At 45.4% G+C, this 68,872-nt stretch overlaps 3 protein-coding genes across 4 annotated transcripts in view; 1 reads left to right on the plus strand and 2 right to left on the minus strand.

Moving 5' to 3' along the window:
* The window catches only part of INTS13 (integrator complex subunit 13), a 35,807-nt gene extending 31,901 nt beyond the window's left edge, over positions 1–3,906 (minus strand). Inside the window, exons 1-3 of one of the 2 annotated variants that reach the window (XM_056517621.1) lie at positions 3,730–3,906; positions 2,431–2,663; positions 2,212–2,286 (exon numbers count right to left, since the gene is read on the minus strand). In XM_056517621.1, the coding sequence (XP_056373596.1) occupies positions 2,212–2,286; positions 2,431–2,655 (300 nt within the window). In that variant the 5' untranslated portion in view covers positions 2,656–2,663; positions 3,730–3,906. The remainder of the gene's footprint in view (positions 1–2,211; positions 2,287–2,430; positions 2,664–3,729) is intronic. The other variant, XM_056517622.1, reaches the window with a different exon arrangement.
* Positions 3,907–3,952: 46 nt separating this feature from the next.
* Positions 3,953–16,584, plus strand: FGFR1OP2 (FGFR1 oncogene partner 2). The gene is made up of 6 exons (XM_056517623.1): positions 3,953–4,100; positions 8,653–8,791; positions 12,364–12,481; positions 14,482–14,624; positions 15,481–15,594; positions 15,681–16,584. Exons 2-6 carry the CDS (start codon positions 8,657–8,659, stop codon positions 15,816–15,818), a joined length of 648 nt encoding a protein of 215 aa, XP_056373598.1. The 5' UTR covers positions 3,953–4,100; positions 8,653–8,656; the 3' UTR covers positions 15,819–16,584.
* Positions 16,585–25,269: 8,685 nt separating this feature from the next.
* Positions 25,270–48,104, minus strand: TM7SF3 (transmembrane 7 superfamily member 3). Its single transcript, XM_056517641.1, has 12 exons — positions 47,709–48,104; positions 38,044–38,198; positions 35,669–35,819; positions 35,398–35,518; positions 35,124–35,295; positions 32,599–32,776; positions 31,888–31,974; positions 31,709–31,789; positions 29,993–30,145; positions 28,745–28,842; positions 27,729–27,891; positions 25,270–26,325 (listed from the first exon to the last, which is right to left on the minus strand). Exons 1-12 carry the CDS (start codon positions 47,770–47,772, stop codon positions 26,063–26,065), a joined length of 1,686 nt encoding a protein of 561 aa, XP_056373616.1. The 5' UTR covers positions 47,773–48,104; the 3' UTR covers positions 25,270–26,062.
* Positions 48,105–68,872: the final 20,768 nt, after the last annotated feature.

Raw genomic sequence — 68,872 nt, forward strand, 5'->3', positions numbered from 1 at the left:
GCAAGTGCAAATAAAACAAGCCCTAATATGGATCTGTAGGTGGAAAATTAAAGGGGTACTCCGGCGCTTAGACATCTTATCCCCTATCCAAAGGATAGGGGATAAGATGCCTGGTCGCGGGGGTCCCGACGCTGGGGACCCCCGTGATCTTGCAGGCCGCACCCTGTTAAACTCAGTCCCTGGAGCGTGGTTGCTTCGTGTCTGATTACTGTCGATAACGGGGCCGGAGCATTGTGACGTCAAGGCTCCGCCCCCGTGTGTCATCACGCTCCGCTCCCCTCAATGCAAGCCTATGGGAGGGGGCGTGACACGCCCCCTCCCATAGGCTTGCATTGAGGGGAGCGGAGCGTGACATCACACGGGGGTGGAGCCTTGACGTGACAATGCTCCATCCCCGTGATCGGTAGTAATCAGACCCGGAGTGAACACGCTCCGGGAACTGATTAAAAAGGGGTACTCCGGTGAAAACCTTTTTTCTTTTAAATCAACTGGTGGCAGAAAGTTAAACATATGTGTAAATTACTTCTATTAAAAAAAAAAATCTTAATCCTTCCAGTACTTATTAGCTGCTGAATGCTACAGAGGAAATTCCTTTCTTTTTGGAACACAGGGCTCTCTGCTGACATCTCTGATTAGCAGATGTATGCTAAGGGCAGCATGGTGGCTCAGTGGTTAGCACTGCTGCCTTGCAGTGCTGGGGACTTGGGTTCAAATCCCACTAAGGACAACAATAAATAAAGCGTTATTATTATAATAACGTCAGCAGAGAGAACTGTGCTCGTGATGTCATCAGAGAGCATTCCAAAAAGAAAAGAATTTCCTCTGTAGTCTTCAGCAGCTAATAAGTACAGGAAGGATGAAGATTTTTTAATAAAAGTAATTTACAAATATGGTGAACTTTCTGCCACCAGTTGATTTAAAAGAAAAAAGGTTTTCACCGGAGTACCCCTTTAATGGGGTGCGGCGTAAAAGATCACGGGGGTCCCCAGCGGCGGGACCCCCGCGACCAGGCACCTAATCCCCTATCCTTTGGATAGGGGATAAGATGTCTAAGAGCCGGAGTACCCCTTTACAAGCGTTACAGCTATTAGAAGGAGAGGATGGGAAAAAAATGGTGATAAGATGTCTGATCGCAGAGGTCCAGCCACTGGGGACTACCGCGATTTCGGCTGCGGCTCCCCAGACATCCGGTGAACGGAGCGAACTTCAGATGCAGCAGAGAGATCGTGTGGGTCCTCAGCTGCGAGACCCCTGCGTTCAGACATCTTAAAAGGGGTATTCTGGCCTTAGTCATCTTATCCCCTATCCAAAGGATAGGGAATAAGAGGTTTGACCGCAGGGGTCCCGCCGCTGGGACACCCATCTCAGTGCAGCACCCGGCATTCTGTGTCGGGCGCTGCTCCCCGGGGATCACGCAACGGCCACACACCCCTCGTGATGTCACACCCCCTCCCATATAGACATGAATGGAGGGGGCGTGGTGTGGACGTTCAGAGGGGGTGTGGCCATGACATCACAGAATGCCGGGTGCTGCACCGAGATCGCGGGTTTCCCCAGTGGCGGGACCCCTGCAATCAGACATCTTATTCCGTGTGTGCGGAGAGAAAGTAGTCCGGCACTACAGGACTAAGGCTGAGATTAAACAGGCGACTGGTGTGGATAACACGGGGGGGATTCCCAGATGGCAATGGAGGAGAAGGCGGTGCAAAAATCCACTAAGATACATATACAATGTTAGAAAAGAGACAAGGACTGCACTCACCGTCCATACAGGCATAACGAGCTGGTGCAGGAGCGGAGGACGTAGCCGGGACAGACTGTTTCACACTCAGTTGTGCTTCTTCCAGCCGGTATACCGGCTGGAAGAAGCACAACTAAGTGTGAAACAGTCTGTCCCGGTTACGCCCCCCCGCCTCCGCTCCTGCACCAGCTCGTTATGCCAGACATCTTAATCCCTTTCCTTTGGATAGGGGATAAGATGTCCAAGGCGGGAATACCCCCTTTAGAGAGCGAGGGGTGTAAAGTACAGGGTGTTTTGGAAGATTATTTTCCCCTCATTGATTTCAGTGTGAAATTTCAAAAGCTCTAAGTGTTTTTTTATTTATTTAATTTTTTTATTTGGTGCTGCTTTGTTCCTCTTCCAAATCAATTATTGAGCCATTTTTGACGCTTTTCTTTTTGTTATTTTCTTAGGCTTTTCGGACTCCTTACCTCCTGCAGGTTCTGATCCTCCTGGGTCCACGAGTTCAATATCCGGGAGCAAGAATCACTGACAATGAAGTTTACCTGAAAATGACAAAAGGGATCGGTTCTAGATTTGCCCAAAACACAGGAGCCTCAGTGTAAAATCAATACAGGGGCCCCGAAATGTGTTACCCTGCTGCACCCTGAGGAGTATATAACCCCAGCCCCCCATAGAAGGACCCTTACCAGCTTCTTAAATGGAAATATATCATACATGATCCTGCAATATTCCATAGACGCCTCCACCGCACACGTCCAGAGGGATTTGGAGATGGGGGCCAGAGGGATGATTCCCTGGGTGCGGTTCTTCGTCAACATATCAAACTCCACGTGCTGCCGGCAGGACTCCGCCATGTACGGGCAGTGGTCCACCACAAACACCGTCTTGTGAGACTCCGAAAACATCTTCATCTTGACCCCTAAGGAAGGAAGGAGAAGATTTATCACTGAGCGTCACCATTGAATCTTCTACAATGGAAGTCACTCAGCTCCTAAACCAGAGTGCCTCCAGCTGTGGCAAAACTAAAACTCTCGGCATGTATTAGTATACAGATAGAGCTGAGGGGAGGTGTATAACTACTATATATCCTGATCCCATAGACCAGTGGTCTTCAACCTGCGGACCTCCAGATGTTGCAAAACTACAACTCCCAGCATGCTGGGAGTTGTAGTTTTTAGACCACTGCCATAGAGATAGCAGCAGTATACAGAGAGCTGGAGGGGAGGTGTATATCAACTATATATACTGATCCCATAGAGATAGCAGCAGTATACAGATAAAGCTGAGGGGAGGCGTATAACTACTATATATCCTGATCCAATAGAGATAGCAGCAGTATACAGATAGAGCTAGAAGAGAGGTGTATAACTATATATATATATATATATATATATATCGTGATCCCATAGAGATAGCAGCAGTAAACAGATAAAGCTGAGGGGAGGCGTATAACTACTATATATATCCTGATCCCATAGAGATAACAGCAGAAGTATACAGATAGAGCTGGAGAGGAGATATATAACTACTACATATCCTGATCCCATAGAGACAGCAGCAGTATACAGATAGAGCTGGAGGGGAGGTGTATAACTACTATATATCCTGATCCCATAGAGACAGCAGCAGTATACAGATAGAGCTGGAGGGGAGGTGTATAACTACTATATATCCTGATCCCATAGAGATATCAGCAGTATACAGATAGAGCAGGAGGGGAGGTGTATAACTACTATATATCCTGATCACATAGAGATATCAGCAGTATACAGATAGAGCAGGAGGGGAGGTGTATAACTACTATATATCCTGATCCCACAGCTGACAGGGAACACCACTGGGTTACACAATGGAAAGAAATCTGTATATAAAGATACAAATATTCTAAAAACAAACCAAAGTTGAAACAATGTTTCAATAAAGTAACAATAACAACAAGAACACGTGATGCCGGGAAACAATGTATCATAGAGGATTCCAATCACCTGCTCAGAGCTTCCAGGAAGTGTAATGGTGGAGAGAGGATTTGGGGGTCACATGACACCCTAGGGGGTCTCCCTGCCCCCTCATGTACCCCCAGCTCCTGCAGTGACCGGCAGCCTCACTCTCACAGGCCCGGGCCGGACAGCAAATCCATAGATGGCGACTTTGCGGTTTGTTCTCTTTTGGTGCAGTCCGCACGCCGTACATGACGTCACATCATTAGCGCCGCGCAGGCGCAGTGCGAGGTTTTCTATTGGATTTCCGTTCTTCTTTTGACAGCGGCGCAGGCTGATGACGTCACTGGAGAGGGCGGTCCGCTGTGGAGAGATCGGAGGCCGGGTGTGAACGGGGGAGACGGAGGAGCAGTAACCGGGTAACTCATCCCAGGGATAGCCATGTTTGTTGCTGTATTCTATATATCACCACCCAGTACTCAGCCCTTTCCCCAAAATTCACCGCTGACACCCCAATAACCCCGGATATACTCCTATATCTTATAGCTGGTTACCTGACACCCCAATAACCCCGGATATACCCCTATATCTTATAGCTGGTTACCTGACACCCCAATAATCCCGGCTATACTCCTATATCTTATAGCTGGTTACTTGACACCCCAAGAACCCCGGCTATACTCCTATATCTTATAGCTGGTTACCTGACACCCCAATAATCCCGGCTATACTCCTATATCTTATAGCTGGTTACCTGACACCCCAATAACCCCGGCTATACTCCTGTATCTTATAGCTGGTTACCTGACACCCCAATAACCCCGGCTATACTCCTATATCTTATAGCTGGTTACCTGACACCCCAATAACCCCGGATATACCCCTATATCTTATAGCTGGTTACCTGACACCCCAATAACCCCGGATATACTCCTATATCTTATAGCTGGTTACCTGACACCCCAATAACCCCGGATATACTCCTATATCTTATAGCTGGTTACTTGACACCCCAAGAACCCCGGCTATACTCCTATATCTTATAGCTGGTTATTTGACACCCCAAGAACCCCGGCTATACTCCTATATCTTATAGCTGGTTACCTGACACACCAATAACCCCGGCTATACTCCTATATCTTATAGCTGGTTACCTGACACCCCAATAACCCCGGCTATACTCCTATATCTTATAGCTGGTTACCTGACACCCCAATAACCCCGGATATACCCCTATATCTTATAGCTGGTTACCTGACACCCCAATAACCCCGGATATACTCCTATATCTTATAGCTGGTTACCTGACACCCCAATAACCCCGGATATACCCCTATATCTTATAGCTGGTTACCTGACACCCCAATAACCCCGGCTATACTCCTATATCTTATAGCTGGTTACCTGACACCCCAATAACCCCGGATATACTCCTATATCTTATAGCTGGTTACCTGACACCCCAATAACCCCGGCTATACTCCTATATCTTATAGCTGGTTACCTGACACCCCAATAACACCAGATATACCCCTATATCTTATAGCTGGGTACCTAACACCCCAATAACCCCGGCTATACTCCTATATCTTATAGCTGGTTACCTGACACCCCAATAACCCCGGATATACTCCTATTTCTTATAGCTGGTTACCTGACACCCCAATAACCCCGGCTATACCCCTATATCTTATAGCTGGTTACCTTACACCCCAATAACCCCGGATATACCCCTATATCTTATAGCTGGTTACCTGACACCCCAATAATCCCGGATATACCCCTATATCTTATAGCTGGTTACTTGACACCCCAAGAACCCCGGCTATACTCCTATATCTTATAGCTGGTTACCTGACACCCCAATAACCCCGGCTATACTCCTATATCTTATAGCTGGTTACCTGACACCCCAATAACCCTGGATATACTGCTATATCTTATAGCTGGTTACCTGACACCCCAATAACCCCGGCTATACTCCTATATCTTATAGCTGGTTACCTGACACCCCAATAACCCCGGATATACCCCTATATCTTATAGCTGGTTACCTGACACCCCAATAACCCCGGCTATACTCCTATATCTTATAGCTGGTTACCTGACACCCCAATAACCCCGGATATACTCCTATATCTTATAGCTGGTTACCTGACACCCCAATAACCCCGGCTATACTCCTATATCTTATAGCTGGTTACCTGACACCCCAATAACCCCGGCTATACTCCTATATCTTATAGCTGGTTACCTGACACCCCAATAACCCTGGATATACTGCTATATCTTATAGCTGGTTACCTGACACCCCAATAATCCCGGATATACCCCTATATCTTATAGCTGGTTACCTGACACCCCAATAACCCGGCTATACTCCTATATCTTATAGCTGGTTACCTGACACCCCAATAACCCTGGATATACCCCTATATCTTATAGCTGGTTACCTGACACCCCAATAACCCCGGATATACCCCTATATCTTATAGCTGGTTACTTGACACCCCAAGAACCCCGGCTATACTCCTATATCTTATAGCTGGTTACCTGACACCCCAATAACCCCGGCTATACTCCTATATCTTATAGCTGGTTACCTGACACCCCAATAACCCTGGATATACTGCTATATCTTATAGCTGGTTACCTGACACCCCAATAACCCCGGCTATACTCCTATATCTTATAGCTGGTTACCTGACACCCCAATAACCCCGGATATACCCCTATATCTTATAGCTGGTTACCTGACACCCCAATAACCCCGGATATACTCCTATATCTTATAGCTGGTTACCTGACACCCCAATAACCCCGGATATACTCCTATATCTTATAGCTGGTTACCTGACACCCCAATAACCCCGGCTATACTCCTATATCTTATAGCTGGTTACCTGACACCCCAATAACCCCGGCTATACTCCTATATCTTATAGCTGGTTACCTGACACCCCAATAACCTCGGCTATACTCCTATATCTTATAGCTGGTTACCTGACACCCCAATAACCCCGGCTATACTCCTATATCTTATAGCTGGTTACCTGACACCCCAATAACCCCGGCTATACTCCTATATCTTATAGCTGGTTACCTGACACCCCAATAACCCCGGATATACTCCTATATCTTATAGCTGGTTACCTGACACCCCAATAACCCCGGCTATACTCCTATATCTTATAGCTGGGTACCTGACACCCTAATAACCCCGGCTATACTCCTATATCTTATAGCTGGTTACCTGACACCCCAATAACCCCGGCTATACTCCTATATCTTATAGCTGGTTACCTGACACCCCAATAACCCCGGATATACTCCTATATCTTATAGCTGGTTACCTGACACCCCAATAACCCCGGCTATACTCCTATATCTTATAGCTGGTTACCTGACACCCCAATAACCCCGGCTATACTCCTATATCTTATAGCTGGTTACCTGACACCCCAATAACCCCGGCTATACTCCTATATCTTATAGCTGGGTACCTGACACCCCAATAGTTTCTTCTTTACTCTTCATTGCAACCCAAACTAACACCCTGACCCTTATAGTCTTTCTATGACAACCCAGCAGCCCAAAACGAACACCCTGACCCCCATAGTGTCTCTGACAACCCAGCACCCCAAAACTAACACCCTGACCCCGTAGTGTCTCAATGATAACCTAGCACCCCAAAACTAACACCCTGACACCTCATTAACCCAGTGTATATCACAGGACTCAGCCTGTCACCCCAGTTATCTGATTTCTGACCATAGAAGCCCCCCCCCCCCCCAAATCAGTCTGTTACCCTATACCCACATACTGATTTCCCCCCCCCACGCACACAATTCAGTATCTGCCCTTGTATCACAAAGTTTCCTTTATGGCCCCCAATATCTCTGCCACTATAACTGTGATACCTTATTACAGTATTTCCCAACAAGGGCCCAGATGTTGCTAAACTACAACTCCCAGCATGCCCGGACAGCCTTTGGCTGTCCGGGCATGCTGGGAGTTGTAGTTTTGCAACATCTGGAGGCACCCTGGTTGGGAAGCACTGTCTTATTATCACATAATGCAGCTGTTGGCTGTCCGGGCATGCTGGGAGTTGTAGTAAATACCCGAATGGGGCGCTGTACTTCCACTTTTGGCCCAGTTGGTTCAAGCCCCACAAAGGTGCAACTTTCCCAAATATCCCTATTGTTCTTTTGCCATGGTCTGCTCTAAAGTCTGGGATAGATTACAAGGCAGCCCCTCCACCCGGACCCCAGACCCCTGCTCACCTGATGCGCCATTAAAGGAGTACTCTGGTAGAAACCCTTTTTTTTTTTTTTTTTTTTTTTTTTTTTAATAAACTGGTGCCAGAAAGTTAAACAGATTCGTAAATTATTTCTATTAAAAAAAATCTTAATCCTTCCAGTACTTATTAGCGGCTGTATACTACAGAGGAATTTATTTTCTGTCTGACCACAGTGCTCTCTGCTGACACCTCTGTCCGTGTCAGGAACTGTCCAGAGCAGGAGAAAATCCCCATAGTAAACCTATGCTGCTCTGGACAGTTCCTGACACGGACAAGAGGTGTCAGCAGAGAGCACTGTGGTCAGACAGAAAAGAAATCCGAAAATAAAAGAATTTCCTCTGTAGTATTCAGCAGCTAAGTAATGGAAGGATTAAGATTTTTTAATAGAAGTCATTTACAAATCTGTTTAACTTTTTGGCACCGGTTCATTTAAAAAAAAATATTTCCACCGGAGTACCCTTTTAACTTTTCTCCTGCCCTGTGGAAGTTTTTTACGAAAATCACAAGATCTCCAGAGCACCCCAAAAATAATCCCACCATCTCCACATCGCTCACCCGGACTCCATGACACCCTACACTGCCCTGGTCACCCCTTATTCTAGTTCTTCCCCCCCCCCCCCCCCTTATTCTATGTGGATTTTCTGAAATGTGTCTTTCTTCTCCCTCCGCAGGAATATGAGTTGCACCATTGAGAAGGTTTTGTCGGACGCCAAGTTACTGGTGGAGAGACTGCGGGAACATGACAGCGCCGCAGAGTCTCTCATCGAGCAGACCACTGTGCTCAACAAGAGGGTGGAGGCCATGAAGCAGGTCGGTGTCCAGGATCATATAGCGGGGACTCTGATCAATTCCTATAAATAAATAATAATAAAAAATAGGTGCCAATTTGACCTGGTGCCCTCACACCCTAAAGGAAGTTATCCTGCCCTGACCTGTGCTCTGGATAGAACATTATCAGGTCAGCAGGGGTCTGACTCCTGGTACCCCCCAATGATCAGCAGTCTTAAAGGGGTACTCCGGCGCTAAGACATCTTATCCCCTATCCAAAGGATAAGGGATAAGATGTCAGATCACCGGGGTCCCGCTGCTGGGGACCCCCGGGATCTACCGTGCAGCACCCACCTTTAGCGGCTTCCGGAACCGCTGGAGGTCCTCAGGCTGAGTCCATCTCGACCATGAGGACGGAGCATAGTGAGGTCACGGCTCCGCCCCCGTGTGACATCATGCTCCGCCCCTTCAATGCAAGTCTATTGGAGGGGCGTTACAGCTGTCACGCCCCCTCCCATAGGCTTGCATTGAGGGGGCGGCACATGATGTCAAATGGGGGCGGAGCCGTGACATCACAATGCTCCGTCCCCGTGATCGCCAGTAATCAGACCCGGACGCAGCGGGGACTGATTCTAACGGGGTGCGGCGTGGAAGGTCACGGGGTCCCCATCGACGGGACTCCCGCAATCTGGCATCTTGTCCCCTATCCTTTGGATAGGGGATAAGATGTCTTAGCGCCGGAGAACCCCTTTAACACCTTTAAAGGGGTACTCCGGCGCTAAGACATCTGGACATCTGGACCGCTGGAAAACTTATTTTTTTTTATTTTTTTAATCAACTGGTGCCAGAAAGTGAAACAGATTTGTAAATCCCTTCTATTAAAAAATCTTAATCCTTAATCATATTAGCAGCTGTATGCTCCACAGGAAGCTCTTTTCTTTTTGAATTTCTTTTCTGCCTGACCGCAGTGCTCTCTGCTGACACCTCTGTCCATTTTAGGAACTGTCCGGAGCAGGAGAGGTTTTCTTTGGGGATTTTCTCCTGCTCCGGACAGTTCCTAAAATGGGCAGAGGTGTCAGCAGAGAGCACTGCGGTCAGGCAGAAAAGAAATTCAAAAAGAAAAGAACTTCCTGTGGAGCATACAGCAGCTGATAAGTACTGGAAGGATTAAGATTTTTAAATAGAAGCAATTTACAAATCTGTTTAACTTTCTGGCACCAGATGATTAAAAAAAAAAAAAGTTTCCACCAGAGTACCCCTTAACGACCACGGACGTAAATGTATGTCCTGGTTTGGCGGGACTTCGCGCACCAGGACGTACATTTACGTCCTGTGTATGACCGCGAGCATCGGAACGGTGCTCGCGTCATACACAGCAGGTTCCGGCTGCTAGCAGCAGCCAGGGACCCGCCGGTAATGACAGACATCTGCGATCGCCTGGATGTCCGCCATTAACCCCACCGATGCTGTGATCAATACAGATCACGGCATCTGCGGCAGTGCGGTACTTTGAATGGATGATCGGATCGCCCACAGCGCTGCCGCAGGGATCCGATCATCCAGCATGGCGGCCGGAGGTCCCCTCACCTGGCTCCGGCCGTCTCCCGGGGTCTTCTCTGATCTGAGATCGAGCAACCGATAATACTGATCAGTGCTGTGTCCTATACATAACACTGCACAGTATTAGCACTCAAACGCTTGCTATAGATAGTCCCTTATGGGGACATAAAAAGTGTAAAAAAAAAAAAAAAAAAAAAAAAAAAAAAATTATAATAATAATTGAAAAAAATTTAAAAAAAAAGTGAAAAATACCCTCCCCCAATAAATAAAAATGAAAATTGTCAGTTTTTCCCTTTTTACCCCCAAAAAGCGTAACCTTTTTTTTCATAAACATATTTGGTATCACCGCGTGCGTAAATGTCCGAACTATCAAAATATGTTAGTTACGTAAAAAATAAAACAAAGTGCACAAATGCTGCTTTTTTGTCACATTTTATAAAAATAAAAAAATTAATCAAAAATGATCTAGAAGTTTTATATATGCAATTGTGGTATCAATAAAAAGTACAGCTGACGGCGCAAAAAATTTGCCTTCATACCGCCACTTATACGGAAAAATGAAAACGTTATAGGTGGTCAAAATAGGGCGATTTTAGATTACTGATTTTGTACAAAAACTTTTTTTTTTTTTTAAGCGGTACAGAAATACAAAAGTATCTAGCCCTGGGTATCATTTTATTCGTATTGACCCACAGAATAAAGAACAGACGTCATTTCTACCGTAAAGTGTATAGTGTGAAAACGAAACCCTCCAAAATGTGCAAAATTTAAGTTTTAATTTACATTTCCACTCTAAAAAATATTTTTTTGGGGTTCACCGTACATTTTATGGTAAAATGAGAGGTTTCATTACAAAGTACAATTGGTCACGCAAAAAACAATATTTGGGTCTGTGGATGGAAATATAAAGGAGTTATGGATTTTAGAAGGCGAGGAGGAAAAAAACGAAAACGCAAAAATAAAATTGGCCTGGTCCTTAAGGTTAAAATGGACATGGTCCTAAAGGGGTTAATATCAGGTCAGCAGGGGTATGACTCCTGGTACCCCCCCCCCCCCCCATGATCAGCAGTCTTAAAGGGGTACTCCGGTGGAATTTTTTTTTTTTATCAACTGGTGCCAGAAAGTTACACAGATTTGTAAATTATTTCTATTAAAAAATCTTAATCCTTCCAGTACTTATTAGCAGCTGAATACTACAGTGAAAGTTCTTATCTTTTTGGATTTCTTTTCTGTCTGACCACAGTGCTCTCTGCTGACACCTCTGTCCATTTTAGGAACTGTCCAGAGTAGGAGAAAATCCCCACAGAAAACCTCTCCTGCTCTGGACAGTTCCTAAAATGGACAGAGGTGTCAGCAGAGAGCACTGTGGTCAGACAGAAAATACATTTAAAAAGAAAAGAACTTCCTGTGGATCATACAGCAGCTGATAAGTACTGGAAGGGTTAAGATTTTTACATAGAAGTAATTTACAAATCTGTTTAACTTTCTGGCACCAGATGATTAAAAAAAAAGTTTTCCACCGGAGTACCCCTTTAAGTGTTTGCACCTGCTCTATACCTTGCATCACCAGACTATTAGTAGTAATGGTGCAAGGAACTGCAACCTGCACCGCCATTACTTGTTGTTGGTGCAAAGAGGAGAGCAGGTGTAAACACTTAAGCGCTGCGGCCCTATATAACAGCTTATTATTGGGGGTGCCAGGGGTCGGACCCTCACTAATGTAAGGGTGCGTTCACATGGCCATCTGTCCCCAGTGTTTCCCAACCAGGGTGCCTCCAGCTGTTGCAAGACCAATTCCCAGCATGTCCGGACAGCCTTCAGCTGTCCGGGCATGCTGGGACTTGTAGTTATGCAAGAGCTGGAGGCACCCTGGTTGGAAAACACTGATATACACCATTGTTCCCTAACCAGGCGGCCTTCAGCTGTTGCAAAAATACAACTCCCAGCATGCCCTGGCAGCCAAAGTTAACCCATTAGTATGATATTGGGGTCTGAGCAGAAACCCACCCTCCTTGATAAGTAAAATAAGTAAAAAATGATTGTTCTGGTTCCAGTATCAGGATGAGATCCAGGAGCTGAATGAGGTGGCGAGACATCGGCCGCGGTCCACACTGGTGCTGGGTATTCAGCAGGAGAACAGGCAGATCCGGGAGCTCCAGCAGGAGAACAAAGGTCAGTCAGCTGCTGTAAAGCAAATAGTTGGAAAGGTCTTTCAGAAATGAGCTGGTTCTGGGATCACTAGGGAAGAGGCCACTGACTGAACCCCTGCATTATAAAGCCATGTACTGCAGCCCTCTGTTATTATACACCTGCTCCTATATACAAGAATATATCTACTATAATACTGCTCCTATATACAAGAATATAACTACTATAATACTGCTCCTATATACAAGAATATAACTACTATAATACTGCTCCTATATACAAGAATATAACTACTATAATACTGCCCCTATATACAAGAATATAACTACTATAATACTGCCTCCTATATACAAGAATATAACTACTATAATACTGCTCCTATGTACAAGAATATAACTACTATAATACTGCCTCCTATATACAAGAATATGACTACTATAATACTGCTCCTATATACAAGAATATAACTACTATAATACTGCTCCTATATACAAGAATATAACTACTATAATACTGCTCCTATATACAAGAATATAACTACTATAATACTGCTCCTATATACAAGAATATAACTACTATAATACTGCTCCTATATACAAGAATATAACTACTATAATACTGCCCCTATATACAAGAATATAACTACTATAATACTGCCTCCTATATACAAGAATATAACTACTATAATACTGCTCCTATGTACAAGAATATAACTACTATAATACTGCCTCCTATATACAAGAATATGACTACTATAATACTGCTCCTATATACAAGAATATAACTACTATAATACTGCTCCTATATACAAGAATATAACTACTATAATACTGCCCCTATATACAAGAATATAACTACTATAATACTGCCCCTATATACAAGAATATAACTACTATAATACTACTCCCTATATACAAGAATATAACTACTATAATACTGCTCCTATATACAAGAATATAACTACTATAATACTGCTCCTATATACAAGAATATAACTACTATAATACTGCTCCTATATACAAGAATATAACTACTATAATACTGCTCCTATATACAAGAATATAACTACTATAATACTGCTCCTATATACAAGAATATAACTACTATAATACTGCTCCTATATACAATAATATAACTACTATAATACTGCCCCTATATACAAGAATATAACTACTATAATACTGCTCCTATATACAAGAATATAACTACTATAATACTGCTCCTATATACAAGAATATAACTACTATAATACTGCCCCTATATACAAGAATATAACTACTATAATACTGCCCCTATATACAAGAATATAACTACTATAATACTACTCCCTATATACAAGAATATAACTACTATAATACTGCTCCTATATACAAGAATATAACTACTATAATACTGCTCCTATATACAAGAATATAACTACTATAATACTGTCTCCTATATACAAGAATATAACTACTATAATACTGCCCCTATATACAAGAATATAACTACTATAATACTGCTCCTATATACAAGAATATAACTACTATAATACTGCCTCCTATATACAAGAATATAACTACTAAAATACTGCTCCTATATACAAGAATATAACTACTATAATACTGCTCCTATATACAAGAATATAACTACTATAATACTGCCTCCTATATACAAGAATATAACTACTATAATACTGCTCCTATATACAAGAATATAACTACTATAATACTGCTCCTATATACAAGAATATAACTACTATAATACTGCTCCTATATACAAGAATATAACTACTATAATACTGCTCCTATATACAAGAATATAACTACTATAATACTGCCTCCTATGTACAATAATATAACTACTATAATACTGCCTCCTATATACAAGAATATAACTACTATAATACTGCCCCTATATACAAGAATATAACTACTATAATACTGCCCCTATATACAAGAATATAACTACTATAATGCTGCTCCTATAGATGATGGGGGCAACAAGTATTATAGAGTGATGTGCAGCCTGTCTCCTCCTCACAGAGCTGCGCACGTCTTTGGAAGAACATCAGTCTGCGCTGGAGCTGATTATGAGCAAATACCGAGAGCAGATGTTCCGCTTACTCATGGCGAGCAAGAAAGACGACCCGGGGATCATCATCAAACTGAAGGATCAGCATTCAAAGGTAATGACAGATAAATCACCAAGTAATAGGAGCATTAACAGCATGAGCAACTACAGCTAATAGGGGACAGAATGTGATAATACCGTCCCCTATGTAAGACCATAAAGCTACTATAATACCGCTCCCTATGTACTAGAATATAACTACTGCAATACTGCTCCTATATACAAGAATATAACTACTATAATACTGCTCCTATATACAAGAATATATCTACTATAATACTGCTGCTATACACAAGAATATAACTACTATAATACTGCTCCTATATACAAGAATATATCTACTATAATACTGCTCTTATATACAAGAATATAACTACTATAATACTGCCTCCTATATACAAGAATATAACTACTATAATACTGCCTCCTATATACATGAATATATCTACTATAATACTGCCTCCTATATACAAGAATATAACTACTATAATACTGCCTCCTATATACAAGAATATAACTACTATAATACTGCCTCCTATATACAAGAATATAACTACTATAATACTGCCTCCTATATACAAGAATATAACTACTATAATACTGCTCCTATATACAAGAATATAACTACTATAATACTGCCTCCTATATACAAGAATATAACTACTATAATACTGCCTCCTATATACAAGAATATAACTACTATAATACTGCCTCCTATATACAAGAATATAACTACTATAATACTGCCTCCTATATACAAGAATATAACTACTATAATACTGCCTCCTATATACAAGAATATAACTACTATAATACTGCTCCTATATACAAGAATATAACTGCTATAATACTGCCTCCTATATACAAGAATATAACTACTATAATACTGCCCCCTGCTGGTTATTACTTAGGAGTTACAGAATCATATGGATAAGATCTCGGAGATGACGGCGGTGATGAAGCGAGCGATAGAACTGGATGAACAGTTTGGTAATGGAGATTGTGACCGGATCCTGAAGCTCGAGGTGAGTGGCGGTTCGGATCCGGTTGGCGGGATCTTTTATGTTATAAATCACCTGTAATAATAATTTTCTTTTTTTTCCTCCATCAGGAAGAGAATCGGGGTTTACGGGAAATCCTACAGATCACTCGGGAGTCGTTCCTCAACCTCCGGAAAGAGGAGTCACAGGAGAACCCGTCTCTGTCCGTCTTAGTCCACAGCAACGATCACAACTTAAGGAAAAGCTGAGTGTCCAGAACAGACGCTTGTAGGAGAGAAGGAAACCAAAGAAGGACTCTCCTGCCCCTAGTGGTTTACTGGAGTACTGACATTTCCCCAGATCGCTCATGTACAGTTATAAATTTCCGCTTCCCCAGAGATGTTATTTTACTACTTGCGCTAGATGGCGCCATTATTTATAGGGCATTATTTAGCAAATATTTTACTCTGAAAACTATTTTTAAGGAGAAATATCTGAGAGACGTCTGTAAAGATTGTGAAGAATATTTTTATTATGCGGATGGAGATGACGTCACATTCCTTGGCCGATCTGTATAGTATATATTCGTAATGACAGTGACACTTGTTTTTCTATACACAGTTACGGTCGACATTTGTGGGAAAGATGGGTGTTACAGTATTGTGGCCAGAACAGCATCAACAGGGGGGAGGTGACTTCGCTTTCTAAGGCTTCTGAATGGGGAATCACATTTGTTATAGAGGGATATATCCCTGGGGTGGTAACCGGTTCTGCTCCCTCAGGCCTTTGCACCCAGCTTTCCTGTATTCCTGAAGGGTAATCTTACTACTCATAAAATGATATACGGCTCCTGTATTGCTTTCATTCAGAGGCAGGGTCTTCTGGGAGTGATAATGGCGGCCATATTGGCGGTCACCCAACTTTTCCTGAAATATATTTGGGGGATGGTGTAGTTGAAAAAACATTTTTTTCATACACTTTGTGAATAAATATGGAGTTAAAGGGGAACTCCGGCCCTAAGACATCTTATCCCCTATCCAAAGGATAGGGGATAAGATGTCTGACCGCGGGGGTCTCACCGAAATCTTGCATTCGGCACCCACCTCTGAGCTGCACGCCGCGCTGCCAGCTCACAAACTGCCGGGTGCCGATCACGGTACCGGAGTATCGTGACGTCATGACTCCGCCCCCGCTATGCAAGTCTATGGGAGGGGGCGTGACAGACGTCACGCCCCCCCTCCCATAGACTTGCATAGCGGGGGCGGGGGGGTGACGTCACACGGGGACGGAGTCGTGACGTCGCGATACACAGATCCCGTGGTCGGCATTCAGCAGTTTGTGAGCTGGCAGCGCGGCGTGCAGCTCAGAGGTGGGTGCAGAATGCAAGATTGCGGCGGGACCCCCGCGGTCAGATGTTTTATCCCCTATCCTTTGGATAGGGGATAAGATGTCTTAGGGCCGGAGTACCCTTTTAACGGTGGTTTAGAGAATTACAACATAAAAAAAAAAGTTTTTCTTCCCCTCTAAGAATGGCACCACACCTTGTTCACAGGTTAGTCGTGGTATTGCAGCTCATCCCTGTTCACTTCAACCCACCCTAAAGGGGTATTCCTTGTGGTATCAGATAATTATATTTCAATAAAACTATCACCCCCCAAGATATAATTTGTAACATAGTGTTATCGCCAATTGGACTGGCTACAGTGTGTTTTTGCTTGAAATAACTGACAGAAAGTTGTGTAGTTTGTTCTTTGTCTGTGTTGTCTCATCAGCTACTTGGTTCCTCATTATCTTCCAACAGGAAGTTGTGTAATCCTCTATCAGTGTGGTGTTATCTCAGCAGCTCCCTGGCTGCTGCTCCTCCTCCAGGAAGTTGTGTAGTCCTCTCATCAGTGTGATGTGGTCTTCAGCTCCCTGACTGGAAGTTGTGTAGTCCTTTCACTATCAGTGTGGTATTGTCTTACATATCACCTGCTACTCCCTTTCTCCTGAGATGACGTATCCTCCTCTGCTGTCCTAAGAGACATGGCTGGATCTTGTCTTTAGCCCCACCCCCTGAGTGATGTCATACATCTGACCAGCCCCTACAGCACCATCTCCCTGTCATATAGATAGATAGATAGATAGATATATATATATATATATATATATATATATATCTATCTTTATTAGGGAAGAATGAGGTGTGCTAACAGCCTTCTCATTGAGCTAAACAATACCACAGGCAAAGGAGCAGACAGAGAATGAATACATCAGCTGATGGTATAATGGTGCATTCACACTCAGAAGCAGTTCCATTTATCTAACTTAATAGGACGGACGCAGAAATTTCTGCAACTTATCTTCCACATGTGAATTCACCCTTTAGGGTATGTGTTTAACCCTAATGTACACGCTGCAGATTTTATGCTGCATTCCTCTGTTTATATTCAATTACACAGCATAAAACCTGCACAATATACAGTGTACGTTAAGAGCCTATTCACTCTACGGAATACACTCTAAAATCGGCACAGTACTTATCCGCAGAAATAAGTGTCATAAATTGGATTCCGCTGCGGAATTTCTGCAATGTGAACAATTCAGCGGAATTCCTATAGACACCAACGTTAGGAATTCTTCTCGGAAATCCCACAATACAAATGGGTCGTAAGGAGTAGGTTCATACGTTGTAGATGTGTGGTAGAAAACTTTCAATGTTTCTGCGCCAAAACACATTTTATTTGTAGCAGAAAATCTGCAGCGTGTGAACATTCCCTAAGAGTACATTTACCCATACAGGATCTTCTGCAGCCAATAATGGAAATAGGTGATAGATCACTGCAGCAGATCCTGTAGGTGTGAATGTGCCCTATAATAGACAATCTGTAGCAGCTATGGGAGGAGCTAAAGGAAAGCAATGCATTCTGGGATCAGGAAGTAGTGAACTGGGGAAATGCTATGTGCCTCTGCGGCATGTGTACCTGATGTCGGAGTGTCCCTTTATCTGTGATACAACTCAATCTGTGGACGGGTTTAGTGATAGAGGAAGCCAGTACAGCAGTTTTTCCCAAGCAGTGTGCCTCCAGCTGTTGCAAAACTACAACTCCCAGCATGCCCAGACAGCCTACGGCTGTCTGGGCATGCTGGGAGTTGTAGTTTTGCAACAGCTGGAGGCATACTGCAGTACAGGATCCTCAACTTTCTACCAGAGTAGATCAGTTTGACTGAGCAGGGTGTAGTACTTCATTTCTCCTGCGGGAGTGCTGCAGGGAAATTGAACACTTAATTACTGGCCGATTTCTATGCTGGTGGTTACAAAAGAAGGACATTTTGTCATTAAAGTTAGGAGTCACCTTTAACTTTTATTTTTTTATTATTATTATAATGATACTCCTCCCTTTCCGTACGATTATGTTGTGGTGTGACTTGTGTCTGCAGACGCCATTATTTATGTATAAAGATTTACTATTTAGACAATATATTAAATATATATATAAAAATGGGATTTGGCCAAATGGTGAACTAAGCACCTCAATTTTTCATTGTAGCAACATAGCATTTCATATATATCTTTGTGCTAGCAGTGTGCTGCTGTATTCGTGTGTGTGTATATATATACATACACACACGTTTTGCTATACACATGTTTATTCCCTTTGTGTGTATTGGAACTAAACCAAAAGAGGGGGGGGGGGACCAAATTGGACATAATGTCACCAAACTCCAAAAATGGGCTGGACAAAATTGTTGCCACCCTTCACTTAATATTTGGTTGCACACCCTTTGGAAAAAAATAACTGAAATCAGTGGCTTCCTATAACCATCAATAAGCTTCTTACACCTCTCAGCCGGAATGTTGGACCACTCTTCCTATAACCATCAATAAGCTTCTTACACCTCTCAGCCGGAATGTTGGACCACTCTTCCTATAACCATCAATAAGCTTCTTACACCTCTCAGCCGGAATGTTGGACCACTCTTCCTTTACAAACTGCTCCAGGTCTCTTATTGGACGGCGCCTTTTCCCAACAGTAATTATAAGATCTCTCCACAGGTGATCAATGGGATTTAGATCTGGACTCATTGCTGACACTTCAGAACTCTCCAGCGCTTTGTTGCCTCCATTTCTGGGGCTTTGTGACGTATGTTTGGGGTCATTGTCCTGCTGGAAGACTCAAGATCTGGGACACAAACCCAGCTTTCTGACACTGGGCTGTACAGTGCGACCCAAAATCCTTCATAATCCTCAGATTTCATGATGTCTTGTACACATTCAAGGCCCCCAGTGCCAGAGGCAGCAAAACAACCCAAAACATCACTGACCTCCCCCATATGTCACTGTAGGTACTGTGTTCTTTTCTTTGTAGGCCTCATTCCATTTTCGGTAAACAGTAGAATGATGGACTTTACCAAAAAGCTCTATCTTGGTCTCATCTGTCCACAAGACGTTTTCCCACAAGGATTTTGGTTACTCAAGTTCATTTTGGTAAAATGTAGTCTTGCTTTTTTACGTCTCTGTGTCAGCAGTGGGGTCCTCCTGGGTGTCCTCCATAGTGGGGTCCTCCTGGGTGTCCTCCATAGTGGGGTCCTCCTGGGTGTCCTCCATAGTGGGGTCCTCCTGGGTCTCCTCCATAGTGGGGCCCTCCTGGGTCTCCTCCATAGTGGGGCCCTCCTGGGTCTCCTCCATAGTGGGGCCCTCCTGGGTCTCCTCCATAGTGGGGCCCTCCTGGGTCTCCTCCATAGTGGGGCCCTCCTGGGTCTCCTCCATAGTGGGGCCCTCCTGGGTCTCCTCCATAGTGGGGTCCTCCTGGGTCTCCTCCATAGTGGGGTCCTCCTGGGTCTCCTCCATAGTGGGGTCCTCCTGGGTCTCCTCCATAGTGGGGCCCTCCTGGGTCTCCTCCATAGTGGGGTCCTCCTGGGTCTCCTCCATAGTGGGGTCCTCCTGGGTCTCCTCCATAGCGTTTCATTTAAATGTTGACGGATAGTTTGCGCTGACACTGATGCTCCCTGAGCCTGCAGGACAGCTTGAATATCTTTGGAACTTGTTTGGGGCTGCTTATCCACCATCCGGACTATCCTGCATTGACACCTTTCATCATTTTTTCTCTTCCCTCCACGCCCAGGAAGATTATCTACAGTGCCATGGGTTGCAAACTTCTTGATAATGTTGCGCACTGTGGACAAAGGCAAATCTAGATCTCTGGAGATGGACTTGTAACCTTGAGATTGTTGATATTTTTCCACTATTTTGGTTCTCAAGTCCTCAGACAGTTCTCTTCTGCTATTTCTGTTGTCCATGCTTAGTGCGGCACACACAGACACACAATGCAAAGACTAAGTGAACTTCTCTCCTTTTTATCTGCTTTCAGGTGTGATTTTTATATTGCCCACACCTGTTACTTGCCCCAGTTTAGTGACATTATGTCCAATTAGCTTTTTTTTCCTCCCTTTTTTGGTTTAATTCCAATACACACAAAGGGAATAAACATGTATATAGCAAAACATGTGTTACTGCAATCCTTTCCTGTGAGAAATACTTCATTTTCTAGAAAAATGTCAGGGGTGCCAACATTTACAGCCGTGTGTGTGTGTGTGTGTGTGTGTGTGTGTGTGTGTGTGTGTGTGTGTGTGTGTGTGTGTGTGTGTGTGTGTAAGTGTTGTGTGGGATTAGTAATAGTTCACCTTTATCTAGAAATGGCTTACCCGTTTTAGCTGATGTGGCAGGCGAAGGGTTATCAGCCATACTGATTGCAATATAGTCACTGAAATTCTTTCCTAATGCTGCCTATATTTCTCCTGAGGGGGGAGAGTCTTATCACTGCACCTGGTAATTTAATAATGCTATAGAGATAGCAGCAGTATACAGATAGAGCTGGAGGGGAGGTGTATAACTACTATATATCCTGATCCCATAGAGATAGCAACTGTATACAGATAGAGCTGGAGACAAGGTGTATAAGGATTTAAAGTATTTATACAATTCCTCTCCAGCTCTATTTGTATACTGCTGCTATCTCTATGGGATAACTACTATATATCCTGATCCCATAGAGATAACATAAGCAGTATACAGATAGAGCTGGAGAGGAGGTGTTTAACTACTATATATCCTGATCCCATAGAGATAGCAGCAGTATACAGATAGAGCTGAAGGGAGGTGTATATCTACTATATATCCTGATCCCATAGAGATAGCAGCAGTATACAGATAGAGCTGAAGGGAGGTGTATATCTACTATATATCCTGATCCCATAGAGATAGCAGCGGTATACAGATAGAGCTGGAGGGGAGGTGTATAACTACTATATATCCTGATCCCATAGAGATAGCAGCGGTATACAGATAGAGCTGAAGGGAGGTGTATATCTACTATATATCCTGATCCCATAGAGATAGCAGCAGTATACAGATAAAGCTGGAGGGGAGGGGGTCTACTTATAGTTATTTACCTATAAACTCTATCAAACAAGAAGAAGAAAAATAAAACATACAAGTAGTTTGCAAAGTGACACTTTACTCCTGTAAATTTTGTTATATTCTCAGTAGATTTTAGTTTTTTTTTTTTCTTACAAAATTCGGAAAATATGAAAAACACAAGAGCAGTGGTTATCGGAAAGGTGAGTGCGGTGCGAGTCCCAAGAGAAGCGTCCATGATAGTGGAATATAGAGGGGGCGGGAAACACACAGTGTCGCTCTAGGGCAGTGGTCTCTAACAAGCGGTTGCAAAACTACAATGCCCAGCATGCCCTGGCTATCAGGGCATGCTGGGAGTTGTAGTTTTGCAACAAGGAAAGCCACAGTTCGGAATGAATATAGTTCTAACCTCCTATTAGCAGAAAATTCTGTCCAGTTCTACCCCTTTGGGTGCGAGAGAGGTCATAACTCATCTTTCCCAGCCTCCTGAATGGCAGATCTACTTACTTTTGCACCACTAAGAGAACCTGGACAATACTCCTCATCCAGGAGTCTAAGGAAACTTTATCTGATACAAATCCGGCTGAATAGAATTTTGTAGACCTGACCGAGGGGCCAGGATGTAGAATTGGGGCAGTGTTCTTAAAGGGACACTCCAGGATGCTCAATTAAAGGGGTATTCCAGGGAACTTTTCAGACACCTACCTCCTATCAACGGATAGGGAATAAGTGTCTAATCTGGGGGTCCTACTGCTGGCTGCTGGGACCCCCCCCCCCCCCCCCCATATGATCTCCTGTATGGGACCCGGCGGGCTCCACCCCCTCCTTCAAGGATGAACACAAATGACGGCCCACTCAGCCAATCACAGGCTAAGGCGGGACATCAATGCAGACGGTGATTGGCTGAGCAGGTAGTCACTTGTATTCGTCCAGGAAGGTGGGGGCCAGTGCTCCGAGGACGTGTAAGTAGCGGGGGCTCCATACAGGCCATCACGGGGGGTCCCAGTGGTGGATAGAGCATTAGTACCTAAAAAGTTCAGTTTACTGGAGTTCCCCTTTAAAGGGGTACTCCAGTGGAAATTTTTTTTTTTTTTTTTTTTTTTCAATCAACTAGCGCCAGAAAGTTAAACAGATTTGTAAATTACTTCTATGAAAAAAATCTTAATCCTTCCAGTACTTATTAGCTGCTGAATACTACAGAGGAAATTCTTTTCTTTTTGGAACACAGAACTCTCTGCTGACATCACGAGCACAGTGCTCTCTGCTGATATCTCTGTCCATTTTAAAGAACTGTCCAGAGCAGGAGAAAATCCCCATAGAAGACATATGCTGCTCTGGACGGTTCCTAAAATGGACAGAGATGTCAGCAGAGAGCACTGTGCTCGTGATGTCAGCAGAGAGTTCTGTGTTCCAATAAGAAAATAATTTCCTCTGTAGTATTCAGCAGCTAATAAGTACTGGAAGGATTAAGAATTTTATATAGAAGTAATTTACAAATCTGTTTAACTTTCTGGCACCAGTTGATTTAAAAAAAATAAATTAAAAAAAAAAAAAAAAAAAAAAAAAAAAGTTTCCACCTTTAAGGCCAAGTTCACATTGCCGTTGTGCTCTATCCCGTCCTGAGTACAATGGACTCCCATTGACTTGAATGGGATCCTTAGGAGAAAAAATAAAATAGTGAATGTTTTTTTCTCTCTGCTAAAACCAACGGAACACCATATAGCGGAGCCCAACGGCAAAGTGAACTTCATTGAGAATCCAATGAAGCGTTGCTATCATTTAAAGGGGTACTCCAATGGAAAACTTTTTTTTTTTTTTTTTATCAACTGGTGCCAAGAAAGTTAAACAGATTTGTAAATTACTTCTATTAAAAAATCTTAACCCTTCCAGTACTTATTAGCGCTCTGCTGACCCCTCTGTCCATTTTAGGAACTGTCCGGAGCAGGATAGGTTTTCTATGGGGATTTTCTCCTACTCTGGACAGTTCCTAAAATGGACAGAGGTGTCGGCAGAGAGCACTGTGGTCAGGCAGAAAGGAAATTCAAAAAGAAAAGAACTTCCTGTGGAGCATACAGCAGCTGATAAGTACTGGAAGGATTAAGATTTTTATATAGAAGTAATTTACAAATATGTTGGACTTTCTGGCACTAGTTGATTTAAAAAAAATAAAAAATAAAAAATAAAGTTTTCCACCAGAGCACCCCTTTAAAACAATAAACATGCTGCCCAGACAAGTCTAAAGTTTTAATTACATCTAGTCTCACTCCTTAGGCCGCCTGCGTTCCCTAGTTATAAGCTGGGGAAGTGCGCGGCCTTGTCCTCGACCGCCAGATCAGATCTTTTAGGGTATCGATCACACTACGGAAATCTGTCTGAGCAAAAAACCTTCGGGACCAAGACCCATTCACACTGTGGAATTTCTGCAGAAATTCAGGATTCCGGACCATCCCAAAATGTTTTTTATTTTTTCTGCGGAATTCCTGCGCAACGCATTTGCTGCCAAAAACCTGCAGCGGGTACTCCGGTGGAGAACAAGTGTTTTCAACTGGTGCCAGAAAAATATACAGATTTGTAAATTACTTCTATATAAAATCTTAATACTTCCAGTACTTAGCTGCTGTATGCTCCACAGGAAGTGGTGTAGTTCTTTCCAGTCTGACCACAGTGCTCTCTGCTGACACCTCTGTCCGTGTCAGGAACTGTCCAGCGCAGGATAGGTTTGCTATATGAATTTGTTCCTACTCTAGACAGTTCCTGACACGGACAAAGGTGTCAGCAGAGAGCACTGTGGTCAGAATGGAAAGAACTACACAACTTCCTCTGTAGTATACAGCAGCTGGTAAGTACTGTAAAGGTTAAGCTTTTATATAGAATTAAATTAAAAATCTGTATATCTGTGTTGATTTGAAATTTTCGTTTTCCCAGGAGTTCCCCTTTAAGCAGAAAATGCGCAATAGTGGTGGATTTGCTGAATTGGCATGGACAACTGAAGCCAATGGTAGCAAAATCTGCTGCAGATTTTATGGCAGCAAATACGCTGAGAACGGAACTTTAGCGCTGCCCCGGTTTATAACTAGTAATTGCAGCGAGTGGTGAGACCTGGTGACACGTATGGGCAACTTAATTTTTTAAATAAGATAGTAAGGCTTAAAGGGGTACTCCGCTGCTCAGCGTTTGGAACAAACTTCGGAGCTTGTGACGCCATAGCCCCGCCCCCTCATGACATCACACCCCGCCCCCTCAATGCAAGTCTATGGGAGGGGGCGTGACGGCAGTCACGCCCCCTCCCATAGACTTGCATTGAGGGGGCGGGGTGTGATGTCATGAGGGGGCGGGGCTATGATGTCACAAGCTCCCGGTTCCAGCATTCTGAACAGTTTGTTCCCCTTTAAAAAAAAATATATATATAAGAAAAAAAATAAGTATATAAATGGTATAAAAGCACCGCCATAGTGTTTCCTGCCGTTGGTCATAGGCGCCAGTATATAAAAAAAAAAAACAACAACTCTCATAGGAATAAATGTGGAGGAATGGACATTTGACATCACATACAGCGGCGGCGGCTCCACCTAAAACCGAGAAAAATCTGATTAATAAAGCAAAGTAAGACCGCCATGACCTGACTGCTTCCAGACACACTGGTTGCTATGGATACATTATTTTTGCTCAGGGCTTTACCAGACAGCCTACTGGCATTGAGCAGACAGCAAAAAAAAAAAAAAAAAAAAGTCGCTGTAGTACCGGTGCTCACCTCTAGGCGTCTTATCATTACTTACTGCCGTAGTAATCAGATTTTTGTGCAACAAAATGTGCGCAGTGAGACACACCTTTGGCGTAATTTCGAGCAGCTAAGGGCTTCCGGCGGAACGGAGATTAGTAAATAGCGGGAAGCCGTCAGCTGCCGGCCAATGGTTACCTACCGACTCCGTACCTGCGGCTGAGGCCGCCGCGTAATACTGAATCCTGCCTTTCACGCAGTCCTAGGTAAACAAGTGTAATACTGCAGAGCGACTGGTTCCATGATGGCGGCGGGCGTTTACAGACCCCCCGCGATCTGTGTCGACTCCCCGATACTGCAGCTCTGAGTCCAGGCTGAACCTGCAGGGTTTCCTTTGGCTACAGCAGCAGGGGCGTCCGCTCCCCCAGTGGTGGCTCCTTCCGGAATAAATGTCTTATCCGGTCCAGGCTGGCCAGGACGCGATCCTTTAAGGGCGGCGTGTGATGGCTGGGGTCCAGGATGTTGGTGACCCGCCGCTCTCGGTCACGCTTCCATATCACGTAGGGGGTGGGGGGGAAAGGCAGCCTATCCCGCTCCCGGTACAGCTGGGTTGTCACGCCGCTGACTACGAGGATCGCCCAGACCGCAATCACGATGAAGTCTGTGGAGAAAAACAAGAAGGTGGTGCGTTTTAAAGGAGTACTCCGCTTGGAGCGGGTGGCGGGGTTGTGACATCATGTACACGCCCCTCACATTCATGCCACGCCCCCTCATTGAAAGTCTATGGGAGGGGGTGTGGCGGATGCCACACCCCCTCCCATAGACTTACATTGAGAGGGCGTGGTGTGATTACACGAGGAACGTGGCCATGATGTCACAACCCCGCCGCCCGCTCCAAGCGTTCTAAACGAACTGCGGCTGCTGCACAGAGATCGCGGGGGTCCCAGCAGCAGGGACCCTCGTGATCAGTCAACTTATCCCCTATCCAAAGGATAGGGGATCAGATGTCTAGGGGCAAAGTACCCCTTTAAGAAAATTTGAAATCCGTTTCCTCATTGGCTCAAGACATCTGACCCTTCCCTCATGATTTACATGGCAGTTCTTCTTGTTTTTATTAAGTTAATCCGGGATGCTAATCATTAAAGGGGTACTCCGGTAGAATTTTTTTTTTTTTTTAAATGTACTGGTGCCAGAAAGATATACAGATTTGTAAATGACTTCTATTAAAAAAATCTTTACCCTTCCAGTACTTTTTAGCAGCTGTATGCTACAGAGGAAATTCTTTTTTAATTTTTTTTTTTGTCTTGTCCACAGTGCTCTCTGCTGACACCTCTGTCCGTGTCAGGAACTGTCCAGAGCAGCATAGGTTTGCTATGGGGATTTTCTCCTGCTCTGGACAGTTCCTGATACGGGCATCAGGTGTCAGCAGAGAGCACTGTGGACAAGACAAAAGAAATTCAAAAAATAAAGAAGTTCCTCTGTAGCATACAGCTGCTAATAAGTACTGGAAGGGTAAAGATTTTTTAATAGAAGTGATTTACAAATCTGTTTAACTTTCTGGCACCAGTTCATTTAAAAATTAAAAATAAGTTTGCCACCGGAGTACCCCTTTAAAAGGAGAACTCTGGGATATACCAACTTATCCCCTATCCTAAGGATAGGGGATAAGTGTTAGACCGTGGGGGTCTGAACTCTGGAGCCCCCTGCGATCTCCGGAACGGTGCCCCGATTCTCAACATGAAGCGGCAGCCGACACGCCCCCTCCATGCAGCTCTATACGCTGCTTTCTGCAATCTCCGGCTCTGCCATAGAACTACATGGAGGGGGGGGGTGTCGGCTGCCGCTTCGTGCTGTGGTCGAAAAGACTTGTTTCGTGCCGGGAGTTGGGGCTCCATGCGGGAGATCACGGGGGGTCCCAGCAGTCGAACTTCCAGCAATCTAACACTTTTCCCCTATCCTTACTATAAGTTGGTACATCCCGGAGTTCTCCTTAAATGGGTCAGTCTACCTTAGCTGAACTACCTGCATATGGCAGCCATGTGAAGAGCAGGCGCCTCCGCTTACCGTTTTTCTGGAACGGGACGCTGCTGTAGGCGGTGCTGAAGTCCCTGTTTAGCGCCCTCTTGAGGACATTTAACGTGATGTAGCTGAGACTGGTGTACAGGTAGCTGTCAATGGCCAGGACCACCGTATAGGAGCCGACCACGCTGCAGCTCAGGATATTCAGCTGTAGGAAAGCAGTGGAACCTGTTAGAATACACTGAGGGGTGTGTAAACATTTGCAACACTCTCTCTCTTGTCCTGATTCTTCAATATAAAAAAAATAATAATAAAGCAACTAGGAAAACAAACCGTCTTATTTAAAAATCTAGTGTTGTGGTCGGGAAAACCAAAACCACCAGAAGCAGGAAAGTTATGCAATTTGCTTAAAGGGGTACTCCGCTGCTCAGCGTGTGGAAAAAACTGTTCCGAATGCTGGAGCCGGGAGCTCGTGATGTCATAGCCCCGCCCCCTCAATGCAAGTCTATGGGAGGCCCCATTCACATTAGATAGTCAGCCGGTCCCACTGAAACTGGCAGGGTCACCACCTTTTTACTGAAGTGTATGGGGACCCTAAATTGGCACCCATTAAAACTAATGCGCTCCTTATGGTAAATAAAAAAAATCTTTATAATGTACTTTGTTTAAAAAAAATTTAGTTTTATTTGTGTTTAAAAAAGCTGCCACTAGGTGTCTCTCTATTTCCCCAAATCTCCATCACAGACTTTGGACTCCTGCTGGCCTGGCAGAAGTCCAAAATCAGGAAATGCAGCCTGGAGTGCTGAGGGAGGTGTGTGTAGCCTTAGCCAATCATAGCTCATCTCACACTGAACTGCTCTGGGCTGTGTGTAGCAGAGTGAGGGATGAAGTTCTCCCCTGTATATCTTCAGATGATGTCACGCCTGCTGGGGAACACCCCTTCCCAGCCTGTGAATCTGACTGAGACTGAGCAGAAAATACAGAGAAAAATTAAGGAAAAAAACTAAAAAATAATAAAAAATAAAGGCAGGGGGTGGTTTATCACCACACAAAATACTCACTATTTTCGGGACAGGAAGCAGACCGGCAGGTACCAGTAAGGCGATACAGGTGAACGTCAGCCAGAATATGCTGTCATTCCGGAAGGTGGAGTAATCCCCTGCAGAGACAGACACCACACGTTATACTCCTAAGACACGTGGTCACTTCACCTTATGGGGGCCACCCAAATTCTCGGTTATTCTGCAGTGGGTGCAATGCTTACAAGGCAGGCAGCTGAATGTGGGCGGGGCTGCACGGTGATTGACAGATCTTGATCCTGCTTCATAACACTGTGCTGATGTCAAGGGACTTGTTTATGCCGAGACCACCACTCATCCCATTAAACAGAAGATTCCCCCTAGTCACAGCATGTCCTACATCTTCTCGTTAAAGGGGTACTCCACTGGAAACTTTTTTTTTTTTTTTTTTTAATCAATTGGTTCCAGAAAGTTAAACAGATTTGTAAATGACAAGCAAAAATAAAAATAGCCAGCACAACAACCTAATACACGGGTGCACGCTGCTGTGGCAAATACAGAAAAAGTATACAAGTATACAAAAAAAAAAAAAAGAGGATTGCAGCAGCAGCACATAGGTCAAAAAATTGAGGCTCTTAGCGCACTTTTTGATCAAAACGTGTCCCCCCATCCACCAACGGTGGATGGGGGGACACGCTTTGATCAAAAAGTGCGCTAAGAGCCTCAATTTTTTGACCTATGTGTGCCGCTGCAATCCTAGATTTGTAACTAAAAAAAAATCTTAATCCTTCCAGTACTTATCAGCTGCTGTATGCTACAGAGGAAGTGCTTTTCTTTTTGAATTTCCTTTCTGCCTGACCACAGTGCTCTCTGCCGACACCTCTTTCCATTTTAGGAACCGTCCAGAGTACAGGCAAATCCCCAAAGAAAAACCTATCCTACTCTGTACAGTTCTTAAAATGGACAGAGGTGTCAGCAGAGAGCACTGTGGTCAGGCAGAAAGGAAAGTCAAAAAGAAAAGAACTTCCTGTGGAGTATACAGCAGCTGATAAGTACTGGAAGGGTTAAGATTTTTAAATAGAAGTAATTTACAAGTCTGTTTACCTTTCCGGCACCAGATGATTAAAAAAAAATGTTTTCCAGTGGAGTACCCCTTTAACAGGAGTAACACACAACTGCAGGCTCTGACTACATGAGCTGGACTGTAGTCTGTTACCATGGCGATGCAGTAAAACTTAGCTCAGCGATGATTTATTCACAGATAGTAACCTTGTAACCTTTATACTTTACCTATTGGGGTGAAGAATACAATGGCTGCCACAAGGAAACCCAGCACGAGCCCCACCAGCAGGAGACAGAGGTAAATGCAGCCAAATCTCCACCAATAACCAACCAGCAGGAGGCCCCCGATAACTCCGGTCACGGCAGTCAGCGTCAGACGGGCTGCGGCGAGAGAAGACGATGATTAATCGAGCAGATCTTAACACAGTGACAGTGTTGGCGGGAGTGTTCTTTGCTGTGATTGGCTACCAGAGGGGGAGGAGCCTGTGTGAGACAAGAAGACTGGAACCGCAGTCCCAAGAGAACTAATATGGCTGACAATGTGAAGATGCACGCTGGGACTTTTTATTTTTGCTTAAAGGGGTACTCCGCTGCTAAGCGCTTGGAACGAACTCTTCCGAACGCTGGAGCCGGCAGCTCGTGATGTCATAGCCCCGCTCCCTCAATGCAAGTTTATGGGAGGGGGCGTGACAGTAGTCACGCCCCCTCCCATAGACTTGCATTGAGAAAGGGGGGGGGGGCGCGTGATGTAGTGAGGGGGCAGGGCGTGATGTCGTGAGGGGGCGGGGCTATGACATCACGAGCTCCCGACGCCAGCTTCAGCGTTCGGAAAAGTTTGTTCCAAATGCTGAGCAGCAGAGTACTTCTTTAAAGGGGTACTCCGGTGAAAAACAATTTTTTCTCAAATCAACTGGCTCCAGAAAGTTAAGCAGATTTGTAAATTACTTTTATTAAAAAAATATTTATCCTATCAGTACTTATGAGCTGCTGAAGTTGAGTTCTGCTCTCTGCTGACACCCCTGTCTCAGGAACTGTCCAGAGTAGGAGAGGTTTGCTATGGGGGATTTGCTCCTACTCTGGACAGTTCCTGATACAGACAGAGGTGTCAGCAGAGAGCACGGTGCTCAGATTGGAAAGAACTACACAACTACCCGTGGAGCATACAGCAGCTGATAAGTACTAGAAGGATTAACATTTTTAAATAGAAGTAATTTACAAATCTCTTTAAATGGGTTTTTTCAGGGAAAAAAAACTTTTTTATATATATCAACTGGCTCCAGAGAGTTAAACAGATTTGTAAATTACTTCTATTAAAAAATATTAATCCTTTCAGTACTTATGAGCTGCTGAAGTTGAGTTGTTCTTTTCTGTCTAACTCCTCTCTGATGACACCTGTCTCGGGAACTGTGCAGAGTAGAAGCAAATCCCCATAGCAAACCTCTTCTACTCTGTGCACTTCCCGAGACAAGCAGAGGTGTCAGCAGAGAGCACAGTGGTTGGACAGAAGAGAACAACTCAACTTCAACAGCTGATAAGTACTGGAAGGGTTAAGATTTTTTGATAGAAGTAATTTACAAGTCTGTTTAAATTTCTGGAGCCAGTTGATATGTCAAAATTTGTTCTTCGCCGGAATACCCCATTTAAATAGTGCGGCTAATATGGCGACTGTCAGACAGCTACTGCCTTACCATGGGATTAACTGGAAGGGGGAGGAGCTTTTGTGTGATCAAGTGACAAACTTCAAGATAATCAATATGGCTGACACTGACAAGCTTAAGACAGCTACTTGGCTTTTATACGAGTGGCTGTGAGGTAAAAGACCCTGTGTGTGAACAGTGACCGAATAAGCAACTCCATGACCGCCAATATGGCCGACGCTGTTGTGTGTCAGACAGCTACAAATAAAGACTGTATCATGTGACCTAAGCCTTGTACAGTTCTTACCATCGTGGTTGAGATGTGTGACTCTTGTAAGGAGAACGAACATGAAAAATCCGAAGATTATAAAACCCATGGAGAAGAAACCTGGAGAGAAAAGATAAATAGCGATAAAAATAGCACGGACATCCGTGACGCCAGCACCCAGGAGTGTAGTACAAGACAAAAAGACCAAAAGAACTTACAGATCTTAAGATACCGGTGTCCGAAGAAGCAGATGAAGAGACCGAAGACGGCGCAGAACGTGAAGAAAACTTTAGTTGACACTTTACCTGTAAAAAGGGAAGAAAATTATTATTATTAAAGGAGTACTCCGGTGCTACAGCGCTCTGAACATTTTGTTCAGAACGCTGGAAACCAGAGGCAGTGATCGTGACAGTCACGCCACCTCGTGACGTCACACCACGCCCCCTCCATTCATGTCTCCCATCAACATGAATGGAGGAGTCTCGGTGTGACATAACGAGGAGGCGTGGCACACCACACCCCCTCCATTCGTGTCTATGGGAGGGGGCGTGGCGACCGCCACGCCCCCTCCCATAGACACGAATGGAGGGGGCGTGGTGTGCCTCGCCTCCTCGTTATGTCACACCACGCCTCCTCGTTATGTCACACCACGCCTCCTCGTTATGTCACACCATGCCCCCTCCATTCATCTCCCATAGACATGAATTGAGGGGGTCGTGACATAACGAGAAGGCGTGGCCATGACGTCACAACCACCACCGCAGAAACGGTGGGAGATTGCGGAGAGGCCCCAGCAGCAGGACCCCCGCGATCACACATCTTATCCCCGATCCTTTGGATAGGGAATAAGAAGTCTAGCAGCGGAGTACCCCTTTAATGTCCAGCCAGGGCTCCGGGTTAGGGCCTATGTTGTAATGCTATGTCCTTACCCAGGGTGGCGCAGTTGTCCATTGCTACGGTGAAGCTGCAGGCGTAGGTGTGGACCGGCACGTAAGCTGCAGACGTGTTCAGGACGGGATCGCGGACGACCACGTTGTAAATAATTCCTTGTCCGGGGATGGAAGAGAAGGACATGGTGGTCCTGTCGTTGGAGGTCAAGGTGGCCAGCTGGGAACATAAAAAGGGTCACACCGTTACAGTCCCCCCCCAACATTAGAAGGACCCCTGACATGACCTGAACGACACCATGATAGTGTCCTTAAAGGGGTACTCCACTGAAAAACTATTTTTTTTTAAATCAACTGGTGCCAGAAAGTTAAACGGATTAGTAAATTCCTTCTAAAAAAAAAAAAAAAAATCTTAATCCTTCCAGTACTTATGAGCTGCTGTATACTCCACAGGTAGTTCTTTTCGTTTTGAATTCCTTTCTGTCTGACCACAGTGCTCTCTGCTCTGCAGGATTGGTTTGCTATGGGGATTTTCTCCTAATCTGGACAGTTCCTGACATGGACAGAGTTGTCAGCAGAGAGCACTGTGGTCAGATAGAAAGGAAAATCAAAAAAGACAAGAACTTCCTGTGGATCATACAGCAGCTGATGAGTTCTGGAAGGATGAAGATTTTTTTTTAGTTTTTTAATAGAAGTAATTTACAAATCTGTATCTAGTGTTTGGCACTTAAAAAAAAGTTTTTCCAGTGAAGTACCCCTTTAACCCCTTAAGGACAAATTTATTTTTACATTTTCGTTTTTTCCTCCTCGCCTCCAAAAAATCATAACTGTTATATTTTCATCCACAGACGAGTATGAGGGCTTGTTTTTTGCGCGACCAGTTGTCCGTTGTAATGCCATCACTCACTTTACCATAAAATGTATGGCGTAACCAAAAAAATACTCTTTGTGTGGGGAATTTAAAATGAAAACCGCAATTTTGTACATTTTGGAAGGTTTCGTTTTCACACCGTACAATTTACGGTAAAAATGACGTGTGTTCTTTATTCTTTGGGTCAATAGGATTAAAATGACGCCCGTGATAACAGACTTTTCGATTACTGTTACGCAAAAAAAAAATAAATATCGCTAACTTTTTAAACCAAATTAGTACGTTTAAAATCCCCCTATTTTGAAGACCTAGAACTTTTTCCGTATAAGCGGCGGTATGAGGGCTCTTTTTGCGCCGTGATCTGTACTTTTTATTGATACCATATTTGCTTATATAAAACTTTTAATACATTTATCAATTTTTTTGGGACTAAAATGTTATAAAAAAGCATCAATTTTGGACTTTTTTTTCTACGTTCACGACGTTCACTGTACGGTATCATTAACAGTTTAATAGTTCGGATATTTACGCATGCGGCAATACCAAATGTGTATATACATTATTCAAAATATTTTTTTTTTTTTTAACACACATTTTGGGGGTGAAATAGGGAAAATGGGACAATTTAAGTTTTTATTGGGGGAGGGTGTTTTTTCAAATTTTTTTACTTTTTCTTTTTTTACATTTATTTTTACACTTTAATGGTCCCCATAGGGGACTATTGATAGCAATAATTCGATTGCTAATACTGTTCAGTGCTATGCATAGGACATAGCACTGATCAGTATTATCGGTGATCTTCTGCTCTGGTCTGCTCGATCACAGACCAGAGCAGAGCAGAGCAGAAGTTCCGTAGAAGGTGGCAGAGGCGTCCTGGATGATCTGCTTGCAGCGGCAGCGCTGCGGGCGATCCGACAATCCATTTTAGTGTCCGCAATGCTGCAGATGCCATGATCTGTATTGATCAAGGCATCTGAGGGGTTAATGGCAGACATCCACGTGATCGCCGGGACCTGCAGCGCATGATCAGGGCATCGTTCCGATGCTCGCGATTATGCATAGGACGTAAATGTACATCCTGGTGCGTTAATTACCACCTCGCCAGGACGTACATTTACGTCATGCGTCGTTAAAGGGGTACTCCGGTGGAAAACATTTTTTTTATTTTTTTAAATCAACTGGTGCCAGAAAGTTAAACAGATTTCTAAATGACTTCTATTAAAAAATGTTTACCCTTCCAGTACTTTTTAGCAGCTGTATATGCTACAGAGGAAATTAATTTTCCTTGAATGTCTTTTTTGTCTTGTCCACAGTGCTCTCTGCTGACACCTCTGTCCGTGTCAGGAACTGTCCAGAGCAGCATAGGTTTGCTATGGGGATTTTCTCCTGCTCTGGACAGTTCCTGATACGGGCATCAGGTGTCAGCAGAGAGCACTGTGGACAAGACAAAAAAGAAATTCAAACAGAAAAATAATTTCCTCTGGAACATACAGCTGCTAAAAAGTACTGGAAGGGTAAAGATTTTTTAATAGAAATAATTTACAAATCTGTTTAACTTTCTGGACAGTTGATAAAAAAAAGTAAAAAAAATGTTTTCCAGTGGAGTACCCCTTTAATATCTCTTCTCTCCTAAAATGCTCTGTGCTGCTGGCACTCCTCCTACCACTGTGAGGCGCCCTTCCAGGACACTTCTTACCTTAATCCCATTGGCGGTGATCTGAGGCACCACTGACATCTTCTGCAGCTGCGCCAACAACACGGAGTCATTGAGATTGTTCTCCGGAAGGAAATACTGGTAAATGTCGTACTGCAGCCGCCACCTGGACTCCGAGCCCGTCTGGATGTCACAGGCCGGAGGAGTCGCCTCTCTACAGGGAAAGAGGCCTAAAATATTACCTTTACTGACCAACAATGGCACTACAGGTCCCAGGAGACCCTCAGCCCCCTCCTCCCTAGGATGTTACCCATACCTGGCATGGCCCAAATTGGCCGGGGCAAACATGATGACCGTCTCGTAGAGGTTGTAACTGAGATACACGTTGGGGTCGGTGTCTAGATTAAACTCCAGGTTACAGGCTCCGGGGATAGGGTCTGCGGACAGGAAACGACAGGGTTAATACTCGCTCATATCTGCTCCTAGGAAAGCTGAGTGACAACCAATATGGCCATCACTGCATCTACCACACAGACTGTAACCTGGCAAATACACCAAGATATGGTACATGGTAAAAAAGTACTTACCCCTTGGTGTGTACGGGACAGTGACCGCCGACGCCGGCACCGGATCCGGGAGTGAGGTGTCCAGGTACCAGGTGCACACGGTCTGATTGGTGAGGAGGGCGGTGAGGAGTCCAGCGTCACTGCCAGTCTCCGAATCATTAATACTGGGGATCTGAGGGAAAGAAACAGGAACGGTACAACTTACTATACACAAGATGTTACACTGTAACAAACCCTCCACCTGTGTAACAGATCAGTAAGTAATGTACACAGAGACTCCACCAACAGAATAGTGAGTGCAGCTCTGGAGTATAATACAGGATATAACTCAGGATCAGTACAGGATAAGTAATGTAATGTATGTACACAGTGACCTCACCAGCAGAATAGTGAGTACAGCTCTGGAGTATAATACAGGATATAACTCTGGATCAGTACAGGATAAGTAATGTAATGTATGTACACAGAGACTCCACCAACAGAATAGTGAGTGCAGCTCTGGAGTATAATACAGGATATAACTCAGGATCACTACAGGATAAGTAATGTAATGTATGTACACAGTGACCTCACCAGCAGAATAGTGAGTACAGCTCTGGAGTATAATACAGAATATAACTCTGGATCAGTACAGGATAAGTAATGTAATGTATGTGCACAGTGACCTCACCAGCAGAATAGTGAGTGCAGCTCTGGAGTATAATACAGTATATAACTCAGGATCAGTACAGGATAAGTAATGTAATGTATGTACACAGTGATCTCACCAGCAGAATAGTGAGTACAGCTCTGGAGTATAATACAGGATATAACTCAGGATCAGTACCGGATAAGTAATGTAATGTATGTACACAGTGACCTCACCAGAAGAATAGTGAGTACAGCTCTGGAGTATAATAAAGGATATAACTCTGGATCAGTACAGGATAAGTAATGTAATGTATGTATACAGTGACCTCACCAGCAGAATAGTGAGTATGTACACAGTGACCTCACCAGCAGAATAGTTAGTACAGCTCTGGTTTATAATACAGGATATAACTCAGGATCAGTACAGGATAAGTAATGTAATGTATGTACACAGTGACCTCACCAGCAGAATAGTGAGTACAGCTCTGGAGTATAATAAAGGATATAACTCTGGATCAGTACAGGATAAGTAATGTAATGTATGTATACAGTGACCTCACCAGCAGAATAGTGAGTATGTACACAGTGACCTCACCAGCAGAATAGTGAGTATGTACACAGTGACCTCACCAGCAGAATAGTGAGTATGTACACTGTGACCCCACCAGCAGAATAGAGAGCACAGCTCTGGGGTATAATACAGGATATAACTCAGAATCAGTACAGGATAAGTAATGTAATGTATGTACACAGTGACCTCACCAGCAGAATAGTGAGTACAGCTCTGGAGTATAATACAGGATATAACTCAGGATCAGTACAGGATAAGTAATGTAATGTATGTACACAGTGACCTCACCAGCAGAATAGTGAGTACCGCTCTGCAGTATAATACAGGATATAACTCAGGATCAGTACAGGATAAGTAATGTAATGTATGTACACAGTGACCTCACCAGCAGAATAGTGAGTACAGCTCTGGAGTATAATACAGGATATAACTCAGGATCAGTACAGGATAAGTAATGTAATGTATGTACACAGTGACCTCACCAGCAGAATAGTGAGTACAGCTCTGGGGTATAATACAGGATATAACACAGGATCAGTACAGGATAAGTAATGTAATGTATGTACACAGTGACCTCACCAGCAGAATAGTGAGTACAGCTCTGGAGTATAATACAGGATATAACTCAGGATCAGTACAGGATAAGTAATGTAATGTATATACACAGTGACCCCACCAGCAGAATAGTGAGTACAGCTCTGGAGTATAATACAGAATATAACTCAGGATCAGTACAGGATAAGTAATGTAATGTATGTACACAGTGACCTCACCAGCAGAATAGTGAGTACAGCTCTGGAGTATAATACAGGATATAACTCAGGATCAGTAATTTAATTTATAATATAAAATCTTATCTTCATGCTGCTCTATTTCATGTTATTAAGCCATAACAGGAGACATCGGGATTTAATTCATCCTGATTGAGAAGATCAAATTTAGATTCATATGAGAAACCACATGAAGATTAAGTTTCTGTCTTACGACCTTTATCAGCCGGTTCAGATCACATGAATAACAATCTAAATGTCCAGGTCCTGCAGGCGTCCGTATCCTGAGAGCGCAGAGTCACATGACTTAAAGGGGTACTCCACCCTAGACATCTTATCTTCTATCCTCTGGGTCTAGGGGCGTAGTACCCCTGGAACATTGCGTCTAAGCCGGTATTTTCCATCCATGGTGCAGGGGTACTCACCTTGCTGTCGGACAGCGTGACGTTGGCGTACTGACTGTGCACCTGGAAGAGGATGAAGGAGACATTGCTGGGAATGTTCTTCAGGACGAACTCTACAGGGGAGGAACCATTCAGTGTGACGTCTGTGAACCTTCCCAGCGACACCTCAGTGAGTCCTGTAAGACAATAAACATTAATATGGGGCACGATTGTATCCTAAATGTGAGGTCAATGATCAGCGATATATCTGTGACCGATCAGCTGATCCTCCAATAACATCTACAACTGATCAGCTGATCCTCTTATACCTTATCTATATCTGTGAGTGATCAGCTGATCCTCCAATAACTCATCTATTAAAATGTTTTAATTTCCACACCCCTGTAGCATATAGGAGCAGTATTATAGTAGTTATATTCTTGTATATAGGAGCAGTATTATAGTAGTTATATTCTTGTATATAAGAGCAGTATTATAGTAGTTATATTCTTGTATATAGGGGCAGTATTATAGTAGTTATATTCTTGTATATAGGGGCAGTATTATAGTAGTTATATTCTTGTATATAGGAGCAGTATTATAGTAGTTATATTCTTGTATATAAGAGCAGTATTATAGTAGTTATATTCTTGTATATAGGGGCAGTATTATAGTAGTTATATTCTTGTATATAGGGGCAGTATTATAGTAGTTATATTCTTGTATATAGGGGCAGTATTATAGTAGTTATATTCTTGTATATAGGGGCAGTATTATAGTATTTATATTCTTGTATATAGGGGCAGTATTATAGTAGTTATATTCTTGTATATAGGAGCAGTATTATAGTAGTTATATTCTTGTATATAAGAGCAGTATAGTAGTTATATTCTTGTATATAGGGGCAGTATTATAGTAGTTATATTCTTGTATATAGGGGCAGTATTATAGTAGTTATATTCTTGTATATAGGGGCAGTATTATAGTAGTTATATTCTTGTATATAGGAGCAGTATTATAGTAGTTATATTCTTGTATATAGGAGGCAGTATTATAGTAGTTATATTCTTGTATATAGAGGGCAGTATTCTAATAGTTATATTCTTGTATATAGAGGGCAGTATTCTAATAGTTATATTCTTGTATATAGGAGCAGTATTCTAATAGTTATATTCTTGTATATATAGGAGCAGTATTATAGTAGTTATATTCTTGTATATAGGAGCAGTATTCTAATAGTTATATTCTTGTATATAGGAGCAGTATTCTAATAGTTATATTCTTGTATATAGAGGGCAGTATTATAGTAGTTATATTCTTGTATATAGGAGCAGTATTATAGTAGTTATATTCTTGTATATAGAAGTAGTATTATAGTAGTTATATTCTTGTATATAGGAGCAGTATTATAATAGTTATATTCTTGTATATAGGAGCAGTATTCTAATAGTTATATTCTTGTATATATAGGAGCAGTATTATAGTAGTTATATTCTTGTATATAGGAGCAGTATTATAGTAGTTATATTCTTGTATATAGGAGCAGTATTATAGTAGTTATATTCTTGTATATAGGAGCAGTATTATAGTAGTTATATTCTTGTATATTTGAGCAGTATTATAGTAGTTATATTCTTGTATATAGGAGCAGTATTATAGTAGTTATATTCTTGTATATAGGGGCAGTATTATAGTAGTTATATTCTTGTATATAGGAGGCAGTATTATAGTAGTTATATTCTTGTATATAGAGGACAGTATTATAGTAGTTATATTCTTGTATATAGAGGGCAGTATTACATGTTTTATGATGTGTGTCCAGCGATACGCCATATATTAGCAGAATGAATAGAACTCCTCGCCCCACACTTTTGGGTAGGTGTCACCCCCAATCTTGTTACTTTTTATATTGAACACTTGACTTTAATTAGGTCAGGTTTAAACCATTTTGCAAAGAACCCATAGAGTCGCTGACCTGAAGCAATAAACCAGAATTAGTCTCAGTGTTTATGAAACTGCACATTAAGGTCATCATCTGAGTTTAAGTGTCCCTGTCATTTTAAATAACTTTTATGTGACATAGCTGTGACAAACATTTTGATTGGTCGGGGTCTCAGTTCTGAGACTCCACTAATGATTAGAACGAGCAGGGAAAAAAATGCTTTTATATTTAGGTCGTGTGGATTCCTGAAAAAACGGAATTGAAGCATAGAAGCACTTTAAGGGGAAGTCACAAGTAAGGGGGGGGGGGGGTCATTCTGTTAGTACTCGGCTTCATTCCCTCTCATGACTTATATCTTTAGTATCTTTGACACTCGCTACGACCTCAGATGTTATTATTTCCTATAACTATAGGAGACTAGAGATGAGCAAAACAAACAGAGGAGCAGAGATCGGTCAGAAGTTTTTTTTTCCGACTAAGACTTGGAGCAGTTCAGCAGAACCTGCTAAAACATCATCAGCCACATGGCAGAAAGGTCACATGACCTCAGGGAAAAACATTATGGCCCCTAAACAGCTCTCACAGCCAATCAGGAGGCAGAGTAGGGGTAATGCCAAAGCGCATAGAGGGTTATTTATCAATAATGGTCTTGGCTAGATCATTTTTGTGGTTTTTCTAGATGCGTTATTTTTTTGGCGGTGCTGCTCCAAATGTATTATATTGTCGCAGGGACCATGATAAATTTTGCACAGATCTGCACCCAGATCATTTTCTACCCCGCTTTCAGATCAGGTCTACCCTGCTTCTAAGGCTGGGATTCCACTTTTTTTTCCCAGAAAAAACACCAGTGCAATTTCCTGCGTCTGACAATTTTCCTGGTGTTTTTGCATTTGAGTGGAAATTGCATTTTTGGGTACCAAAAAAAAAAAAAGGATGCAGTAGGAATGGGAAAAGACATATTTAACAAAATGTTTATTTTTTATAACAAAATTTTAATAGATTTTTAATAGTGTGTTTCGCTTTTTTTCTCTCTTTTTTTTATTTTTTTTTTATGTAGTACTACTACTCCCAGCATGGAATAAACTGTTCCATGATGGGAGTAGTAGTACCTGTACTAATAGACATATCGCCCTGGGTGTCTCTCTGTACTAGTACTGTGCTCCATGCTGGGAGTAGTAGTACTACCTAAAAAATGCAAAAAACACTCTACATTTTTATTATTGTCGGCTAAGTTTTTAGTGCCCTGCCCGCTCACATAAATTGATTCCTGTTTAAAAATTAATAAAAAATATAGATTTAGTTAAATACAATTTTTTCCGACACTACTGTATCTTTTTAATTTTTTTAATTATTTTTTTATGGTAAAATGTTAAATGTTAATTTAATGTTTTTTATTCTTATTTTTGGCAAACAGACAGGCGTAGTAATTTTTATTTAGACCTGGTTACCACTGCATCAGTCACTTTAAAAACTGGTCTTGCAGGACCAAAAGGTGAAAATTACAGAATTTAGAACTTGTTAAAAAAAAAAAAAAGGAAAATAAATTACCTGCAATTAGCGCGAAAGTTAACAAAATTTGCAGATTTAGACCCAAAAAAAAGAAGCCATTTTAGAGATAGTTGGCAGGTTTTAGGTGAAGATCTCTGTGAGGGACAGTGAGCCATGAACAGCACAGATAGGAGTAGGACCACGCAGCAGAGAGCGTTCTGCATCTGTTCTGTGCATAAACTGTTTTCATTAGAAGTTAAGTGTGACAGGTAATTTTTCGTTCTACACTTATTGTGAAGAAGCCGCATTGAGGAGTTTGTGACACTTGTGCACTTTCTAGGAGCAAATCCTGTTGCTACACCCCAAAATGGGAATCACCGTTCACAGATTGTTACAACCATTGCGTCTTCACTATCCAGGCATACAGCCGGTTGGCACTCTTTAAAAAGGGAGCATTTTTGGATCACTTGGAAAAAAGACATTGCTTCTTATGGTATCTCTGTGTGCATATAAACACTGGCAGGCATCTGCCTTCAAAAAGGGATCATTTTTTTGGCTATTGGGGAAGTAAAGGTTCAGACAGAACCAAAACTTTTTGCCAGAGTTTGGTGAACCGGCAGAACCGAACTTTAGAAAAGTTCCCTGATCTCTAATAGATCGACGGGGGTTCAGCTGCCAACTGTGGACATTAGGTTGTAGGTGGGCAGGTGAGGAGCCGTGCCTGGGGTATTGAGTGCAAAATGATGGGGGATGTGTGTGTTTTTTATTAAAATTTTTTTTTTAGCACAGGGAGCAACATAAAATGTGAAAAAAGTGAAAAAAAAAAAAAAAAAAAAAAAAGGGTCTGAAACTTTTGGAATACGTTGCATGTAAAAATGAATGTAGGACAATTCAGAATCTAGGTCATATTTCCAAGCAACTAGGTAGAGCGGTGGCCATGACACATGATCTGACTAGAGGAGGTGGATGTTGCTGTATGGACATGGGATGATGCCCCATTCATGCTGAGGGCAGGGCCGGGCCCCCACCGCACGGCACAGAACACATGACAAAACTTGTGAGCGGCTGTAACATGTGTGTAATAGAGGCGGACAATGCTGCTCTATGGAGATGAAGGAGTCTAATCTAATAGACCTCCTCCCCCATCTTCACTATGTGGGAAAGTAAAGTCACACCGGCCAGAGATTAGTGGACAATCTACCCCTCATGTGAACAACACTGCCCCCTCCCCCCATAACCTATCACACTGACCCCCCCCACAAGCAGACAACCACCTGACAACTGGATGCCCATGGAGGAGTTTGTAGGAGCTACAGCAAAGTACCTATGTGTGACCTCAACCTCTAGAGGCAGCTGGTAAAGCAGCTACATTACAATCACACTATGAACCCCCCTAGTTATACTCCCATCATGACCTGTCCCCTCGTTACACTCCCATAATGACCCTCCCATCATGACCCCCCGTTATACTCCCATCATGACCACCTCCCCCCTCGTAATACTCCCATCATGACCACCTCCCCACTCGTTATACTCCCATCATGACCACCTCCCCACTCGTTATACTCCCATCATGACCACCTCCCCACTTGTTATACTCCCATCATGACTCTCCCCCCCTCGTTATACTCCCATCATGACTCTCCCCCCCTCGTTATACTGCCATCATGGCTCCCCCTCGTTATACTGCCATCATGGCTCCCCCTCGTTATACTGCCATCATGGCTCCCCCTCGTTATACTCCCATCATGGCTCTCCCCCCCCTCGTTATACTCCCATCATGGCTCTCCCTCGTTATACTCCCATCATGGCTCTCCCTCGTTATACTCCCATCATGGCTCCCCCTCGTTATACTCCCATCATGGCTCTCCCTCGTTATACTCCCATCATGGCTCTCCCTCGTTATACTCCCATCATGGCTCTCCCTCGTTATATTCCCATCATGACTTCCCCCCCCCCTCGTTATACTCCCATCATGACTTCCCCCCCCTCGTTATACTCCCATCATGACTTCCCCCCCCTCGTTATACTCCCATCATGACTTCCCCCCCCCCCCTCGTTATACTCCCATCATGACTTCCCCCCCCCTCGTTATACTCCCATCATGACTTCCCCCCCTCGTTATACTCCCATCATGACTTCCCCCCCCCCCCCCTCGTTATACTCCCATCATGACTTCCCCCCCCCCCCTCGTTATACTCCCATCATGACTTCCCCCCCCCCGTTATACTCCCATTATGACTCCCCCTGGTTATACTCACATCATGACCCCCCTTGTTATACTTCCATTATGACTCCCCCTCTTGTTATACTCCCATCATAACTCGCACTCGTTAATCTGTGACTTTTTAAAAACAAATTGGTGTTCACCACTGAGCTATATACGTGCAGTAAACCGATACACTGACTGTATAATCTTGTGAACCGCAGCGGTTGTGTCGCCCTATATGTGGTGAGGACACAGGAGCAGAGGAGGACGGAACGGCCACAGCGTTATGTAAGAGCAGGAAATAACCCGCTACACCATGTAACACAGGAAACTGTAGACCCCAGGACCAACTGCACTAAGAGGGGGGGGGGGGGTAAGTAATAGACCCCCCTATACACTAAGACATCTCCCCCTCCGTAAAGAGAGACAGACAGGCATGAGAGAGAGAGAGAGGCACGATAAAGAGAGAGAGAGAGGGAGGCAGGATAAAGAGAGAGAGAGAGAGAGAGAGGGAGGCAGGATAAAGAGAGAGAGAGAGAGGCACGATAAAGAGAGAGAGAGAGAGGCACGATAAAGAGAGAGAGAGAGAGAGGCACGATAAAGAGAGAGAGAGAGAGAGGCACGATAAAGAGAGAGAGAGAGGCACGATAAAGAGAGAGAGAGAGGCACGATAAAGAGAGAGAGAGAGAGAGAGGCACGTTAAAGAGAGAGAGAGAGGCACGTTAAAGAGAGAGAGAGAGAGGCACGTTAGAGAGAGAGAGAGAGAGAGAGAGAGAGAGAGAGAGAGACAGGCACGATAAAGAGAGAGAGAGACAGGCACGATAAAGAGAGAGAGAGACAGGCACGAGAAAGAGAGAGAGAGAGAGAGAGAGAGAGAGAGAGAGAGAGACAGGCACGAGAAAGAGAGAGAGAGACAGGCACGAGAAAGAGAGAGAGAGAGAGAGACAGGCACGAGAAAGAAAGAGAGAGAGAGAGAGAGAGAGACAGGCACGAGAAAGAGAGAGAGAGACAGGCACGAGAAAGAGAGAGAGAGACAGGCACGAGAAAGAGAGAGAGAGAGAGAGACAGGCACGAGAAAGAGAGAGAGAGAGAGAGACAGGCACGAGAAAGAGAGACAGGCACGAGAAAGAGAGAGAGAGAGAGAGACAGGCACGAGAAAGAGAGAGAGAGAGAGACAGGCACGAGAAAGAGAGAGAGAGAGACAGGCACGAGAAAGAGAGAGAGAGAGAGAGACAGGCACGAGAAAGAGAGAGACAGGCACGAGAAAGAGAGAGAGAGAGAGACAGGCACGAGAAAGAGAGAGAGACAGGCACGAGAAAGAGAGAGAGACAGGCACGAGAAAGAGAGAGAGAGAGAGAGAGAGACAGGCACGAGAAAGAGAGAGAGAGACAGGCACGAGAAAGAGAGAGAGAGACAGGCACGAGAAAGAGAGAGAGAGAGAGAGACAGGCACGAGAAAGAAAGAGAGAGAGAGAGAGAGAGAGACAGGCACGAGAAAGAGAGAGAGAGACAGGCACGAGAAAGAGAGAGAGAGACAGGCACGAGAAAGAGAGAGAGAGAGAGAGAGAGAGACAGGCACGAGAAAGAGAGAGAGAGAGAGAGAGACAGGCACGAGAAAGAGAGAGAGAGAGACAGGCACGAGAAAGAGAGAGAGAGAGAGAGACAGGCACGAGAAAGAGAGAGAGAGAGAGAGACAGGCACGAGAAAGAGAGAGAGAGAGAGACAGGCACGAGAAAGAGAGAGAGAGAGAGACAGGCACGAGAAAGAGAGAGAGAGAGAGAGACAGGCACGAGAAAGAGAGAGACAGGCACGAGAAAGAGAGAGAGAGAGAGACAGGCACGAGAAAGAGAGAGAGAGACAGGCACGAGAAAGAGAGAGAGACAGGCACGAGAAAGAGAGAGAGAGAGAGAGAGAGAGAGACAGGCACGAGAAAGAGAGAGACAGACAGGCACGAGAAAGAGAGAGAGAGACAGACAGGCACAAGACAGACAGACAGACACGAGAGAGAGAGAGACAGGCACAAATCAGTTTTCCCAAACAATACATCTCCAGCTGTTGCAAAAATACAACGCCTGGCATGCTGGGAGTTATAGTTTTGCAACAGCTGGAGACACACTGTTTGAGAACACTGAGAGAATAAGCCAGGCAGGAGAGGGTTAATAACAAGGAAATATTGCAGTTTTGGAGAGAGAACATGACATAAGAAAAGAGGAAGAAGAAGGAGAAGGAGTTTGAGTAATCCATGAAGAATCCGCGACAGCGCTGAGAGCAGGAGCCACTTACCGTCACCTAGAGTGCAGGATCATATGGTCCTGTACAGTGAACCCATCACATATAAATGGCACCATATACTTCATTTACAGGACTTGTACTTTTATAATAGAAAGTCCTGCACTGCAGGTGTCTGTTCTCCATCAAGATCTCTGCTTGCCATCAGTGACTGAAAAGGCGACTCGGATTATGTGCATGTATAACACAAGCCACTATAACTGCGCATTTCTGCATCCGTATTATTGATGATGGTGGAAACGCAGCCAAGACGCAAAAACAAACATGGAAATAATCCGCTGGCGTGAAGCGGTTTTTACCCTTTGTGACAGAATAAGTCGTCTATAGCGCTGACTTATACCAGGGCGGTGCTGTAACCACGTCCCTTCCTAAATGTCCTCGATCTCCCCATCACCTGTGATGATGTGACTAAGAGGCGCCGCAGCGATCATGTAAAGGTCTCCGGGTGCTGAGGGGCGCGGAGGGGAATAGTTTAAAGCTTTAAACAGTAAAAAGTACCAAATTTGTGAGGGGTAAAGGGCAAAGCGCCAGGCGGAGAGGGGGCAAAGCGCCAGGCGGAGAGGGGGCAAAGCGCCAGGCGGAGAGGGGGCAAAGCGTCAGGCGGAGGGGGGCAAAGCGTCAGGCGGAGGGGGGCAAAGCGCCAGGCGGAGAGGGGGCAAAGCGCCAGGCGGAGAGGGGGCAAAGCGCCAGGCGGAGAGGGGGCAAAGCGCCAGGCGGAGAGGGGGCAAAGCGCCAGGCGGAGAGGGGGCAAAGCGCCAGGCGGAGAGGGGGCAAAGCGCCAGGCGGAGAGGGGGCAAAGCGCCAGGCGGAGAGGGGGCAAAGCGCCAGGCGGAGAGGGGGCAAAGCGTCAGGCGGAGGGGGGCAAAGCGTCAGGCGGAGAGGGGGCAAAGCGCCAGGCGGAGAGGGGGCAAAGCGCCAGGCGGAGAGGGGGCAAAGCGCCAGGCGGAGAGGGGGCAAAGCGCCAGGCGGAGATGGGGCAAAGCGCCAGGCGGAGAGGGGGCAAAGCGCCAGGCGGAGAGGGGGCAAAGCGCCAGGCGGAGAGGGGGCAAAGCGCCAGGCGGAGAGGGGGCAAAGCGCCAGGCGGAGAGGGGCAAAGCGCCAGGCGGAGGGGGGCAAAGCGCCAGGCGGAGGGGGGTAAAGCGTCAGGCGGAGAGGGGGTAAAGCGTCAGGCGGAGAGGGGGTAAAGCGTCAGGCGGAGAGGGGTAAAGCGTCAGGCGGAGAGGGGTAAAGCGTCAGGCGGAGGGGTAAAGCGTCAGGCGGAGGGGTAAAGCGTCAGGCGGAGGGGTAAAGCGTCAGGCGGAGGGGTAAAGCGTCAGGCGGAGGGGTAAAGCGTCAGGCGGAGGGGTAAAGCGTCAGGCGGAGGGGTAAAGCGTCAGGCGGAGGGGTAAAGCGTCAGGCGGAGGGGTACAACATCAGGCGGAGGGGGCAAAGCGTCAGGCGGAGGGGCAAAGCGTCTGGTGGAGGGGTAAAGCGTCAGGCGGAGGGGTAAAGCGTCAGGCGGAGGGGTACAACATCAGGCGGAGGGGTACAACATCAGGCGGAGGGGTAAAGCGTCAGGCGGAGGGGTAAAGCGTCAGGCGGAGGGGTACAACATCAGGCGGAGGACAGGGGTGGGGTATAAAGCCACTAGTTTGGGTTCAGTCCATAAACGCATAGAGGGGGTTAAGAAGCGGACAGGTGTGCACGCGGACCTATTCTCCATACACAGTACACAAGGCCGGTATACTGCGCACTATACCGCTATAAACATATGACACAGTACACACAGCGCTCTCCTTACCCGCGGTACCGGGGCAGTTGGTTCCCAGCAGAAGCAGCGGGACGAGCAGCCCCCAGCCCCGCATCTTTCCGCCCTGACCAGACTTCTGACCGCTTCACATCACCCGAAGCCCGCTAGCAGCCCGCCCCGACCGCTCCGCACTTCCTGCCCGGCCCCTGGACCACAAACACTGGAGACAGCGCGCACTGCACTTCCGGCCGGTGGAACGCACGCGCAGCAGCACCCGAGGCCTCCAACGCTTAGCACAGACCACTTCCGATCTGATGACGTAACTCTGAACGTCAGGTCGTAACAGTCTAATGTGTACGTGATAATATCCTATAGAAACAGCATCTGGGGGTGACGTATAGCCTGGCTGCCGTTGAAAACCAATCAAATAGCTGCTTTCGTTTTAGTTTTTTTTTCCTTTTCTGTAGCAGCCAATCAGATGGCAGCTTCTTACGCAGGTTGGAAAATAACAGCTCTAATGTGATTGGTCGTTCAGATTTGTCTAATTAGAAAGTGAAAGCTGAGAAGTGATTAGTTGCTATGGAAACTATTGTACAGCTCTCCTTTTATGGTGTGTATTCTTATACTGCAGCCATGATAAATAACACGTCAGTAAACCTCAGTGAATATGAAGGGTCCTGACAGTCTAAGGCCGGGTTCACACCGCAATAAAATTGTCATCTTCTGACCCCTATAACGCTTTTATTTTATGTATGAGGGATCATTTTTGCACCGTGATCTGTAGTTTTTATTGTTACCATTTTTTAAGGGACTTTTTGATCTCTTTGTATACATTTTTTTTCTGCTATATGAATTGACCAAAAACGCCATTTATCGTACGGTTTTATAAACACTATATTTTACACACGGACGGACATTCCGCACATTTGTTTGTTTTGGCAGCACTAGGACTGCACGAAAATGCGCCGTCTTTATAGACGTCAATGCGTTTCTGAGCAGAATCCACATAAATATTAAATAGCTTAAAGGGGTACTCCACCCCTAGACATCTTATCCCCTATCCAAAGGATAGGGGATAAGATGTCTGATCGCGGGGGTCCCGCTGCTGGGGACCCCTGCAATATAGCATGCGGCACTCACCTGTTTCTGCTCCGGAAGCGCTGGAGGGTCTGGGTCCCGACCACCGGAACGGAAGTCCGTGACGTCACGACTTCACCCCCTGTGTGACGTCATGTCCCGTCCCCTCAATGCAAGTCTATGGGAGGGGGCGTGACGGCTGTCACGCCCCCTCCCATAGACTTGCATTGAGGGGACGGTGTGTGACGTCACACGGGGGCAGAGTCATGATGTCACAGACTTCCGTTCCGGTGGTGCCGCATGCTATATTGCGGGGGTCCCCAGCGGGGGTCCCCTTTAGATAGGGGATAAGATGTCTAGGGGTGGAGTACCCCTTTAAAGGGGTACTCCGTCGAAAAACCTCTTATCCCCTATCCTTTGAATAGGGGATAAGATGTCTGATTGCGGGGGTCCTGACGCTGGGGACCCTCACGATCTCCGGCGTGGCATCCATGTCATCTGTGCACTGAGCGAACTCCACTCCGTGCCGGATGACTGGCGACTACAGCCGCCATGCCCCCTCCCATAGACATGAATGGAGGGGGCGTGGCGTGTAGCAACGAACACGGAAGCTCCAAGCTTCTGTGTTCCTGACGCTGCTGCTGCCGGCCCAGAGATCGCGGGGATCCCCATCCTTTGGATAGGGGATAAGATGGTTTTCGTCAGAGTACCCCTTTAAATTTTTCTGCAGATGCCGAATCGGAAATTCCACAGCAGACGTTTCTTCTGCGACAGAAATTCTGCTGTGTGCACAGTGCAGCAGAATCCCATTGAAATTAATGGGACTTTGTTTTAGCGGAGAAATTCTGCTCGGAAAATCTGCTGTGTGAACATAGCCTTCCAGGAAACAATTATGTCCCCATTCTCAGGATAGGCGGGGGTCCCAGCGGTCGTACCCCCACCAACCAGCTGAGATGGGGATACCCCTGTAAGTCCATGCACCAGAAGTGTACCTCACCGTATACATCCGTCATCTCTTTTTTTTTGCTCACCACGATTTCCATATCTCACTTGTGTTGCTTTGAAAATATGTGGTTTCAGTTTTGCGCCACTTTAGTTCCATTTCACACCAAAATTTTACATTTATGTGCCAATTTTAAATCCAGAACAAATTCAGGAGGGATATCACCCAATCACACAAAACGTGATTGTGAGTTATTGTTATTGCGTTTTTTTGGCTGGATTCACATTACGGAATTTCCGAATGGAGAAATTCTCGGCTCGGAAATTACGGTGCAGCAGCCTCCTATTGTCTTCAATGGAATGCTGCTGCATTGTACACACTGCTAAATTTCCACGGCAGAACTGTCCACCATGGAAATTCAAATTCCAGGCTCTTTCTTATGGTGAATTCTGGTCGGATATGCGCTGCCGTCTACAGAGATAGCGCAGCAGTCCTTGAGCCGAATGATCAGTCAGCACCTAAAACAGAATCTCCAGCTGGAATATTTTGGTAGTGTGAACCCAGCCTTAGAGACCTCACACAGGTTTAGGGTCTATTCACATGGCAGAATTTCCGCTTGCGGAATTCCGCCTCAAATTAAAGCCCATAGACTTCTATGGGATTCCACACTCCCATTCACACTTCTGAATTTCCGCTTGCGGAATTCCACCTCAAATTAACGGCAATAGACTTCTATGGGATTCCACACTCCCATTCACACTTCTGAATTTCCGCTTGCGGTATTCCACCTCAAATTAATGGCAATAGACTTCTATGGGATTCCACACTCCAATTCACACTCCTGATTTCCCGCTTGCGGAATTCCGCCTCAAATTAAAGCCCATAGACTTCTATGGGATTCCACACTCCCATTCACACTTCTGAATTTCCGCTTGCGGTATTCCACCTCAAATTAACGGCAATAGACTTCTATGGGATTCCACACTCCAATTCACACTCCTGAATTCCCACTTGCGAAATTCCTCCTCAAATTAACGCCAATAGACTTCTATGGGATTCCGCACTCCCATTCACACTTCCGAATTTCCGCTTGCGGAATTCCACCTCAAATTAACGGCAATAGACTTCTATGGGATTCCACACTCCAATTCACACTCCTGAATTCCCACTTGCGAAATTCCTCCTCAAATTAACGCCAATAGACTTCTATGGGATTCCGCACTCCCATTCACACTTCCGAATTTCCGCTTGCGGAATTCCACCTCAAATTAACGGCAATAGACTTCTATGGGATTCCACACTCCAATTCACACTCCTGAATTCCCACTTGCGAAATTCCTCCTCAAATTAACGCCAATAGACTTCTATGGGATTCCGCACTCCCATTCACACTTCAGAATTTCTGCTTGCGGAAGCAAGCGGAAATTCAGAAGTGTGAATGGGAGTGGAGAATCCCATTGATGTCTATGGGCTTTAATTTCAGGCGGACATTCTGCCGTGTGAATAGACCCTTAGGCTAGGTTCACACTACGGAATTTCTGGGCAGAATTTCTGGCGGAGATTTAGCCAGCAGCACTAGGACCGCACGGACTGCATTGCCGTCCCCATAGACGGCAATACATTTCTGGGTGGATCTTTTAAGAGATCTGCTCAGAATGCATTGAAATCTATGGGGACGGCAATGCAGTCCGCGCGGTGCTAGTGCCGCCGGCTTGATCTCCGGCTGAAATTCTGCCCAGAAATTCCACAGTGTGAACCCAGCCTTATGCTTCAAACATGGCTCAAGGAAGTCATATAAGAAAAATGTCATCAGCAGTTCCTGCTCATTTGGCATCTTATTTACAGTATAGTTTTTTTTTTCCCTACCATTTTCTAAATTGCTTTAAAGATTGTGCACATTGCAGTAAAAAGTAATTTGCCATAAAAACACAGGACAATGCACGCAGTACCACAAAGCCTAGCATGCCTCCCATTCAAGGTAAGCCGCACCAGATTGTATGTCTTGACCCCATTCGAAAATAAATGTAGTTTAAAAATAATATTATTTTGCAATGTCAAGTTTAAAAGTTCAATATATAACTTTGAAAAAAAATTGGCGTAAATTTGGCGTAAAATGGTGTAAATTTGGCGCCAGGATTTTCATGTAAATGCGAGTATGAGCTTTTGAAGATGTCCCGTAATCTAGACAAAATCTGACACAGGCCCCTTTTTCAAAACTGGAGTACATTGTGTACACTTTTCCTTTTTTTTGGTTTAAACTCCGTTGAAAATGCAGTGTGACTGTTTTGCGCATAGTATTTGGCAAAACTCGGTAAAATTTGGCACAAAACTCGCCCCTCCTCCATTTATTACGTATACATGATTATGGCAGGATTAGGAGAGATAGCTGATGCTGAAGGAGTAGTCTAGAAACCAAAAACGTAAACCAATCTACAGGGGGTCCAACCTCTAGGACCCTCCATGATCTCGAAAACCGGGATCTCAGTATCCCAGCTGAATGGAGCAGTAGGGTGTATAACTTTTTTTTTTTTAAAGGGGTACTCCGGCGCTAAGACATCTTATCCCCTATCCAAAGGATAGGGGATAAGATGCCTGATCGCGGGGGTCCCGCCGCTGGGGACCCCCGTGATCTTGCATGCAGCACCCCGTTACCATCAGTCCCTAAAGCATGTTCGCTCCTGGTCTGATGACTGGCGATCAAGGGGCCGGAGCATTGTGATGTCACGGCTCCGCCCCATGTGATGTCACGCTCAATGCAAGCCTATGGGAGGGGGTGTGACAGCTGTGACAGCATTGTCCCTAGCCTGCAGAATAAGATAATAAAAACTTTTCCTCACCTTCCTCCACTCCCTTGTAGCCCCGGGATCATTGTACTCTGTCTGTGGCTGGTGACACTGGTTTCCCCGAAGCTGCGTCTTCAACCGGGGACACTGACAATGCTGCTCACTAAACACTGCCGTGGCGGGACACCACTGTGGCCAATGAATGGCTGAGCGACGCTGTGACGTCACGTCTACATTTTTGGCCAGCTCCATGAAGCAGACTGTCAGCGGAGGCCGGATGGAGAAGGGACGTAATGATCTCAGAGCGAAGAGGGAGCAGAGGAAGGTGAGTAAAGTTTATATTATTCTAGTTTCACCTTAGTGTTCGTGGTCCAGGCACGGTCAGTTTATGTCGTTGAACAGATCATTTTTTGAACGGAAGATAAACTGATGCATGTATAGATGTGTTTACAGAACTTGTCCTCAAGGATTTAAGGGAGTTAACAACCACTGTCACGATGCCGGCTGGCAGGTAGTGGACCCTCTGTGCCAGAGAGGGATTGGCGTGGACCGTGCTAGTGGACCGGTTCTAAGCCACTACTGGTTTTCACCAGAGCCCGCCGCAAAGCGGGATGGTCTTGCTGCGGCGGTAGTGACCAGGTCGTATCCACTAGCAACGGCTCACCTCTCTGGCTGCTGAAGATAGGCGCGGTACAAGGGAGTAGGCAGAAGCAAGGTCGGACGTAGCAGAAGGTCGGGGCAGGCAGCAAGGATCGTAGTCAGGGGCAACGGCAGAAGGTCTGGAAACACTGGCAAGGGACACACAAGGAACGCTTTCACTGGCACTAAGGCAACAAGATCCGGCAAGGGAGTGCAAGGGAAGTGAGGTAATATAGGGAGTGCACAGGTGATAACCCTAATTGGAACCACTGCGCCAATCAGCGGCGCAGTGGCCCTTTAAATCGCAGAGACCCGGCGCGCGCGCGCCCTAGGGAGCGGGGCCGCGCGCGCCGGGACAGAACAGACGGGGAGCGAGTCAGGTAGGGGAGCCGGGGTGCGCATCGCGAGCGGGCGCTACCCGCATCGCGAATCGCATCCCGGCTAGCAGCAGGATCGCAGCGCCCCGGGTCAGAGGACGTGACCGGAGCGCTGCAGCGGAGGAGGTGAAGCGAGCGCTCCGGGGAGGAGCGGGAACCCGGAGCGCTCGGCGTAACAGTACCCCCCCCCTTGGGTCTCCCCCTCTTCTTGGAGCCTGAGAACCTGAGGAGCAGACTTTTGTCAAGGATGTTGTCCTCAGGTTCCCAGGATCTCTCTTCAGGACCACAACCCTCCCAGTCTACTAAAAAAAAATTTTTCCCTCTGACCTTTTTGGCAGCCAGAATCTCCTTGACCGAGAAGACGTCCGAGGAGCCGGAAACAGGAGTGGGAGGAACAGATTTGGGAGAAAAACGGTTGAGGATGAGTGGTTTGAGAAGAGAGACGTGAAAGGCATTAGGGATACGAAGAGAAGGAGGAAGAAGAAGTTTATAAGAGACAGGATTAATTTGACACAAAATTTTGAAAGGACCAAGATAGCGTGGTCCCAACTTGTAGCTAGGGACACGGAAGCGGACATATTTAGCGGAGAGCCATACCTTGTCTCCAGGGGAAAAAACGGGGGGAGCTCTTCTTTTCTTATCCGCGAACCTCTTCATGCGTGAAGAAGCCTGTAAGAGAGAATTTTGGGTCTCTCTCCATATAATGGAAAGGTCACGAGAAATTTCATCCACAGCGGGCAGACCAGAGGGCAAGGGGGTAGGGAGGGGGGGAAGAGGGTGACGGCCGTACACCACGAAAAATGGGGATTTGGAGGAAGATTCAGAGACCCTGAAGTTATACGAGAATTCGGCCCATGGAAGGAGATCTGCCCAGTCATCCTGGCGGGAGGAAACAAAATGTCGCAAATAATCACCCAGGATCTGGTTAATTCTTTCTACTTGTCCATTGGACTGGGGATGATATGCAGAGGAAAAATTTAATTTAATCTTGAGTTGTTTACAGAGAGCTCTCCAGAATTTAGACACGAATTGGACCCCTCTATCCGAGACAATCTGCGTAGGCAACCCGTGAAGACGAAAAATGTGTACAAAAAATTGTTTAGCCAACTGAGGCGCAGAAGGAAGACCAGGAAGAGGAATGAAATGTGCCATTTTGGAGAATCGATCAACGACCACCCAAATAACAGTGTTGCCACGGGAAGGGGGTAAATCAGTAATAAAATCCATACCAATCAGTGACCAAGGCTGTTCGGGGACAGGCAGAGGATGAAGAAAACCAGCGGGCTTCTGGCGAGGAGTCTTATCCCGGGCACAGATAGTGCAGGCTCGCACAAAGTCCCCAACATCCGTCTCCAGAGTCGGCCACCAATAGAAGCGGGAGATGAGTTGCACAGATTTCTTGATGCCCGCATGACCTGCGAGATGGGAGGAGTGACCCCATTTGAGAATTCCGAGGCGTTGGCGTGGAGAAACAAAGGTCTTTCCTGGAGGAGTCTGCCTGATGGAGGCAGGAGAAGTGGAGATCAGGCAGTCAGGTGGAATGATGTGTTGCGGAGGGAGATCAACTTCTGAGGCATCCGAGGAACGAGAGAGAGCATCGGCTCTAATGTTCTTATCGGCAGGACGAAAGTGAATCTCAAAATTAAATCGGGCAAAGAACAGAGACCACCGGGCCTGGCGAGGATTCAGCCGTTGGGCCGACTGGAGGTAGGAGAGGTTCTTGTGGTCGGTGTAGATAATAACAGGAAATCTTGATCCCTCCAGCAGATGCCTCCATTCCTCAAGTGCTAATTTAATGGCTAGAAGCTCTCGATCCCCGATGGAGTAGTTCCTCTCCGCTGGAGAGAAGGTCCTAGAGAAAAAACCACAAGTGACAGCATGCCCGGAAGGATTCTTTTGTAGAAGAACAGCTCCAGCTCCTACTGAGGAGGCATCAACCTCCAATAGGAAGGGTTTGGAAGGGTCAGGTCTGGAGAGCACGGGAGCCGAAGAAAAGGCAGACTTGAGTTGTTTAAAGGAGTCTTCTGCTTGAGGAGGCCAGGACTTGGGATCAGCATTTTTTTTGGTTAAGGCCACGATAGGAGCCACAATGGTAGAAAAATGTGGAATGAATTGCCTGTAATAATTGGCGAACCCCAAAAAGCGTTGGATAGCACGGAGTCCGGAGGGGCGTGGCCAATTTAAGACGGCAGAGAGTTTGTCTGGATCCATCTGTAGTCCCTGGCCAGAGACCAAATATCCTAGAAAAGGAAGAGATTGGCATTCAAACAGACATTTCTCAATTTTGGCATAGAGTTGGTTGTCACGAAGTCTCTGAAGAACCATACGGACATGCTGGCGGTGTTCTTCTAGATTGGCAGAAAAAATTAGGATATCGTCCAGATATACCACAACACAGGAGTATAATAGATCACGAAAAATTTCATTGACAAAGTCTTGGAAGACGGCAGGGGCATTGCACAGTCCAAAGGGCATGACCAGATACTCAAAGTGTCCATCTCTGGTGTTAAATGCCGTTTTCCACTCGTCCCCCTCTCTGATGCGGATGAGGTTATAGGCGCCTCTTAAGTCCAATTTAGTGAAGATGTGGGCACCTTGGAGGCGATCAAAGAGTTCAGAGATGAGGGGTAAGGGGTAGCGGTTCTTAACCGTGATTTTATTAAGACCGCGGTAGTCAATGCAAGGACGTAGGGAGCCATCTTTTTTGGAGACAAAGAAAAATCCGGCTCCGGCAGGAGAGGAGGATTTACGGATAAAGCCCTTTTTTAGATTCTCCTGGACGTATTCGGACATGGCAAGAGTCTCTGGGGCAGAGAGAGGATAAATTCTGCCCCGGGGTGGAGTAGTACCCGGGAGGAGGTCGATAGGGCAATCATAAGGCCTGTGAGGAGGTAGAGTCTCAGCTTGTTTTTTGCAGAAAACATCCGCGAAGTCCATATAGGCCTTAGGGAGACCGGTTACTGGAGGAACCACAGAGTTACGGCAAGGGTTACTGGGAACCGGTTTTAGACAGTTCTTGGAACAAGAGGACCCCCAACTCTTGATCTCCCCAGTGGACCAATCCAGGGTTGGGGAATGAAGTTGAAGCCAGGGAAGTCCAAGGAGAATCTCCGAGGTGCAATTGGGGAGGACCAAAAGTTCAATCCTCTCATGATGAGATCCGATGCTCATAAGAAGGGGCTCCGTGCGGAAACGTATGGTACAGTCCAATCTTTCATTATTTACACAATTGATGTAGAGGGGTCTGGCGAGACTGGTCACTGGGATGCTGAACCTGTTGACGAGAGAGGCCAAAATAAAATTTCCTGCAGAACCAGAGTCCAAGAAGGCCACTGTAGAGAAGGAGAAGGCAGAGGCAGACATCCGCACAGGCACAGTAAGACGTGGAGAAGCAGAGTAGACATCAAGGACTGTTTCACCTTTGTGCGGAGTCAGCGTACGTCTTTCCAGGCGGGGAGGACGGATAGGACAATCCCTCAGGAAGTGTTCGGTACTAGCACAGTACAGGCAGAGGTTCTCCATACGGCGTCGTGTCCTCTCTTGAGGTGTCAGGCGAGACCGGTCGACCTGCATAGCCTCCACGGCGGGAGGCACAGGAACAGATTGCAGGGGACCAGAGGAGAGAGGAGCCGAGGAGACGAAACGCCTCGTGCGAACAGAGTCCATATCTTGGCGGAGTTCCTGACGCCTTTCAGAAAAACGCATGTCAATGCGAGTGGCTAGGTGAATAAGTTCATGTAGATTAGCAGGAATTTCTCGTGCGGCCAGAACATCTTTAATGTTGCTGGATAGGCCTTTTTTGAAGGTCGCGCAGAGGGCCTCATTATTCCAGGACAATTCTGAAGCAAGTGTACGGAATTGTACGGCATACTCGCCAACGGAAGAATTACCCTGGACCAGGTTCAACAGGGCAGTCTCAGCAGAAGAGGCTCGGGCAGGTTCCTCAAAGACACTTCGGATTTCCGAGAAGAAGGAGTGTACAGAGGCAGTGACGGGGTCATTGCGGTCCCAGAGCGGTGTGGCCCATGACAGGGCTTTTCCGGACAGAAGACTGACTACGAAAGCCACCTTAGACCTTTCAGTGGGAAACAGGTCCGACATCATCTCCAGATGCAGGGAACATTGGGAAAGGAAGCCACGGCAAAACTTAGAGTCCCCATCAAATTTATCCGGCAAGGATAAGCGTATCCCAGGAGCGGCCACTCGCTGCGGAGGAGGTGCAGGAGCTGGCGGAGGAGATGACTGCTGAAGCTGTGGTAGCAACTGTTGTAGCATAACGGTCAGTTGAGACAGCTGTTGGCCTTGTTGCGCAATCTGTTGTGACTGCTGGGCGACCACCGTGGTGAGGTCAGCGACAACTGGCAGAGGAACTTCAGCGGGATCCATGGCCGGATCTACTGTCACGATGCCGGCTGGCAGGTAGTGGACCCTCTGTGCCAGAGAGGGATTGGCGTGGACCGTGCTAGTGGACCGGTTCTAAGCCACTACTGGTTTTCACCAGAGCCCGCCGCAAAGCGGGATGGTCTTGCTGCGGCGGTAGTGACCAGGTCGTATCCACTAGCAACGGCTCACCTCTCTGGCTGCTGAAGATAGGCGCGGTACAAGGGAGTAGGCAGAAGCAAGGTCGGACGTAGCAGAAGGTCGGGGCAGGCAGCAAGGATCGTAGTCAGGGGCAACGGCAGAAGGTCTGGAAACACTGGCAAGGGACACACAAGGAACGCTTTCACTGGCACTAAGGCAACAAGATCCGGCAAGGGAGTGCAAGGGAAGTGAGGTAATATAGGGAGTGCACAGGTGATAACCCTAATTGGAACCACTGCGCCAATCAGCGGCGCAGTGGCCCTTTAAATCGCAGAGACCCGGCGCGCGCGCGCCCTAGGGAGCGGGGCCGCGCGCGCCGGGACAGAACAGACGGGGAGCGAGTCAGGTAGGGGAGCCGGGGTGCGCATCGCGAGCGGGCGCTACCCGCATCGCGAATCGCATCCCGGCTAGCAGCAGGATCGCAGCGCCCCGGGTCAGAGGACGTGACCGGAGCGCTGCAGCGGAGGAGGTGAAGCGAGCGCTCCGGGGAGGAGCGGGAACCCGGAGCGCTCGGCGTAACAACCACAGCATCATACATGAGGGACAATTTAAACTTTCAGGAGAGACAGGCACTGATACAACTTAAAAATAATAAGGAATTAATAATTAAAGCTTCTGACAAAGGAGGAAACATAGTTTTGCTCGATAGAACCAAATATGTACGCATGTGTAGAAGACTACTGGATGACAACGACACATATGAACTAATACCGTAGGACCCTACACATGCGTACAGCCTGGAATTAATGGATATATTGAATATAGCATTTGGAAAAAAACTAATTGATCAGAAGGAACTTGACTTCCTTAGACCCCACAAGCCAACTATCCCCACGTTTTATGCCTTGCCCAAAGTTCACAAGGGCCTAATACCATTGAAAGGTCGACCTATTGTATCTGGAATAGGTGGCATGTCATGAAACGTGGGGATATACATTGACAGAGTGTTGAGACAATTTGTATTTACCCTCCCGTCATACTTGCGTGACACTATGGACCTACTAAAAAGAATTGAAGGAATCTCCATTGGCAATGACATCATTTTTGCCAGCTTAGATGTGGAGGCATTGTACTCCTCCATTCGCCACACAGTAGGTCTTCAATCAGTAGCATATTTTCTAAGTACACGTGGCATTTGCTACCAAGAACATAATGCATTTGTCCTCCAACTACTGGAATTTGTTTTGACTAAGAACTATTTTCTATTCAATGGGCGCATTTATCATCAGATCAGGGGGACCGCCATGGGGTCCCCCTGTGCGCCCATTTACGCCAATCTGACATTAGGATGGTGGGAAGCAACCTGCCTATTCAATGATGAGAGGGAACATTTCTGTGAGCGAGCCCTGACGTGGCTCCGTTTTATAGATGATGTGTTTATAATCTGGAGTGGCAGTAGGGAGGAATTCGGAAGTCTGGTAGACTCTATAAACAAAAATCAATTGGGTCTCATTTTCACATATGAAACTCAGGACAAAGAAATTAACTTCTTGGACGTAAAAATTTATAGAGATAGGAATAACATAGTCCAGAGTACAATATATCGGAAGAAAACAGCGACGAACAGCCTCCTGAGGTGGGAGAGTTGCCATCCGGGCCCCCTGAAAAGGGGGATCCCCAAAGGGCAATACCTCCGCCTCAGGAGGAACTGTTCGTCACATACAAATTTCAAGAGAGAGGCGGCTGTCATGAGGCAGAGGTTCACCAATAGAGGGTATCCGGACCACATACTGTCCAGGGCGTACCAGTCAGCACTTAGAACACCTAGAAATGAGCTTCTTATACCAAGAACTAGGACTGACACATCCACAAGTGCTAGAATCATTGGCACCTTCGATAGAAGGGCACCTCAAGTGAGAGAAATTATCAATCATCACTGGAATATCCTAGGGATGGACCCGGACCTCCGGGATATTGTTGGCCCGAGCCCACAAATCACATATCGACGGGGCAAGAGCATAGGAGATCTGGTGGTCCGGAGCCATCTTGAACCAGAACAGACATCACAAAACTGGCTCAATAGACTATCAGATATCTCAGGTTGCTTTAGATGTGGCCATTGTAGAGCATGCCAATATGTTGAGAAGAGTGACAAGGTACCCAACATACAGGGAGAAGTGATACCCATTAGAGAATTCATTAACTGTTCATCCAAATGCATCATATATATTGGGATATGCACTTGTCCCCACCTATATGTGGGGAAGACTATGAGGGAATTCAGAAAAAGAATTCTGGAGCATATTGGGGACATAAGAAACCATCGAGATACATCTGTGGCAACCCACATCAACCAACAGCATTTGGGTGACCTAAGATCAATCAAATTCATGGGGATTGACCGGATTATCCCCTCTCAGAGGGGTGGAGACACAGATACACTTCTACTCCAAAGGGAATGCCGCTGGATTTATCAACTTGACTCAATGGCCCCCAAAGGTCTAAATGAACATTTAAATTTCGGGTGTTTCTTATAAATGGTATGTGGTGGGACAATGGGTGGCTCCTAGGTAGATAGGGACGACCTTAGAGGGTCGACAGGATTTAGTAGTCACCTCTTATCTACTATAGGGTATATAGTCACCTAATAGGAGGTTCCTGAGCGGGACCGCCCTTTTTAGGGCGGCCACCCCGCCTAGGCTTTAGGATTAAAGAATAGGGCAATTTAGGGACAGTGTAGATCCTTTAGGCCCACGCCTTGTTCCCGCCCCTCCCTATAGGGACCCCCCTGGTTAGGGACTGTCCCACCTACTACCATTCACCCTGCCCAGTTTGGGCTGTTGTGGAGATGGGGGTGAATTAATTATTTCCCCCCCCAGCTCTACAATACCTTCCACTATTACTCAGGACTGTACTTGTATACATACCCTGCCCTTGGTTTTAATACACCCCTTACTCATGACAGATTTAGGCGCCTCTCTCTATTGTATTAATGTTGCACTATATGCACAATGTTGATAGCTACATTCACATAAAAGTAACTTTATCTCAGATGAATTGTCGCAACTTATTCCCTCTCAAAAAACTGGGGTTGGTTGCGACAATGCAGTAATGTATTAATAATCTCAGTGCCCATGAATGTAGAAATTGATGCACGGCTAAACGGCCTATAAGCCCTAACTTTAAAATCGTCATAATCCGGAACGGAGGCTTCAGAATGAACGCCACTGTATATCCTTATTGGACACGCCCTCTCTGTTCAGCGCGTCACAGAGAACAGCGCAGTGGCACGCATATAACCTCCGGCCCTTGCTGGAAGTGACAACAGACGCCGACAGTTCACACACCGGAGTGAACAGAGCTGGACGGAGCCAGCTCCCTGCGCCACAGCAGGTTGTCGCGCCCGCCCCGCAAACCAGGGATCCGTGAGTAAACTTTGGATCAATGATGATACGTGATCCAGACTTTCTCCTGCAGGGCGCAACCTTGAATAGTGTATTTTTGCTTTTCTTACAGGTGGACCAACGGATAGAGTCCTGGCCTATAATACAGGGAAAGAGTCTTGTTATTTATACATACCTGCTGCTTTTCCCTATAGGATTTATAGTGATAGGAAAATATTGTTATTGCAGATGGATGACCTGTTTCCTACGCCAAGGACCTCTTTAATACTTCTTTTGATTTGATATACCGATTGTATATACATAAAACCTGTCAATCTGACTTATCTTCTCTGTACATATTATATGCCTCCCTGAGGACGCCATACAAATTTATGGCAGAAACGCGTCGGTGGTATAATATAATAGTGGTATGATATGCTGCTAACTTTGGTAACTTATAGTTACTAAGTAGCTGTGGCACAGTTTGAGCGTCTCCTCCGATCCTGGAAGGTTATTGCTCCTGATGGTCTACATCTATTCTATTTTTTTTGGTGTTGGAATCAAACACGTTTTTTTTGGGTGATTTTTTAATGATCCAAATGAAAGTTAATTTTTATGCACTACCCTGAACACTTATACTTTTTCTGTTCTTTTGACATATTTGAATGCTGGGTGGAATTACGCTTAAGCGTGGTCTGACGTGGGACCTAACATATTTACGTCTAGTTGATTGCAAACTATCTGTTGTTTGTTTTTGTATGTTTTTATTTTTTAATTTTTTTTTAAGGATCAGTTTGAATGTTTGCATCATCTTTTTGATAATTTTACATCAGTTATTATCCTTTTTTTTAACTTCTTCTTCTGAGCATGCTCAGTTTGATAACCAGACAAAACCGAAAGGTCAAAGACCAGATGCAAACAGAACCCCTTCTGGTCACATCCGGCACCATAGACTGTAATGACATTTTTACCATACATTAGAGTTCTGTTTCCAAGGAATCCAAGGGGGAAAGATCAAAGTAGGTACGGTATTTTTCGTCCTATAGGACACACCGGCGTATAAGACGCATCCAATTTTTAGGGGCAAAATCTAAAAAAATAAAGATTTTGAACCCAATAGTGGTCTTCAACCTGCGGACCTCCAGATGTTGCAAAACTACAACTCCCAGCATGCCCGGACAGCCGTTGGCTGTCCGGGCATGCTGGGAGTTGTAGTTTTGCCACATCGGGAGGTCCGCAGATTGCAGACCACTGCATAGGATTTAATACTCACGTGTCCCCGCCGCTCCGGACCCGTCACCGCTGCCCTGGATGTCGCTCCATCGCTGTCGCCGTGTCCCCGTCGCTCCGGAACGTCTCTGCTGCCGGCCGGGTATCCTCGCTCTCCGTCGCCGCCATCACGTCGTTACGCACGCCGACGCACGTACGCGACGACGTGATGACGAGGAAGGAGAGCACCGGCCATGCAGGGGATCCCTGAACGGAGAAGACACCGAGGAGGTAGGCAAGGTCCCTCCCGGTGTCCTGTAAGCACTAACCCGGCTATTCAGTCGGGCTGTTCGGGACCGAACAGCCTGACTGAACAGCCGGGTTAGTGTCACTTTCCCTTCAGACGCGGCGGTCAGCTTTGATCGCCGCGTCTGAAGGGTTAATACAGGACATCACCGCGATCGGTGATGTCCTGTATTAGCCGCAGGTCCCGGCCGTTGATGGCCGCAGGGACCTCCGCGATAGGGGTGTATTCGCCGTATAAGACGCACTGACTTTTTCCCCCCCAGTTTTGATGAAGAAAAAGTGCGTCTTATACGGCAAAAAATACGGTATCTTCAACAAGCATGGGGGCTTCATGCAGAGCCTCAGGCTATTTTCACCTCACATTTAGATGGTATGTCATGGTATACATGGAGATAGGTCGGTGTATACTGCAGTGTACTCCTGGCGAACCTTTAGACTTGTATGGCTAGAACATAGTCTACTACTGAATATGTCTGTTTCCAGAACAATTATATCTATTTTTATTTCATGAAAGGACTACAAAAAAAAAAGTATACTTAAAGGGGTATTCCAGGATTTTTTTTTTTTTTACATTTGTTTATGCTACAGGGGCTGTAAAGTTAGTGTGGTTCATAATATTTTGTCTATACCTGTGTTTCATGGTGGTCTCGCAATTCTGTGATTTTTGCCCCAATGTTTATTTTTAACAGCATACAAAATGATTGTCCTGGCTTTTCCAGGTTGCAGTTCGGCCCGATACATTACATCACTTGTCAGGTGTTCAGAGGGAGCCTGTCTGCTTTAATGGGTGGAGTGACTGCTGGGTGGGAGGGAGATCATTCTGCAAGAGTTGTAGATTTGCAACAGCTGGAAGCACCCTGGTCAGAAAACACTGGTCTATTGCATTAACCTCTTAAGGACCCAGGACGTATGGGCATGTCCTGGGTCCCGGTACTGCATCATATCGCGGCGGGCCCAGCGTCATAGTGAAGCCGGGACCCACCGCTAACAGCGCGCAGCATAATAGCGGCTAAAAATAAAAGTAAAAGTTGCCGGTTAGCTCAGGGAGCTGTTCGGGATCGGCGCGGTATAATCGCGGCATCCCGATCAGCTGTAGCACAGGAGGAGGTCTTCTTACCTTCTCCTGCGCTGTCCGATCGCCGAATGAATGCTTCAAGCCCGAGATCCAGGCTTGAGCAATCAATCGCCGAAAACACTGATTGATCCATTCCTATGGAGATGCATCAATCAGTGTGAAAGATCAGTTAATGCAATGTTATAGCGCCCCCTATAGGAGCTATAATACTGCATAAGAAAAGTGTAAAAAAAATCATTAACCCTTTCAATTATCCCTTCCCCTAATAAAAGTTTGAATCACCCGGCATTTCCAAGAATAAAAAAAAACACAGTGTATATAAAAATAAACATATGTGGTATCGCCGCGTGCGGAAATGTCCGAATCATAAAAATATACCGCTTTTTAAACTGCACGTTCAATGGCGTGCGCGCAAAAAAATTACAAAGTCCAAAATAGCGCATTTTTGATCACTTTTTATACCACAAAAAAAGTGAATAAAAAGTGATCAAAAAGTCTGATCAGAACAAAAATGGTACCGCTAAAAACTTCAGATCACGGCGCAAAAAATGAGCCCTCATAGCGCCCTGAACACAGAAAAATAAAAAAAGTTATAGGGGTCAGAAGATGACCATTTTAAACGTATACATTTTCCTGCATGTAGTTATGATTATTTCTGAAGTGATATAAAATCAAACCTATATAAGTAGGGGATCATTTTAACCGTATGGACCTACAGAATAAAGATATGGTATCATTTTTGCCGAAAAATGTACTGCATAAAAACGGAAGCCCCCAAAACGTACAAAATAGTGTTTTTTCATCAATTTTGTTGCACATTGATTTTTTTTCCCGTTTCACCGTAGATTCTTGGGTAAAAATGACTAATGTCATTACAAAGTAGAAATAAGCCATCATATAGAATTTTAGGTGAAAATTTTAAAGAGTTATGGTTTTTTAAAGTCAAGGAGGAAAAATTGAAAATGAAAAAACAGAAAAAGCCCGGGTCCTTAAGGGGTTAAAGGTGTTATAGCCCAGTACGGGATGGTGTTTCCCCGGACCTCTCCTGTCCTGTCAGGCAGTGTCCCTTCATGTCCCCAGGGCCCCCCTCCAGTGTTACCATCAGTGTACATATGTTATACATTAAAAGTGTAATGTTTATTTAATTGCAATGACCATGTGATTGTTACCCAGGAGGCACCAGTGATCCGGTGACCCCCCAAAGTGACCTATGGGCTCCTTGCACAGCCCCCTATATAACCAGGGGAGGGGCTGCAATCTCGCTCTTTGCTATTCCTGCTGAGGTGCAGTGCAGTCGTCTCAGTCTGTGCCTAAAGTCTGCAGCCACAAGTCATCTCAAGTAAGATAAAGTCATCGTCTTGTCAGTCACAAGTCAGTCATTAGTCAGGTCAATTGTCTAGTCACCGTGGCCTGCACTAAAGTGTCTCTACCTACTGCAAGTCCCAGCAAGCCTGTGAGGTCCCCTGTGTCACTGGTCACCTCCTTGGGATATTGGCTGTACTGCATAGACTGTGTCATCTGTCTACCCTCAGTAAAGGCGTCGGTGTCTTCATTGCCCCCGTGCCTAGCCCAGGACCAGCATGGTTAACCCCTTAAGGACCAAGGGCGTACAGGTACGCCTTTGCTCCCTGGTACTTAAGGACCAAGGGCGTACGCCCGTGGGAATTTCGGTCCCTGCCGCGCACCGGGCGGGGACCGGACGGGGGTGACTGCTGATATCTATCAGCAAGCACCCCGCGCAAATGCCCAGGGGGGTCATCAGACCCCCCATGTCGGCGATTGTCGCAAATCGCAAATGAATTCACACTTGCGATTAGTGGCTATTCTGGGTCATACGGGTGAATGGTGATCCGGTGACCCAGAATATAATGAGGATCGCGGTTGTCCAAGACAACGATCCCCCTAAAGGCATAGGAGTGAGGTGGCAGGGGTGCCACTCCTCCTATCCCTGCTATTGGTGGTCTAAACGCGACCACCAAAAGCAGATCGGGGGCGGGGGGCTTTACTTTCGGTTTCCCTGTTCTGCCCACCCACAATAGGTGGGGCAGAACGGGGAGCCGACAGAGGACCGGTGCATTGCCGTAGATTGTGATTTGCCATAGATTGTGATGGAGTGACTCAGCAGTTTTCCCTGCTCGAGCGCTCCGCCTCCATGACATTCTATAGGCTGACACTCGCACACCACCCCCGAACCATTGGTTACTGGGGGGGGGGGGGGGGGGGGGGAGTGTCACATGACATATTTAATCCTCAGGCATTGCAGCTCACCGCAGTCTCACTTGGGCTATCACAGGGAGAGGATCTCTCCCTGTGATAGCCCAAAGCTGCACGGAGCTCTCATGGCCTTTGTGACCCAATTCCGAGAGCGGTATCGGGCCACAGAAGCTAATACTTTTACTGTTTAATTGTCACCCGCCAGCGCGCTCGTTCGCCACCGCTATCGGGATCCCTATGCGCGATAGCGGCGTTATCAGCTTGTCACCCGCCAGCACGATTGCTCAACAGCGCTATCGGGATCCCTATGCCCGATAGCGCTGTCAACCACTTGCCTCCCCGCCCGCTGCTCTGCTCCCCGTCCCCTGTTAACTCTCAGGGAACGGGGAACAGAAAGTAGAGCAGCGGGCGCAGCTTAAGTAGTACTGCGCATGCGCAGCACTATGCAAATAGCGTAGGTAGGTATCGTAGCCGTAGATTAGAGTAGGTTGTAATTTAGCAATTTAGTAATTTAGTTTAGTATTAAAAGTGAAAGGGGGTTAGGCACCACAACTCCCAGCATGGGAGTTGTAGTTTAGGACAACAACTCCCAGCATGCCCAGACAGCTAAAGGCTGCCCAGGCATGCTGGGAGTTGTAGTTTAGGACTACAACTCCCAGCATGATCAGTGTTATCTGCAATCTACTTCTCTGGTCTGCTACAAGGCAGACCAGAGAAGAAGACTTCAGGAGCCAGCCGGAGCAGGTTAGTGGAGCTCCGCCGGCCATCTTAACACATCCGATCACCCGCAATTGCACCACGGGTGGTCAGATGTGTGTCTGAACACCACCGCAATATTTGATCATGGAATCTGAAGGGTTATTACCAGACCTCAGTGGGATCCGCCATGATGTCCGCCATTATCCATGAGGTCCCGGCTGCTGATAACAGCAGCTGGCTTGTTCCGATCACCGTGTCAGGCATACATGTACAACACAGAAAGACAAAGGTGGTAGTCCTTGATACCCTTTTATATGAAAAACAGATTTCTTTAATGTTGCAGGATGATGTTATATATAGGAGAATCTCCTCTGATCCAACTTTAATTGTGAAAAAGAAATTTGAAGTATTATTGGATGAGGGTTATTCCTTGGGGATAATATCCCAACATCAGAAGGAGTATCTTTGTCCATCATATCCCAGGTGCCCGGTCTTTCATGCGTTACCTAAAATTCATAAAAACTGTTTTCCACTGCCTCTCCACCTGATTGTGGCTGGCATAGGCTCACTTTTAGAAAGACTGGACACCTGGGTAGACTAAATCCTTCAACCCTTGGTTACAAGAATCATTGGGTATATTAGGGATACGAAGGCTATAATCGGTACAGTAAAGAATATGACATGGGCAGAGGGTTTCACTTTTATGTCATGCTATGTGGTCTCATTGTATTCCTCACCAAAAATCGCTAATAGCCATAAAGTATCTTCTAGAGAGTTACAGTGCATATGATGATATTTTATGTGGTTATATTGTGGAAGTGCTGGAATTCTTGTTTAAATAAAAAAAATTTCGGTTCTATAATGATTTCTACCTGCAGGTGACAGGCTGCCCAATGGGCGCAAAGTTCTCGCCTACTATGACAAATTTATTAATGGCATTTTGGGAGGAGACCCATCTGTATGCGACCACCAGCCTGATTGAATTAGTGGGCTGGTATGGTCGTTATATGGATGATCTCCTTATTATCTGAAAAAGTGGTCAATCTGAGGCCCAGGAATTTCTAAAACTTATAAACAATAATGACCAAGGTTTTAGTTTCACTTTGGAATCGGGAGGTCAGAGGATCAACTTTTTGGATATAACTTTACAAGGAAACATGGCAAATTCCAGTACTTAAACCAGTTTATTTCGTAAACCAACCTCAAGAAATAATATCCTGCATTTTTCAAGTTGTCATCCAGTTCACACAGTACGTAAGGTCCCAATAGGTGAGTTTGTAAGAATGAAAAGAGCTTCCTCTGATCAGGGTACCTATGAACGTATGTGCAATGATCTAAGAAATAGGTTAACTAAAAGACGATACCCACCTAATGTTTTGAACAGGGCAAAAAACATTGTCCAGTCTGAAACTAGAGATTCTTATCTAGAAGATGCAACAAAAAAAAAAAAAAGCATTTACCTGTGCTGTATGAAGATGAGGTTCTATGTAGCATCCTGGACAAAGGTGTTAGAATGGTAGCACAAAACGGTTGTACGCTATCAAATCGTTTATGCCACAATGATTACCAACCGTGGAAAAAACTTTAAATGCTCACGCTCGAAATGTGACATCCAGGTATATGGTGAAATCTCAAATATTTCCATATCCGTGATTACAAATTGTCCTTATACTGTGAAGTCTTTCATTAATTGTGATGCGACCCATGTCATTTATTCAGCAGTATGTAGGAAATGCCAGTTGCAGTACATTGGTTGTGCCACTAGAAAGCTTAAGAGAAGAATTTACGATCACCTACACATACCTTGGAATCCATCCTTTTCTTCAAGATCCATGTCAGGTTTAGGGAAGCATATCCAGGAAGTTCACGGAGGTGATACTTCAGTTTTGGATATTATGGGTATTGAGCATGTTTCCCCTCCACGACGAGGAGGTGACTGGACCCACAAGCTGTTGATGCGAGAAGCCTTCTGGATTCTAAGATTAGACA

This window comes from Hyla sarda, chromosome 4 (assembly GCF_029499605.1).
Source record: "Hyla sarda isolate aHylSar1 chromosome 4, aHylSar1.hap1, whole genome shotgun sequence".
NCBI lineage: Eukaryota > Metazoa > Chordata > Amphibia > Anura > Hylidae > Hyla > Hyla sarda.

What these genes read in the sequence shown, in the direction of transcription:
- TM7SF3 (XM_056517641.1), bottom strand. Translation starts at nt 47,772, where the DNA reads ATGCGGGGCTGGGGGCTGCTCGTCCCGCTGCTTCTGCTGGGAACCAAC. An exon ending in TGTCCCGTACACACCAAGGG is followed by an intron (nt 35,519 to 35,668) that starts GTAAGTACTTTT and finishes TCCTGTCCGCAG; the next exon opens with ACCCTATCCCCGGAGCCTGT. An exon ending in GGACAACTGCGCCACCCTGG is followed by an intron (nt 31,975 to 32,598) that starts GTAAGGACATAG and finishes CCCTTTTTACAG; the next exon opens with GTAAAGTGTCAACTAAAGTT.
- FGFR1OP2 (XM_056517623.1), top strand. Translation starts at nt 8,657, where the DNA reads ATGAGTTGCACCATTGAGAAGGTTTTGTCGGACGCCAAGTTACTGGTG. An exon ending in GCTCCAGCAGGAGAACAAAG is followed by an intron (nt 12,482 to 14,481) that starts GTCAGTCAGCTG and finishes TCCTCCTCACAG; the next exon opens with AGCTGCGCACGTCTTTGGAA. An exon ending in ACCGGATCCTGAAGCTCGAG is followed by an intron (nt 15,595 to 15,680) that starts GTGAGTGGCGGT and finishes TTCCTCCATCAG; the next exon opens with GAAGAGAATCGGGGTTTACG.